The sequence below is a fragment of the Ptychodera flava genome, chromosome 9 (assembly GCF_041260155.1).
Source record: "Ptychodera flava strain L36383 chromosome 9, AS_Pfla_20210202, whole genome shotgun sequence".
In the NCBI taxonomy this organism is placed as follows: domain Eukaryota; kingdom Metazoa; phylum Hemichordata; class Enteropneusta; family Ptychoderidae; genus Ptychodera; species Ptychodera flava.
Genome location: NC_091936.1, coordinates 33,400,313 through 33,472,401, shown reverse-complemented (window position 1 = coordinate 33,472,401; position 72,089 = coordinate 33,400,313). Strand labels below are relative to the sequence as shown.

Genomic DNA, 72,089 nt, shown 5'->3' with positions numbered 1-72,089 from the left:
TCAGATGATTGTCAACTAATTCTTACTAGGATGATGTGTACGCGTCAGTCACGTTTTCTTCATTTCAGCACTGCTATTTGGATTCTATCAAAGTTTTCAGATGCGAAACGTTGATAAACTGTTTTCACTGCTACAATGACAAATTGATGTTTCAGAGTTCCATCCACCGTGACAAAGTGACTTCTCTGCGCTCCAGTAGCCTAACGTTTTGCCCATATATGTATTGTCGAGTAACATCCATTTTACAAATTAATTACAAAAGTAATTTAACTCTATGTACATCATGAACTGTTATTGATTTTCTCATATGTAAATGGAAAGAAGTTTTGAAGAAAATCAGTAACAAATGCTGCACAGAAAGCATTTAACGTAGTCTATCTTAGACAGTATCCATTCGCACACTTAACTTAAATCGAAGCAGGAAGACAAGCATATGTAACATTTTGTCTGTTTCTATAGAGACGGTTGATAGACCTTTAGAAATAGGTAAAGAAACTTGCTGAAACGTTATTCGCTCTTCTTATCATTGCAATCAGTACGGATTCATTGTTACGTAGGTCTCCCCATGTAGAAAATATCATATGACGTTGTATTTGGATCAAACAGACAGCGCTGTCAAACACTGTGATTGAACTTATTTTCAAGTGGTATCACAAATGACATGGTTCGTAACGATAACTTTTCCATCATGGTAGTTATATCTTGAGGGCGCCATCCTATGTTAAGTAGTCGCTCTGCAGAGCATCATACATATATAGATACATACATAGATACATACATACATACATATAGTTGATTACGTTAAACTGCATGTACTTCTTTATAATCTCACACATTCACTATCTCTATCAGAGTGCTTATCTTAGATAACAGGGGTCCTTTTTGGAATAGTGCAGTCCCAATTCGATTACTAGTAAGAATAAATTAAAGACGAAGTTCCCGATCTGGGATAAAAGTCTGGTTGCTTCTCTAGCTAACCAGGTCAACTGCAAGCAAATAGCACATGTGCCACTACGTTAGTGTCATGAGTCAAATATCACCGGAACTAAAGTAATGTACCGCCGGGTCAGCTTTGTTAAAAAGGTGCCTAAAGGACTATTGCTGGCAATACGCTAATTTCGCACCCTGTGCTTGCATGGTCACACATTTTGAACATGAACATTCGCAGAATATACCTATTTAGTGTCTCGTGGATTAAACACAGCACCTTACATTCTTGCAAACCATGAACGTGTCCCTCACCTTCTGCATTCTGAAAAACGTTAACAACTTTTGGTCTTTTGTTAAAGTTGATCTCCTGAAACTCTGCGACAAAACTAAGAATATAATGGCACAACTTATCATTGTGCAACTGTTTTCCTAGATTTACCTTAAGGACATACCTGTTCACTCCTACAAAAACCGATCGAATAGGTCGATTGCCACTGACCTAGTACGAGGGAAGAGCGGAAATCCTGAAAAAATTGGTCAAGGAGTTTCTGGAGTTCAGTTGCTGGTGTCTTGTATGCACTGCTTAGCGGACTTTGCCTCGGCTGTTCTGACATTTTCATGCTTCTCAGCATGAATTGTGGTGTATCGCCAGCGCAACAGGGGACTTATCAAATTAATCGTTATGGTATTGGTGACCGCAGTTTTAATTCTCTACAAAGCCGTCAGCTTACTGAGCATCGCAAGAAAAGATATGAACTATAACATATTTAAAGGCATTGCAGAGAACGGGGCTGATATTGCATATTATTACTCTTTCGGCTTTATTGGCATGGGCGATGCCACCGCCATTTTCATAGGATTGGTATCTATTTTCTCGCAGTTCATGGCATGCATCTTCTCGAGGGACAAATTACAAATCGTCGATTGGATAACAACTGCGGTCAGTTCGGTAGGAATCCCGCTCATTACGCGGTCTGAGTTCATTTTCGGATCCATAGAGCACAGCGACGTGGAAGCGCTTGGTGACGTTCTCACCGTCACCGCGAGCGGGCAATTTGCTGCCTGTGCCATCTTTACAAGACTGATGAGTCGCGACCTTTCGGTTTTGGTGGTGATGCTGTTTAACGGCCTTTGTGGCACTATCGTCATCGTTCCTATGTTATTTCTACCGCAAACACAAACACTTAATAGTCATGACCAATAATTCATTTCGCGATGGTTTCATTGATCATGTCTAATACCGGGGTCGAATATATTCATGGTCACCAATTCATTCAGTGTCTTTCGACATGTCAAACAATATGAGTAGTATCTAGCATCAAACAAAATTCATGAAAAATGGCCGACTTTGTCCGTTTAATATACTGGAGATCCACTGGCATCCTGTATCTGTAATTTGTGATAATCACTTGCATAAAGTTAGTCTTAGAAGTAGCAACTCAAGACTGTGGCTCCATCCAACAACATAACATGGTGTCAGGAGTGCTGAACTTAGATACATCGCCTAATGTTCACCACAAAGTAGTGGATATCGACGACAGAGTAAAGCTGCCGATTCCAAAGTCTGCAAAGTAAGTCTTCATCACTTGGAAATCAGCGCCACCGCCTAGCAGCCACGTGTACAAAGAACAAAGCAACCCACACTAAAGAAATAGAAACTGAAACATTGGAGAAGGTCAAGCAAGTCTTTATCTAAGTTCGGTTTGAACCTGAAAGATAGCACAAAGACTGAAAACACCATCAGAATTTGATTTCTTCAGTGAAGATCAAGAAGAAAGGTGGAAACCGTGGAGAGAAAGCGTTGAACTTTAAGTTGATATCGGTATGAAAGGCGATGCTGATAAAAGCAAGCCCTCTTGTACATAATGGACTCAAATGATCAGGAAATGTTTAAAACATTCACCAGAAGATGGGTCTGACAACAGGACAATACCAAAATCATTTAAGATAAGTTTGAATAACGAGTTGCTCCAACAAATATCCCATTATGATTCAACAGAAGATTTCAAGGTGAACATGAATCAGTTCTTGAATACATAACTGCATTGATGATTCTAGCAAGCTTTTTGATTATGGTCAACTACGAGATGAGCTAATTAGAGACACAATATTCTTTGGAATTTGTTCCAAGCAGGTAAAAGAGAAACTGTTGCAGAAACCAGACTTAAACTTGGCTAAAGCGATCAACATCTGTAAATCGGATGAACAGTCAAAGAAACGTATGCAGGAAATAAGTAATGATGGTACTGTCCATGCGTGGAACGTGTTGGCAGACAAAAAAAACCCAAAAACAAAAAACAAAAAACAAAAAAATAATACTGGGGTGAGACCAAAGCCACGTTAAGATGACCAGAAGAAATGTGGTAAATGCCGCGCCAAACATGCCAGAAAACAATATCCGGCATTTGGAAAGATGTGTGTCAAATGTCACAAAAGGAATCATATAAAAAATGTTGTCGGTCAAAGAAAATTGTCCATGAACGTGAAGCAGATGATAATGACTCTGACAGTGAATCGAGCACACTATACGTCGGGCCGGACAGTGAAGAAAACCTAAAAATAAAAAAAAGAAAAAGAAAAAGTCTAAAGACATCATGACTGAAGTAATCAATTAGCTACCAACAATAAAAGACATTACTACACATATGTGTGGAGCAAAATTATTCTCCAAGCTAGACGCCGACCATGGATATCGGCAGATTCCGCTTGATGAGTCCAGCCAACTACTCACCACTTTCAACACACCATTTGGAAGATACTGCTACCTAAGAATGCCTTTTGGTATCAAGTCAGCATAGGAAGTATTTCAAAAGCGAATGGCACAGAAATTGTAAAACCTGTCATAGTGCAAACAGACATAGATGACATATTAGTATGGGAAGAGAATCATGAAAAGAGACTGACAAAAGCTCTACACAGATATGAAAACATAAACCTCACACTAAACAATGAAAAATGCGAGTTTGGGATGGGATCAATCGGATACATCAGAAATTAGCTCACACCCCAAGGAATAAAGCCGGATCCAGACAAAGTCCGAGCAATCACAGAAATGCCAGGCCCAACTGACAAGAAAGGAGCAGAACGGCTCCTAGGAACTGTGAATTACCTCGGTAAATTTGTCCCAAACATGTCGTCAATTACTGAGCTAATCAGATGCTCAAGGTAGAACATTCGTGGAAATAAAGAAAATTCTAACAATAGAGCAAGGTCCAGTTCTGAGATACTGTGACGTCACCAAGCCATTATTAATAAGCTTTAGTGCACCCAAGTCTGGACTAGGTGCTATGTATTATCACAAGACAACAAACCAATCGCCTCTACATCAAGATCGATAACAGATGCAGAAACACGATGTGTTCAGATAGAAAAAGAGCTACTAGCTGTTCATTTTGGTCTAGAGAGATTTCACCAGTACACATACGGCAAACAAGTACAGGTTGAATCAGACCACAAACCTCTAGAAGCGATACTGAAGAAACCACGGCTGCAACACCACCAAGACTACTTTGACTGAAGAAATATGACATTTCACTGAAATACACGTGGGAAGGAACTGGTAACAGCAACATATTATCAAGAGCATACATCCCTCGATGTGACAGTGACAACAACATGGATGGAGAACTATCATCAGTTGTACACCAAGTGATGTCAACACTACCAGTATCAGACAACAAACTACAACATATGACCAAACCCTAACAGAACTTAAATTGGTGATATTGAAAGGATGACCAACAAACAACAATCAAATACAAATCCAATTAAAGCCATACTTCAAGCGCAGAGATGAGCTATCAATAATGGATGGTATCATATTCAAAGGTGACCGAACATTTATTCCGCACACATTCAGAAAAGGGATGATAAAGAACATTCATATAGGCAACAAAGGAATGGAGACGTCCAAGAAACGTGCAAGAGACATTCTCTTCTAGTCAGCAATGAATACATAAGATATGGTATCACAGTGAAGCATATGTCTGGAACTCCGTAAATCAAGCCAGAAAGAGCCAATGATACCAACACCAGTACCAAACGGCCCATGGCAATAATTTGCTACAGATCTCTTCACCATTGACAAGGTCAACTACTTGGTTTATTGTCGACTACTACTAATATTTCGAAGTTGCAAAATTAGACAACACGAAAAACACCACCGTGGTAAACTACACCAAATCCATTTTCTCAAGACATGGAATACCAGTCTTTCTGATAAAGGGAATTGTCTCTTTTCTTTTAGTGTAAAGCCTATTTTGGTAAAGTTTCTGCTCTGATAATGGTTGGGGTTGTCTCTGTAGTTTTTCAGATGTTTTATAGCTGGAGATTTTTGTACGATTGTAATTTTTGCAACAAAAATGTATGAATATGAGTGGTAATCTTTAAATTTCATAACGAATTTATAACAAATTTACAACGAATAAGTGCAAGTGCCAAAAACACCTGTTTTCGATTAAACGTCAAAGTTCTATAATATTCATTTATTTAACCTACATGTAATAGACATCAAATCAGGTCCAATAATCATTATCATTCAAGGTAACTATGAAATTTACCATGTCCAAGGAATATATCGAAATGGGGTCATCTTGAACCACGAAATAGTGGTGGTACCAGGTGTCCGGAATGGGTAAGCGTACCCTGCCAGCTAGCTGCACCCGTCAAGATTGACCCAAAGCGACAAATCCATTGTTATTGGGTGAGTCAAAATTTGGTATGCTGTCACTACTGGTTTGTCACAATACGATGCAACTGTGTACTCGTTTTCTTTTGGTACCTCTCGACTGGATAATTCTTAGAAGTAGGTAGCGCGCAGTGCAGATACAGCGACAACAAATGATCAGATATTCTATCTTGAAGAATTGCTCATCAAGGTTTGTCTTTGTGACTAGACGTCTCTTGACCATGACAAAGAAGGGGACAAAACCTGAGCTCAGAATCCGTCATATTGTGTCATATTGTTAGGCTAGTTGGATGTTTTCTACGTCTCGGACATTTCCAAGTGTGTGGACTCTAGCGCTCATCGGCGCGTTTGTGATCCTAGTTTTGTTCATACCATGGCCAATTCGAAATCGAATGTAACCCATTTTCGTAATGTCACTACGCACACAGTAAGCTCAGTGTGACAGTTTTCGGACAGGGTAGTGAATTTCGCCCAAAGTCGTTTCGTAAATGACCAACAATAACGAAATCTTATTACCATACCTTTCGGAACGTTATTGTGGTTATCCTCAAACTCAGTTGACACGACGGGAGTGGTATTTCGGGGTCAAAGTTGCCAAAGTTTTGACCCAATGTTGAGGGCGTAGTAATCGGACTGCAATCCTAGAAATCGGACGTCGTGTTTGGAATGTGATTAGGAGCTAAGTATTGATAATTTGAAACTTCAAACCACCGATTTTTAATTTCGATGTGTTTAGAAAACTGTATATAAAGATATTTTATGATAATTAGTTATGTTTAATCCATGGGCGACTCAACTATATTTCGACGTGTATAGCGCTAGATATCGGACACAGGCTGCCTGCGTGTGTGTTGCTTTCGGCACCTTGTATCTTACGGTGTGGCTAACTTCGCTAAGTTTGTTCAGTGAGTATTACTTATAATTGTTTCCATTGCATATTTTGTTTGTATTAGAACCGCACATGCATTATTGAATAAAATAGCGAGTATATTTCATCGTATGACATTATTTACCTGTCAAGTTTTTACATGTTAAGTCACTTACTACGTTTACACAATTATGCTAATTATTGTCTGTCGGAAAACTTGTACACTTCTTACGTTCATTAAATGTACTTTTTTTCTAGAAACAACTGCGCAGTTTTCGTTAAAACTACATGCAATCGTAGCGAACAATGGAAAGAATATTTCAACATCATTATTCTCCCCACATTCAAAATTCAATGTTAAATGAGGACTTTAGTCAAATTTCAGTTACTTTGACCTGAGGGCAGTATGTTGACAGTATCACTGACACGGTGTCAGACGACAATTTGTGACCGCCGCTCGTAGCGAACTCAATAGCTTCTACCAAAAAAACTATCGAAAACGGGACAACAGTGTCACCTGACTTAATATGAGGTCACATGACCTGTAAAACGCTATCGATACGGAGCGAAGTGAGTGTAACTAACAGCATGTCATTAAATGTCCGAAAACTGAAGTCGTCCGAAAACTGTCACACGGAGTATAAGTACAGTGCAATTTTGTTTTCTCTGTGGCTTCGAAATCACTGAGGGCGCTTTCATGCACATCTTGATATGATACAAGGGGCGTAGAAGGCAAGAACATTCAACCATGGCTGTAGTATCTTTTGCATGGGAATGAACGTCTTCTCGGCTATTGAATGACGTCTGTAGTTATTTGCATGACAATAGGCAAATTCATCCTCTCATATGTTTCCTAATGTGCTGTTAGTACTGTGAGTTTCCGACGACAAAGAAGCACTATGAGCCTGGTCACTGCAAACAGCATGATCAGTGCTTGAAAACGACCGGTGGTCGCCAATCCTTAATAATTATCACCCGTAATAGCTCTGTTTGGGTAGCTTTATCAAGGTGTTCAAGAGCAAGGAGATCAAAATTTAGCATATACCAATCTTTAGTACGGTCATGCAGTTTACACTTACTCCTACATAAACTGCCTTCTTATCCAATATATCGGAACCTCTGAAATCGAGAATACTGACTCCCAACGTAACCAGTTCCACAGTCTCACTCAGACATCCTGTACTATCTATATCAATGAAGCTTTTCCCATTACCGTGATTGACAGCCATCCACCTGTTTCCATGTCCAATTCTCTATGTCTGATAGTCTACTAATCCCGCAGATTTCATCATTGAAGTCCCGTGAAAATATCCGGGTAGCTATCCCTGCTGAAACATTCCTATCACGTCCCTTCCATTAACTAGTCCTCTTAAATCACGTATGCTTCATAATACCTTTCATATCCTTCCATATCCACACCGGCTTCTATGTCAATATGTTAGCCGAAACTTGTTGTGGAGAATAATTACTGTACTGTCGTTGAAATATTTTAAGCACTGTGTATAGACACTACGTAGTGATGTTTGAAATAAAGGAAGATATCAGTCTGCAAAGAAACATGGAATATATTGGCTTTTGTGCTAGTCTAGAGTAGTGCAGGCTAAGATGGACAACCGTGGGAAAGAAATAATATCCAAATCATCAAAAGCTTTGAATCAACCACACGCTACATGACCTACGCCTTTCAGTATATTTTAAAACGCGCCACACAGGCAATGATATAGTAAGTGTATCTCACTGTAACCATTATCATGTGATATTTAAATACTTTTTTGCAGTTTGCGGAACATTCAGTATTGCTAGTGTTTGTAAAATGTTGTGTGTTAAATTACACGAAATGTCAAGACATCAAGTTTCCATAGGGACGATTTCGACCATTAAGTATTTCAATTCTTCCCGACCAATTTTTCTTTCCGGTACGCTTCCTGTGGATAAACTACTATAAGCTCAGGTAACGTTTTCTAAGCGTTTCTTTTTATGCAGTTGTCAATCATAGCAATAAACGGTGACCAAACAGAATACAGAATTGCACAGGATATCTGTATTTCAAGGGAGCTAATGAAGGTAGGTTGATATATTAATTTCTTATAATATCGTCGTCATAGCGAGTCATCTAGTGCTCTTGTGCATTATCCCAATTGACAAAACCATAGTATCAACCATCTCGTTAGTTCAACCAAAGGGAGTTGCGAGATTGCTGCAGTTGTCAGAAGAAAGCACGATGTCCGCTTTGCCCTTTTAAAATTTCATTATATCATCTGGAGTAGGCTCGGTGTTGAGTTCATCAACCTATAAAGCCACTGAGTAGCTTATGTCGTGAATTACCAAATGACTTTATTAAATTATTAAATTATTAATGGCTTTGACATAAACACTGTTAAGGTAAACAGTGGTAACGTATTCTTTATTTGGATAAACTAATAAAAGGGCAAAATAGGGCTTCCTATGGTCCACGGTCACATTTTAACTTGTCAGTCTGTATAATGATGGCATTATATGACGCATTCAGCATATTAAGGGACCTTAATGATTGAAAAATACCGCAAATAATTGCGTTGTCTGCAAGTTTTTGCTAAAATTACACGATATTTGAACAGTGACATCACAACAACCAATACGCTTAGTATTACTCTTTGCATGAAGGTTCTCGGGATCGTTGTATGTACTTTCCTCAGATCGTTGCCTCATACAACGAGCGAGGAAGTAACTGTTCATCACCTGTAACACCACTGTGACGCTGCCCTTATGGTTTGAACTTTGATATTTCACGCAATCATCGATAAGATTTCTTGCGATGGAGCGGATATTTAAGCTATACCATTTATAGATCCCGTATCCATTAGCAAAGGGAAAAAAGACCTTAGAGTCATTTTAGGTGAACATAACGAGCATTTTACCGTTGTTCGAGATCACAATTAATACCCTAGCGTATATCCCAAGAAAAGCATTACGCTGGACATGTAATACGATATAAGTTACTTCTTTTTGTCGCTATTGTACGGCTATAATCATGGAGACTCGGCGTTCTTTTCTAAAGAATGACGTATTAAGTATGTCCTATACGATATCAGATCACATGTCGAAAGCTCAGAACACGAATAATGAGTCGCCTTTCGTACAATTCTCCTCTGTAGCGATTAAACTGTCATGTATTGTCGAGTCTTTGAAAAGCCTTCCTGTTCTTTATTCAACCAGCATTGGCAAAGTACGAAAGGAAGGAGATTTCCACGCTTGTTGGGACTGAACTGTCGTTTATGTATTCTCTAACAACTCCCTTGCGCATGTATCATGAAAGATTTACTTTAATTTCTTGTCATAGTAAAGCAGCGATTGGTTGTAGCCGGTTGGGCAAATGTTTGAAGGTCAAAATAAATTTATAACATGAAATATCAGAGGACAAAAGCTACGCAGGAGCACTATTCATGTTGTAAGGAAAATTCATGTTTGCTGTGTTGGGAACGACATTGACCTCTGCTCGTAGATCCTTTACCGATAAGAAGCAGTTAGTGAAGTTCATTACCTCAACCAAAGACTTGTTCATGATTACCAATCACTCTAAAAAGGTATCACAACCCTTTTGTTGGATAGGTTTTAACAAGCCAACAAAATCTTTACTTTCAGCGATATTTCAACACCTTTGCAGTGTATCAACTTCTTACTGTGGCCCTGAAGATTTTTTTCAGTAACCAGTGTTTGATATGTCAACGCAATAGAAAGAATTGATGAGATGCATTGCTGTCTTTGATGTGAAATTGAATTCAAATGTTGACAGAAATCCGAGTATCAACAACAATAATGCCGATAAAACTACTACTTGGCATTTCAAAAACGCCGGAGACAGCTATTAGGCTGAGAAACGGCGGTTGATACACAGAACCAAAATATCGGAAAACTTTATTGAGAATCACACCTGTTACTGGATTTAAGCCATGAATTATAATTTGCGGGATAGATTTATCTACTTAATTTCAAACCTCAATTTTGTATCGGTAAATGTTAACAATTCAGGAGAGCTGTGTAGCAATCGTTTGCTGTCGGAGGACACCGCAGCCTCTGCCAGGAATAGTAGCGTTTCAAAAGTAATGGTGGTGGGCAATCTGTTGGCAACAATTCTTTCCGCGTCAGCCAAATAAACTTTATCAATCTAAATAATGTAACCAACACGACAAGGGTGATGTGAAATCGAACTTTTACAGTATCTTTTTGGCTACCACCAGGAGTGAATACAGTTTTTCATTGGCTTATCTGGAACTTTGTTTCCCTATAAAGATAAGACGGGATGGCGGTTATTTTGAATTTCAAATACAGGTATATATAAGTAATTGCAAATTATTTCACTAGTACAAAAATTTGGATGAAGACCCGTTATTTTTATTGTTGGTTTTGAAAGAGAATGGTTAAAAGTTTTCTTGAGCAAAGTTTGAGCAAAAAGTCTAAGTTTTTCATTTTCGAGGTGCAAACTACCTTAATGTACTAGTACACTCTTCGAAATTAAAAGACTTAAACTTTTGTTCAGGTTTTCCTAAACTAACCTTTCAAATATTCTCTGAACAAATCAAGAATAAAAATCAGAGGTCACTGTGCAAAGTTTTTCACTAGAGAAACAAATTACAATAACAATCGTCGATATTTAAAAATCAAAATGGCCGCCATCTCTGTGTTAATTCTACGAGAAAAACTTATATTTTTATTTAAAAAACTATGCAAATCTAAAATATTGTACAGTGGAATTTGATCGAGTGTCCGTTTTGCCTTGCAGAGCTCGACAAGTCTACATGTTGCTTATCATTAGAAAAGTAAACATTTGCAACAAATTGAGTATTTGGTGTTAGATTACAGCGCACGCGGCGAACGTTTCCCAGACACTGTCTCGTCTACAACAATGATAGTCGTTTCAGCATGCCACTCTGATAATGCAAAACAAGCTTGACACCGCACTATAGCTATAGCACATCATCAAAGTTTTCTTTCAGCTACAGCTTTGTGTACTTTGATTTGGGAAATATAACTCAGACAAAACTCACTGGCATATTTTTCGAGTGTCGGATCTATATCTCGAGGAAAGTCCTCAACATCAACCGGACTGACTCTCGGCGTTTTATTACAGTGAAACATTGTATTTTTTCAGCAAGGTAAAGAATATTTGAAGGCAGAGAGATATCATCGTCCCCTCCATGCTAACCCGTTGCCGTGTACGATGCCGTCCGAGAAATTAAGTGCCAAAATACGGTGAATTATTTCAGAAACACTTGGTGTGTTATTCAATGGCACAAAATGTACCGTGTTGATTGAATTGCACTTGCCTGTGCAAAATCAACACTTTTCTTCAAGTCTATTTGTAGCTCAGAGAAGTGTCAATTCAGAGAGAAGTGTCAATTGAGAAAGTTTCATTTAGCTGAGACAAAGAGAAAGCGGGATTAAAGTTTCATTTAGGAGTGTTTAGCATTTTCTGGTTGACAATATTCAGTGTTGTATCGTGTCAAACTTGTTGATAGACTGCACTCGCAATGCTACAGACTGCATGCTGAAGGAACTGTTGTCGTGATTGCTGACATCGAGAGGAGAAGAAGGGTTTTTTTTTAAAGAATTTACTTGTTTCTTCATAAAGTTCCCAATTTAAAGTAAACACCTAAAAGAAAACTGATGATGTGCATGTAGTGCAGTGTTATGCTTGTTGTCAGTGACATGCTGAAATGACTGCAGTGATCGTGACGAGACAGTGTATGGGAAACGTTTTGCCGCGCGCTGTAATCTAACACCAACCAAAGACGAAGACTCAATTTGTTGCAAATGTTTACTTTTCTAATGATAAGCAACATGTAGACTCGTCGAGCTCTGCAAGGCAAACCGGACACTCATCAAATTCCACTGTAATCGTTAGTTACTTAAAAAGCTTCGGAATGAGTCCCCCGCAACCTGTAGACTAGAAAAGATTTCGGAGATCGAGTATCTGGCTCGAGCAAGGCGCATTCTACCTTAATATAATTCATACATTACCAATTACAGTAGCCATCTCAGGCTTGTTCATTCTTTACTAAGATAATTTATCTTTCTGAAAACTCTATAACATTTGAACTCTAAGATTGAATACTTGAACTTGCGGAATACGCAAACGTCTTTCGCTGGTCGCGGATCGAATTTCTTATTCTTCGTTTCTTGGATTTCACCACAATTTTTCGATTGAACAAGAGAACCTGCAAACGTTTCTGCCCAAGGCCTATTTTACTCTTTCTGAAAAGTCGGTAACACTTGCACTCTGAGCTTGAACACTTGAACTTGAGGAATACGCAAACTTCTCTCGCTGGTAGCGGATCGCTCCCTTCTTTCCATGGATTGTACTCCAGTTCTTTGATTGAACAAAAAGGCTGCTAAAGTTGTTGCCTAAGCCTTCAGTATTCAAGTTATTCTTTAATATACGTACATGTATGGTTTCCATATGTATATATTCATAATATATTTTAAATATATGAATCACTATTTCTTTCTTATAAGCTACATAAATTTGTCTCTTTGAGGAATCTGCTTCAGTTCAGATACAATTGAAAAAAATAGATATATGTATGTATGTATGTATGTATGTATATATATATATATATATATATATATAGGCGGTATATTTGTGATCTAGGTTAGAATGGGCCTCGGGGACAGACACTTAGTTTCTAAAACCTTTACAATATTTTTATGTCCTACCACCTGGAGCTCGGAGGGCTGCTTTTTAAGCTCATGGAATGAATAAATTGTTCATTTGCTTAGTCTGGGGAAAATCGAAACTTTAATTTTTCCCCATAGAGTTAACCCAACGATGGTCATCGTTTTGAATATTCAATGTCGGTAAATGTAGGGGATTCGTTTCACTAGTACCAAGTTTTGTATGGTAAGACCTTGTTTTTATTCCTGATTTAGAAGGGGAATACTATAAAGTTTCCATACGGAAAATTTGATCAAGTGTTTCAATTTCGAGGCGCGAAGTACCCTAACCAATTAAAAACAGACTGGATACAATGTTGTCGTCTACGAATCAGAATAGATAATTGGGTGATTAAAATGTAGCATTTTGGATTGTTTCTAACGACAAAAGGTATGGCGCCGCCTACGTCGCACCTCATGACAACGTTGTGGACGTTCATACCAATATCTGTTGGCATTTAAGACAAGCATATTCCTAAGCTGAAAAGCAGCCAAATATCAATTATACAAACAAAGATAAATTGGCAAAAGGTAGGTATAAATCAATCGCTTTTCATACAAGGGCGACGCACAATATTACACGCAGTTTTATTTTTTCCAGGCCCTCATGCCAGAATAGTAACATGTTGGAAAGTGAATTTGATACTGAGCAAATGGTTGCGACAAAGTTGCTGCAAGTGTGATTCAAGTCGTCGGCTACATATAATGATGTGGAGGTCACATTTTTCAAAACAATTAAGAGGCAATCTTGTTAGGGAGAAAAAAGTTAGCTGGCTTACTAAGTTGTTCTAATATTTCCAAAATTTATTTAGTCGTCATTGGCGATGTTTTCCAATTTTTGACACAGATACGGTGACTGATTTAGTAAGGTTCCAGTATGTAGGCCTAGTTCTGAATATTTTCACTCTCGTCCGCTTGCATTCATTTAGTAGAATATTCAAGGCTCTGAAAAGTCCATAACACTTGAACTTTAAGCTTGAACACTTGAACTCGGTGTGAACCATGGTGTGTATGTAGATGCCACTACGCTCAAGCGCAAGCCCACAAACAGTGGTGTATCTTGTGAATGTTCGAACAACTACAGCGTTTTGGTTGTAAACCAATTTAGGTGATCTTAAAATGGATGTACAATCACTTCACATCTTGTCATCAGAACTTGGAAATACCCACTGTAACTAATGGCGGATGCGATACGTGCGTAATGATGGGTTCATTCCGTTCAATACACTTGACGCCACCTATCGGTATTTTTGTCTTGAGGACCTCATGTTGCAATGACTCACCTGCTCGATTGATTTTGTGTTTGAGTGTGGGCATCCGTAGCAATGTGTTCACATAGTCATATGATGATCCTTTTGGAAGTTTTAGGGCTCATGTTCATCTACCTATACACTGATTCAGTGAATTAGGCAGCATGACTGCTTTTCAGGTTTGATCCTATCCACCTTTATGTAGGTTACATACAGCCAGTTTTGACGCTTTTTAACATTTAATGATTTAAACACGTTTATTAAAGGAAAATATCCGATCATGAACAGAATTGATTGATTAATTTGGTAAAGGCCTCTAAATAACGCATATACTATAGTTACGATAAGAACAGCTTTATGAATATATATAAGGCTGTTAACAAAATTTGTCATATGCACGCTTTCAAAGAGATGCCTACTGTGAGTAATAGACCTGTGTCTTGACCACCAACAGGGGCTACAGACATAAATCGATTATTTTTTTTTTTATTCACGTCCATCATCCAACAGGCATTAGCCCAATTACAGGATGAGGTATGCATAACCCACTGACTCCCCCAATGGAGCATTGAGGAGTAAAGTGCCTTGCTCAAGGGCACAACACCGTGCTGGAGTCTCGAACTCACCATCCTCCGATCTTCATGCGACTTATAAGTAGCGTAAGTGGTATGAGCAGAAAAGGGAATGTCAGTGAAAGACGTTCCTACTGTCAACTTACTATACAAATGTTTCGTCACTATTACTTAATATGTACCCTCTAAACCATGACGGCTGTTGTAAAATGTTTTTCAGAAAATGACTTCACCTGTCCTTCTGTCTGTCTGCTTGTCTGTCTGTCTCTGTCTGTCTCTGTCTGTCTGTCTGTCTGTGTCTCTTCCCCTGTCTCTCTCTGTCTTTGTCTGTCTCTGTCTGTCTGCCTGTCTGTCTCTGTCTCTGTCTGTCTGTCTCCGTCTCTGTCTCTCTTTGTCTGTCTCTGTCTGCTTGTCTGTCTGTCTCTGTCTGTCTGTCTCTCTGCCTCTCTCTCTCTCAAACATATGTATGGCACGATGTATACTTAGCAACAGCTCGCCAGCCTTCTTGCCAAGACCTAAAATACTACCAGAAATTTTAATTCATACTGGAACTTTTCAAAGAAACGTAGCCTTAAATTTTGTTTTATGTTGAGGTTATTCCCAATGATTGAACGTTTTTGCGCTGCATCGTCGAATGTTGAAGAAATATGGCAATTCTCGACCCACGGGTAACATTTAATGATAGAGGTCTTGATTTACAATCCTACTGTAAAATTACGAGATTATCATCATAAAAAGCCAGAAGAGATATACAACCTTGTTTGTTTCTCGCCTTTGAATGATAAGAATCACGAAAGATAAATAATTGTTTACCTGTTTGTCAAAATGTTTACGAAATTTCATGTGAACGACGAAAAATAGCAACGTGACCGTGGTCCCTGGACAGTTAAGTGAACACAGTATGGCGTCATGAATAAGTGACACGTCATTCGAAGGTCAAGAGATTAGTAGACAGAAAAAGGACACTGTAACTTATCATTTGACGTGAGCAATTGGGTTCGAAATTATGAATTAACCTATTAAATAATTGACCGTTTTCTCGCTGACTCTCATATTAGCGGCTAGACGTCTCCAAAACAACAAGGAATCATGTATAGCATATATAAATATTCTCAGTTATTCGGTAGTCAATTGTCAATCCTCATATTCACTGTGTGGCCTCTTCTCCGTCTGACATCATTTGCACGAAGCAATGGATGCCATGAATAAGTTATGGAAAGAGCAAAAGCGCAGGTTTAGGTACACTTTAAAATGTTACATGAATAAATCGTCATACAACTACTAATTAGCCTCGCGCAACAATGAATATTTATGAACGATTGTCAGGACAATCATTCAAATGCACAAGGTGTTTTGAGAGATGTCTGGCTTGAAAACGCTGAAATTTAATTTACTTGTCGCGATTTCCTGTCATGGTGACGTGAAATGAAAATGAAATGAAAATATGAATAAATGGAACCGGAGTGATATAATATATCGGTACTTTACCAGTATCCCAGTTTTCAGAGCATTTCACTGGAGTCAAAATATACAGACAATTTGAACTCCCGCCTTTTAGTAATCTCAAAGAAGGTTGTTTATTCTCTGTAGTTTTTAAACAACTATGAACTCGCTCTTCGACTCAAATATCGCAATAAAGAGTAATCCTTTTTGGAACGTTGATATTTATTGCCTAGGTGTATGTCTTTGAAATAGATTAGTGAATGAGATGACTATACGCCTATGTATGTTCTCAGTTAATATATTATGGCAAACCATATATTTTCTTGTTGCACGGGAGAATATAATACACACTTTAAATGTAGTTGTAATATTTTCAAAACGCATTTTCCTCTACTCGCCTCGATACGCTTACAGCTATGATTAGAACTCGTTGTCAGGGAAAGTAACCATTGGCACACACGCCACCAATTGTAAAGATGTTATAGAAGGGTCATATTATACGTGACAGATACGCCGTCATTTCTTTGCCCCTTTTCTTATGAATAATGACTTAAAGCTACTTTGCTGTGCTAGGTGACAGAGGTTATAGAAGCATGAGAACCAGTATTTCGACAAGGTTTATCAAATATTAAATTATGGCCGCAAGGCAACATTGCCAAGAATTCTGTTATTTGCCGGTTTTAATGTTATCGGGTGAACGTAATTCGTTTAACCTTCTGGCTAGCTGCCACCTCTGAAAAGACACAGTACGTTTTACAATGTTTAAAGGCAAGATGTTTCCGCAAGAGCGCTCAGTAGGCGTCGACATTTCGAAGCATTCCTTCAAAACCGTGATCTACCAAGAAATACCTTAGCATCCTTACTTTAATCACAATTTCATGACTCTATTGATGTTCGGCCTATCTCGGAGGAAATGTGACCATCGCCTGTTTCTATCCACCATTATTACCTGTTTATCTATCGAGCGTAATTGACAGACATGTCGTTACCACAAAGACATTTCAACATATTTTCTCTTTGACTCTTCGGCATTGCTCATCTCCAAATGTCACTTCTGGTTTATGTCTAGAGTGATTCTTTAATAGGGATGACTATACATACCACCTTAATCAGCCTCAATGCTCCGTGTACGTCAGGAGCACACGACATCGCAGACAGTTTGAACCGAGATGGTGTGGAAGTATGGCTGACGTCATTTAATATGAACTACCTGCCATTAGCAGACAATATAAATTCCGTCTTATGAAAGGTAATAAGCATACCGAACATTAAAGTTTAAAAACTTTGCTACGACTTTGCTCAAGTAAATTTCGACCTGTTTTTCGTCACAAACACTAATAGTAAGGGAACATAACTCAGAGTTATGGCAAATATTTAGATAAGAAAACAAAAGATTGCCACACGTTACCAGTTGTTTAACTCTAAAATGATTACCGTACTGTGCTTTAAACTTGTTTCAAGAGGTCCAATTTTGATTTTCAAATAAAAGGGTGTAAAGGTAAATTTTTGAACAGTTTCGAGATGAGCTCACACAAGGATCGGCCATCTGTTCTCAAGGTGCATTCTAACTTAACTTTAGCTTTGGCATGCTGTTTGGAGGGGGTAATTAAATGTAGTATTATCCTTTTAGCGGGGTTAATGTAGCACTGAATTATTGAGGAGAGGATGCACAAGAAAGTTAATTAAATCTTTTTATAGAGCAGTGATGATATTTTTAGCACAAGCAAATAATGGTGATCTAATTCCCAGGAGTTTAAGAATTCAAACAAGAAGTTGTCGGCTGACACGAAAAAGCATTTATTATTTATCAACAATTTTTATCCAAGGTGTCGAAAATTTCACTTGATATAAATTGCTAAAAAGACGTTTTCCGGCGAGATTCTGATATCATCCTAATGCGTTGCACTCGATGCGAATGAGAAGTGTCAGCTAGGTCATGTAGTCTTTTTGTAAACACCGTTGTGAGATTTATTCACCGGCAAATGTTAGCGTCGGAAGCTGGATAGATCTATGAATATAGACCGAGATAGGATAAAGCATTTCAGGATATTGCAAGACGTTTGTAGTGTCAAAGAAACGGCTGGACTTTAAGTATTTTCAGCTCTTCAACAGATTAGCAGCGAAAAGGCTTATTGTGAACATTCACTGTGTACGCATGTATTATCTCGGATAAAATAGGCGTTTTATGTGTTGATCGTGTAAGCTAAAAAAAGTGTGTCAGCTCGTTTTACCCTTCACGCGGAAAGTTTGTAATATAGGAAATTAACACTCTTGTTATATTTTCAACGCCACGCGACCGCATGAATGAACGTATTATGCCGACGACAATTTGCATCAATTATTTCTTTATTACAGAGTAACGTGTAGACGTTTTGGTTATTTATGTGTACTATTTGCAATTAAAGGTTTTTTTTCCGATTTCAATCCCTTGTTAGCTTGAGTGTTCACAAACGGCTATGGTCGTGCCACTGTCAGTTAGTCAGTCTGTCTGTCTGTCTATCTGTCTGGCTGTTTGTCTGTCTGTCTGTCCTTCTGTCTGTCTGTCTGTGTATTAGTGTATTTGCGCGATCTCTCAAGAACGACTCAATTCAATCAATCATACATACATACATACATACATACATACATACATACATACATACATACATACATACATACATACATACATACATACATACATACAACATACAAATGAGACGCCACTTACCGTATTAGTGTCGGTGTCACTGTGCTCAAGAACGACTCATGAGATCTTGATCAAACCTCGAACAAATGAGAACGGTTAGTTTTTTGTGAATGTTGCTTTATGATTTTAGCCAATTTGAACATTGTTATTTGTTCAAATGTCAGATAATCTTAGAACGACTGTAAAAGATCTGATGAATATTGATACAGATATTGATCATACGATTACATTATAATGTATTTCAGGGTCATCTCACTTGCATATTAAATGAAATTTCACTACTAGGGATTCATTTCTGTAATATATTGACAAACGTTGATGAAACGGTTTATGTATTTTGGTAATAGACATTTAGTTTCATGTCAAATAACTCCTCATGTGCATATTTAATAAACATTCGTAATCAGAGGATATATATTTGAACATATGCACTTATCTCTTAATGCCCTTGAATTTGATGAATTTCATTTGTACTGTTGATCATAGCAAAATATGAGCGCATTGAAAGGAATGTTGCTGTTTCACGTCAGCTAGTAGCTTGTTGCCTGTTTGACTAACTCTTGCAATGTACTATGTAACCAAACTTTTAGAAATAATGTCAGTGATAACAAATTTGTCAATTGCTGATACTTATCTATACATTTTGAAACTCGGTTGTTGTTATAGGACAATAAGCATTTCATGTGTGACTTACCATCATTTTGTGTTATTTACTCTATTTAGGACAGCGGTAGACTCACCGCCCCGCGATATATGAAAACAGCACTGTAGCCTTCAAGTTGGGAGATATGGAAGTCGTTCTGTCAGAATCAGCCGCGTACTTTGCTCAGTAGTCACGCATATGTGGTTGCAGATGAACTGTACTGTGTCGGCAAAGACCTTTACCATCAACTCTGTCGTTTCACCCGATCGTTTATTAAACACCTATTACCTGGTCATGAAGGCCATAGCGCCCGTTTTTTTGTCCCAAGGGGCCGTGCATTACTAGAAACACATCGCTTTTCCACGAGGCCGTAGACTGAGGGTAGAGTGATGTGTTTCTGGTAACGCACGACTACGAGGGATGATGAACAGGTGCTTCATTCACGTGCAAAGCTATGGGGGAAAGCGCCCTCAGATCCACGCATTTTTTGCAAAAGCCGTATCAGGGCCGTACAGGTTAATAAAGAACAGGATATAGGCGTTTTATAACATGCCATGCTGTTTAACGCTCATGTTGTTTTATGTCATAGTTTTTAATGCGTTTTACGTCGTGAACCGCAACAATTCATGGTGACAAATTTACTTGGCGATTTCTCCACAGCGGTAACAGTAGTATAAATTTCTTCACAAAAATATCCTAAGCATACCTAGCAACAGCCTTGGTTGCACTTGAATCTTTGTCATCGATGAGCTGCTAAAGTTCCCACGCAGTTGGAATGGAAATTCTTGCTGTTTTAGAGAGGCTCGTTGCTCATCCCGGGCGCTCACCACATTCTAGTCACCCGTCATTGTTTCAAAGCTGCAGACGACACTACGCGTATGGTCACGTGACCGGCACTTTCCCAAATTTAAGCAAACACGATTTCCCTAGGGAAGTCTTTCAAAAATTCCCTCCGACGTCACTTTTATCTCGATTCACCAGGAATTCGGGGACTGGACGTGTCGACTTTCTCGTCACGTGAAGTATTTTGGCGAATCGCAAAACGAAATGAGCATATGGCGTGTTATAAATTTTGTTATTGTACCTTTCGGTGTGCGGTGTGATGCCCAATCTCATTTTTCGCGACTCGACTATCAGAAATAAAACAAACATACAATACACACGTGCAGAATGATGGTTGACTTAATCACTGCAGTTGTTATCAAATTATACGTCAACGGCTCAAGCAGCTGCCTTAAATTTATATCCGATGTGTTGTTTTAGAATACTAACTATGCGTAGAAACTTATGGAGCGATATCAAAGAGAATATTTTCGTTCAATCGAGTCAATAGTTACAATGTTTTTACATCCCATTTTCCGTTTGCTCTCAAAATGTGAAGTGTTACCTTGTACCTCAATTTGCACAAGGCCATAGATGTGATGTCCTTCAAAGATAGGTACAATGTATTATCATATCTGTAAATATACACTGTGTCTGTGGAGACCATTCGCAATGATTTAAAGTGTAGCTGAAAGGGATGCCACACAGAAGAGACATGATATAACATCCCTATCCAAAGGTGCAGATCATTTTGGCTTATACAATTAACTTCTCAAGAAAGAAACCTTCTTTCTTGTTACACAAGAAAATAAGTAAGAAAATCTTGAAGATCTGCGATGATTGACACTCTAGTTGCATGGGGATGACTCAAGATGTAGTCATACAAAAGTGTGAAGCTAAGGGGCACGGAGAAGCCAATTTCAAATTGATTTAAACACGGAACATGTTGCCCTTGAGGCCTGCGTTAACTAGATGTCCACCAACGCGAACGCTGACCTCAGGGAGTACAGGTGAAACGTTTTATCCACGATGAGCAATTTTGTATCACTCGGGGAAATATCTTCACTCCCGCAATGACTACCATAGTTTGCAGCTGAGACAACGACCCGGCAAAAAGGTTCAGATGAACAAAATTACACAATGTCAATTGAACGTGTGTGTTGCGGTCCGTTTTGGTGTGCAAACTGAACAACTTAACGATGTACGCTACAGTTTGTCATGATAGCATTCTCTCTTCAGTCGCAGAAGGTAAACTTTATCCAAGGGGACATTACGCATTGAAAACTTGTCTCTTGATGGCATAGATTCGAAAATCAAACATTTGTTATAGTTACTGATGGATGCTGCACATCAAAATTTTATTAAGACATGTTGGATAATATGATCAGACGCACAATCATCGATTTGGCGCTATGTGACGTAGCCGCGGTCTCAACTAATTGCCCCTCAACCGCAGGCTTCGGCAACAAGTTCTATATTATAACGCACTATGGTTCCTTGTATATCTCGCCATGTTTGAGATCTCCCCTCCCTGTTACTCGAATACGAATATCGCTAAATGGTTGTCACTTTTCTCCCATTTTAAGGAATAAACTATCAGAATATGTATAAATTTAATCGTTTCCGATTGACTTGTCTATTTCAGATTACGTGATAGGTGTAGAGATTAATTTCCGGTTTCTGATAAGTCACGTCACTATGCCCTCTTTCATGCTTCCAACTTCGACAGGTCAGACTTACACATAAAGATACCCTGCTTACCCTTAAAAAATTGTTTTCCTCAACCCCCCTATTTTACCCTCCGTATAGGTCATCACTTCAGAAAGTATCACTCCTTTTGCATTTGATTTTCTGCAAAACAAATCCAATGAGAAAAGCAGCCATGGTGTTTTGTTTCGTTCTATTTACGCACACTATACTTTTTCGATATGTTTGATTAGCGTTTTCGTGTAATTCCTCTACTTCCAAACGCAAATTCTTAGATTTGAACATAATACTGTCATTGGACAAACAGGAAGTATAAGGGTCGCGATTATAGAAGGATGACTGTTCGATAGGGTAGGATCGTTCGAACTCCATTTCCACGGATGATCATTACGAAGAAGACGGCTAAGTAGTGTTGGCGTCTATCTCTATGATAGATCGCAAGACAAACTTGATAACAGTCTGCTGGCTTAAATTGCTTAAGGAAGTTACTCTTGAGGCATAATAACACACACTAAAAAACCGCATTCAAAGTTGGCACAAAAACAGTGTGCCTTGATATACACATTCATGTGAATTTGTTTACCGATAGCATCCAACTAAAGGCAGACAATTTGTTTCAATTTTCAATGTTTGGCGCCTTTTAAATTACTTAAACATGCTTCACTATTTGTACCAAACTTTCATTGAAAAATTGACGGATAAACTGCTACATGACTACATTTGTACATTTTTAATATTACGAACATGATCACACATGGTTGATACTTTTCACGTCAGAGGCCATTACACAAATCTAAACAGTCATTTTATGCAAAATCGGCGCATGGACAATTTACTACCGAAAGATTATTTACTTCAATTTGTGTTACAATATCATCAAAGTAGCTTTTAGGTGGATATTTTGTTCGATATTTTTAGGTCTGGAGCCTTCACTCAAATGTATTTTAACCAGTTTCTTGCAACACCGAAACAAGGTTAACATATCAGGATATACATATGCAGGTCGATAAAAGGCAATAGGTTAATGGCATATTAAGTTCATATTTGAACTGACAGCGCACTTGCTTTGTAGCAGTAAAATTAGGCGATGGTTGGTCTAACGTGTGCAGAATTGTGAAATATAAACAAAACGTCACACCGGTTGTCGATATTGGACGTACATGTTGAAAATGTAGATTGCGACAAACGTTACATTGACATTCTGCTTTGTTATTATGTTCACTTACAACATTAGCTGACATGGTAAATGTGGAAGGAACAGAGAGCCAGTGTGCTTCCCTAGAAACTGCGGTGATAGCGAGCAGAAATATCTCTCAATCTGCCTTTAAGTTAATTTGCCTCCCTCGACCTAATTACTGATTGCAGTAGTAGAATTACAAGAACACAAAAGTCTGCAGATACTCGTTTATATTCAGAACAGAAATTTATGTTGGCAGAAATTTAATCTTGGATTATAATTTAATTGTAATGTCGCAGAGATCAACTCCGATTGTTTTGTGTTTAACTAGTAAAAGCTGACAACAACTTTAATCATTTGACACGAATTCGCTGACTTTTTATATCATGGCGACCGGATAAGACTATATGGATAAGACACGATCTTTCGAGAAGGACATAACCTTGGATGTTTCGATGCAAAATGCACCTAATATATTTGAATAGGACTTTACCGCCTGGCTCTTCTGCTGCCTACACATTCCAATTTACAAACTTGACAAAATGCGCTTAAAAAGCCTGCATGCCTGCAGAATACATATAATTGTGGTGGAAGTTATGATGGTGGTTGAAAAGAAGTGTCTGCTTCCACTCATATTAAATTGAATTTCACGTTCACATGACAAAAGGATAGGACGCCAGACAGTCTCTCAGTATGAGTACGATGACCCGCTCACAATGATGTTGGGATAGGATTTAATAGAAATTTCACCATTACTATTTATATTCATAGAATTCAACCATTGATATAACTGACACTTTAAGGTGGCGTTGCACATAACACATAGTATTTTGCTCAAAATCACTTTTTTGTGGGAAGGTTAATTCAATTTTCATTAGTTTGTTGACCCAAGGTAAAAATATTGAACGGGCTTAAACAACAGTCTGCTTAAACTCGTTCAATTACACTAAACGTTTGGATTGCGACCTATGATGAATGACGTCAGTGTGTTGAAAGATGAGGAAACCAATGAATTGTGTTGTCAGTTTGCTTTTTCTGTGGATTTCTGTCAGAACCTTAGTATTGATTTGTGGATTGAAACACATGTTACAGTCATGTGCTAAAATCCTAGTTGACACAGAAAAATTACAGTTTTTTGTCTACGTTTGAGGTTTCTAAAAGGGTGATATCGATCTTCTCATTCTCTGCTCCATTTGCTAGCTGAGCACATCAATCGTCTGGTCATGTGACGCAACCATTGTCGTGATGAGCATACTATTCAACGTTTGTAAATATCAAAGGTAACCATGAAGAAAGGGCAGACTCGAAATATAGGAAAGACGATAAAGATTGCTCTTGATGTCAAAAATGTTATATGTACATGAAGAATCTGTATCTTGCGTGGTAGAGGAAACAGGCTAGGCGGCAGACTATTATTAGCCCTTCTATATACAGAACCAGTAGAATTAACTTTATTCTCACAATGAGAATATACCGAGTATGGACTTCTGTCCTCCTGTAAAGGTATACTGTCACCTGTTCCAATTTCGCCACAGTTACCATGGAAAGAGAAAATCTAACCAATCACAGATTTTAAGCGGGTGGCCGTGTTTTAAAAACAGCGCCCTCACATGGGCATTTTGAATACCAAGGAACGCCCCTTTGACCATATATGGGCATATTTAGATTACAGGTGACTGTATACCTTTAAATTCCAAATCCAACTTATTTGAACTATTCCATATCCAATGGGTGATCGACAGATACGATGAAACCAGAGAGGAACGCCTCATGAAGTTAGTAATGCAAAATGCACTGCCTACTTGTCGATACTTGTGTCATCATCTACGGAATTTAACGCAACTTTAATTCTAAATTTATCGCTAAGGTTAGACAGCTGCAAGCCATTGGCACGTGAAAACATGTCTCAACTCATTCGTTGTGCTTGAATACGCTCAATGAAAAATAACACAACATAAATAATACCATATCGTATTGTACCACATCGTATCTTATTTACACCCAGCCATGACACATTATACCATACCACACCACACCACACCATAACATCCCATACAACATCATAGCATAGCATAGGATAGCATAGCATAGCATAGCATAGCATAGCATAGCATAGCATAGCATAGTTTAGCATAGCATAGCAAAGCATAGCATAGCATAGCTTAGCATAGCATAGCATAGCATAGCATAGCATAGCAAAGCATAGCATAGCAAAGCATAGCATAGCAAAGCATAGCATAGCATAGCATAGAACAGAATAGAATAGCATAGTATAGCATAGCATAGAATAGCATAGCATAGCATAGCATAGCATAGCATAGCATAGCATAGCATAGCATAGCATAGCATAGCAAAGCATAGCATAGCATAGCATAGTACAGCATAATATGGCATAGTATAGCATAGCATAGAAAAGCATAGCATAGCATACCATAGCATAGCATAGCAAAGCATAGCATGGCAAAGCTAGCATAGCAAAGCATAGCATAGTACAGCATAATATGGCATAGTATAGCATAGCATAGAAAGCATAGCATAGCAAAGTATAGCATAGCATAGCATAGCATAGCATAGCACAGCATAGAATAGCATAGCATAGCATAGCATAGCACAGCATAGCATAGCATAGCATAGCATAGCATAGCATAGCATAGCATAGCATAGCATAGCATAGCATAGAATAGCATAGCATAGTGTAGCACAGAATAGCATAGTAAAGCATAGCATAGCATAGCAAAGCATAGCATAGCATAGCATAGCAGAGCATAGCATAGTATAGCATGCCACAGCATAGCATGCCATGGCAAAGCAAAGCACACCTACCATACTATACGATACGATTGCATTTCGTTCAATAGCATACAATGCCAGACCTTACCATACAACATCATAGCATAGCATAGCATAACATAGAATAGCATAGCATAGCAACCATAGCATAGCATAGCAAAGCATAGCATGGCAAAGCATAGCATAGCAAAGCAAAGCAAAGCAAAGCAAAGCAAAGCAAAGCAAAGCAAAGCAAAGCAAGCAAAGCAAAGCAAAGCAAAGCAAAGCAAAGCAAAGCAAAGCAAAGCAAGCATAGCATAGCATAGCATAGCACAGAATAGCATCGCATAGTATAGCATAGCATAGCATAGAATAGAATAGCATAGCATAGCATAGCACAGAATAGCATCGCATAGCATAGCACAGAATAGCATAGCAAAGCATAGCATAGCATAGCATAGCATAGCATAGCATAGCATAGCATAGCATAGTATAGCATGCCACAGCATAGCATGCCATGGCAAAGCAAAGCACACCTACCATACTATACGATACGATTGCATTTCGTTCAATAGCATACAATGCCAGACCTTACCATACAACATCATAGCATAGCATAGCATAACATAGCATAGCAGAGCAGAGCAGAGCAGAGCAGAGCAGAGCAGAGCAAATCATAGAATATCAGAGCATAGCATAGCACACTTATCATACTGTACATTTCGATTGCATTTCATTCCATAACATACCATGCGTGACCATACCATAAGTACCACAAGGCTGTCATTTAAGGTTTTGTCTTGCACAAACAACGGCAGTGCAAACTCTTAATTACATGATTCGCCAAGCCTGAAGAAGTGCAAAAAGTATTGAAAGATGCGAAAGCTAGTTTGTTACCTCTGCTCTTTATCACACCACGTTTCAATTTACCACATGATCGGATTTAAATTAAATGGCCTGAAAGGAAAAACATGGATCTGATTTGTGAAACATTTTTCAAAATAATAATTAATGTAGGGAAGTTCAACCGATAAATCTCGTAGGTTAAAGGTAAAACAATATTGCAAAAATCATAATTTTATACAATAAATTCCATAGCAACAGTGTATGAATAGTACAGTTATTAGTTGGTGAACCACATAAACACGGCCAAATATATATATCGTTTGGTCGCAAGGCAATAAATCTTCCTATAACTGCACAGTGATTTTATTGTCGTGTAGCACAACAATCGTAAATGTGTGAAAATCACTAGTGTTGAGCGTGCGCACGACATTTACAACAAATTATGTTGGCGTCGTCGAGGCTTTATCTTTATCAGACTTTATTGCAATATTTGAAAAGATTGTGTTTGTGCACTGAGCAAAGTTCATACAATATGTCCTTGTGTTCAATGTGCCTCGGCGCCGAATGTTTGGCTTTGGTTCACGTCGTCATGCACGGAATACGTCGACAGACATTTATAGATTGGCTCTGCTGTGCTGAAAAATCGAAATACATGAACTTATGACTGAACAACGGTGTGCTAGTTGAAAATTAAATAACCACTTTTAGACTCTATCAATGCCCACAACGCTAGGGATCGATACTAACCGTTAATGCTTATTTTAACACCAATAACGCAAGAAAACGTGGTCGGGCTAAGATTCTTGTCTGGATTATAATGCCACGCAAGATCCGATGTGAGAGACTGAGGAGATTTAATTTAATCTAAACTCTTCAGCATGTCGTATTCATACATTTTGGAGCATTCTTTAAATTTAACAACAAAAATTGATAAATGAAGATGACAAGTTTTCGACCATCTCTTTACAAGCTACTCCCCTAGTCAAATGCTTTCGGACTGGGTAAGCGACAAAGTAATTCAAATTAAATCGAACGTGTATCCTTGACGTCGAGCATCTTGCAGTCCCCATTTCGCACAATTTTGATTGCCATCTGTTAATGGAGGTCTAGATTACTAGCGTATTACATTGATACTTTTGGCGATTAGTTATGTCTACAAGTACTAATTCACTGCTCGATTAATGCAGGCCAAACACGGAGATTGCCAACCTGCCTCTTCGCAAGCGCGACGGGCATTGCCTTGAGCAATGTTAGCGTATCTCAATCACAGACCCTGCACTCACCATGGATTTGTGTTTGACGTATATAGTTTTCATTTGAAAATGCAGCACTGCAGACGCAAGAGCCAGGGATAAGTTATACGCAAAGGTCACGACACAGAAATCAATTACGACCCTCTACATGAACAGCGACAAGCCAATATTCCAGGTATGGCTCTAGAGTCTCCGTAGACAATGTAGATCAAGGAATACTCTTCAAAGCCATTACGAAAATTACCCTGAATTGCCCGAGGATCGTTTTTCCAAAACACGGCCTTCTGTGCTCTCAGCAAGAGACTTGCAGTGCAGAGGGTCAAAGAATCAGGGTTTACGTAAACATATACTTGGAAGACTGTCATCGAACAGACTGTTATCGTCAATGACACTGATATACTATCTACCATCATGTCATTGTTCAAGATGACTTCAGAGGAGATGCATTGTACGGATGATTTATTTTGCTTCAACTCTTGACAAACGAAGTAAGTTGATGGCAGGGGATGGTGCGAAAGTGACTCAGATTATTTTCAAAAGTAGCATTTTCAAAGAATTATCGAACTGGGGCATGATCTTGAAAAGTATTGTCTGAAATGTAAAATATATTTTCAGTTTTTAATATAGTGAAAGTTCTTGTGCAGACTCTGATGGATAAGCGAGAGTAATGGTCCATTAATCCATTGGAATGCAAGAATCACATAAGCGTAGTTAGAAGACAATAAAGCTACACATTGCATTACGCTTTTGCTTGAAGTTATGGCGAACGTAGAGTAAATCCAAATTCAATGTCACAACTTCATGTTAATATATCACGTTTTAATGGTTCAACCAATCGGTCTGATTTTAAATAATATGGTAGACTTATAAAATACGACATATATACCCGTAGACGACCTGATGTCAAGGGCTTTGTTTATAAATCATTGCATCAGTAAAGACAAAGATCGAATAATACAAAATTGCAATAGTCGATGTAGTTAACATGTTGGTACAAACAACCTTTAATCGTGATCAGTGCTGTTTTCCTGCCAATGCTTGTAGTTCACGTTCAATTTTCTGCTCTAAGCTCTAACTGTTAGAAGACATTACGTTGTGAAATGCGTGGAATCGATCACATTCAATGTCATGATCATACTAGTGAAGATAAACACGCGTTTTTTCTGCAGATTTGTCATGCATTGAATGAATTTTAATAATTTGAGCAATATTTGATTAAACTGCAATAATAATTTTCGTTTCTTTGAGAGTATTGCGGACTTTTACTATGCTAAACGTTTTTGTCCCCGGGCGATTTTACTTGCGATTGTAGACTGTGACCTTCACCCGGGAATAACAAGATAGGTAGCAATGCGTTTCCGTATGTCAGCTCCCGCAAAAGTTTTAATTAACCCCTTAATACTACTTTTTGCCAAAAGTAAACTCAATAAAAACTAAAAGTATGTAAGGTGTAATAAAACCAAAACTTCAGAGCCTCACTGTATCTAAACAGTGAGGTTTCGAAGTGGTAAACATTCAGAATTTTTTTGCTATTTCAAGGAAGATTGATTGTGAATGCCTGTGTATCCATGATCTCAGAGAACCATTTATCTTTAACTGCGACTCACAACTGTAATGAATTGCAGGACTTATGTTACTTCAAATAGTTATTCTCAGTTATTAATAGGCCCCTACGGATTCTGTTGAAATAAATCAAAAAGTCATACTAATCCATGATATTAAATCTTAATATGCTGATAGAATGTTTACGAGATCACACGACAAACAGGAAAACAGGACAGATGATTGTGTATGAAATAATTCGTCCTTTTAATGACTCTGTTGCCGAAGAAGGACCATGAAAAGAAGCTGTGCGTTTGACTGCCTTGGACATGATGAAACAACCACTAACTCTAACAGCGGCATTATATCTATTTGCCCAAAGCCATACCTGGGGGGTAAAGCCTTTGTAGACAAAGCTTGAGTACCACATCATCCATCAACACATGGCTACATTTCATCATTTCATCAATTGCTCATTATAAACAGTGCCACAAAACTTCATATAAAATACAAAATAAATCATAGGGATTCATTATCTACCTCTTTTATGTTTTGCTTATAATAAACGGTGCCATAAACTTTTGTATACAAAATACAAAATAAACCAAACAAACGAAAAAGAAGAAGATATTTAAATTTTTGTAAAATTGCTCCGATGTTGTAATGATGTGAAATTTCATTATTTGTAATTAATTGTTACGAATTGAAGAGTCATTGTGGATAGAGGTTGCAGTTTCATGACATGCCAAGTCATCAACCCTATGCATATATCCTTACACATAAAGTCAGCTCGATACAGAAATTTTGATAAGGAGTGACATATTGGAAAATTGCAAAATACAAGTAAGTTTGGTCATCAAGAAATCGAGCATTTATTTAAAAAATTAATATTGGAATCATTGGTAGAATTTGAAAAGACATGGAACTGAAAGTGGATTTAGTATGTACACGTGATATGTGAGACGTCGTTATCGGCACGGCATTATTGATCAGCGTCAATTTCATTCGACTACACTTTGGAATATAGAGTTCTCATATTTGCGGAGTCGGACATCAATAACAGAAAGGCATCAAAGTTCTATTCGTTCGTCAGAAATGCCTTCAAACATTTTTTTCCAGGTTTGTAAAGACATAAGCATCGCAGAATTGCAAATGTGGACGTCAGGTATTTATGATAGACACACTCTCTCTTTAGTACTCCTTGTGTCCTTTATCTACTCTGTCCGGTGGATACAATTCTAGTAATTGGTTTCCAAATGTGCCGTGACTGAAAGAGAGATGAGATAAGTATTAATTAGCGTATGTTCTTTGAAATGAAACTATTACAAGTAATATACAAGGAGTGACGTACTGTTAAATACGAAGCTCGCTCAATTATAATTTGACTGGAGGTCGTGAATCGACGGTTGGCAGTGATTCTTTTCAAGAGGTGTGAGTTCTTTCACCAAAAACACTTTGATAGAAAGCGAACTGATTGTAGTATTTAACAGCGTCAATTCCTTAATTGCTTCTGACTTGCACAAACACATTTTGAAGCCCCATCGAAAAAGTTAAAATTTTGCTGTCTATTCGATAAAATAAAGAATAATTGCCTTACTATCTTTTTAATTCAACTATCAGCTGATTAAATATTTTCACTATAAACCTCAATTTTAAATTATTTGTTGTAAACGAGAATAGTCAATTGTTCCATGAGAATAAGAGTTTGAGCAAACGCATAAAACTTGAAGTTCGAGAATCATTGCGCTTGATGAAATTATGCTTGTATTATGCAAAATCTATTCGGAGAAGCATATTGATTAAAATTACAGTAGGTTAATCCCTGTCAGATGACTAGCAGTCAGGGGCAAATTATTTTTCTCATTCACTGAATAAAATCGATCAATGCTTAATTCATGATTCGCCTTGATGACGCATCGTACTTGAAACTCTGCTTTATGGCATATCAAGGCATGTTTTGTGTTCTGTGACCTTAACAGGTTAGTGTTTTTTGAAGTATTGAAAGGGATAGCTGGCTCGAGGAAAATCACAGTACCCAATCACATGAATGGAAAACACTCCTTACATGCTAAAGGCCCCTTTTAAGCAGCAGTACATGTGATGGTAATAATTTTGCCAAAATTGCATAAAACCATCGTCATTTCCAATTGCTTAAACTGATTCATGAATCATGACAGGTAACACTGACCTGCACTTTACGCGTACAGTTGGGGCAAATATTTGTGTATAAGATTGGTTATTTTGTCGAGGCATTCATACTTTCCAAACATGTATTTCCTATAACTGCCTTTTGAAGAAAACATTGTTCAAATCTGACGTTACACAATCTCTTGATTGGAGATATAAAACCTTATTGAGATAGATATGCGCCAATGCGTAACGCCTTCAGCAACTGTGGCAATTGCCAATCATGAAGGCACCGCGTTAATATAGTCCACATAAGGTAACTTATACTGGTGATTAAGTTTTAAGTTATAGCCTGATGGCATTCTTAAAAGGTATATATATTTTCGACCTTACATTAAGATGAAAAGCTGATCAAACCATAGTCTATACCTGGTAAGGTGGGCAATTGTTCAATGTGCGATATGTCTGCCACTGTTACTTTCAATTTCGTCGGCGACAATTCTTTGCTATCGCTTGAGTTGTCTTGGCTGTCGAGTAACTTGCTGGTTATCTCGTAATAGTCTGAATGTCTGGAGTTTTCTTCGTCCAGATCATACTTCTCTTCTGATTTACTAGAGTTCTTTAGGAAAGGTGGGGTAAGTGGCACATGGATGGCAGGAATGCCGATGTAAATTCCTCCAAATCATCCATGGGATTGTGAAGCACATCTTCGTTTCTAGATAATATTGCAGTTTGAAATAAAAAATAAATCACAACTTTACGATTTATAAGCATTACACTTCATGAAAAAGAGTACTCATTGCAGTCAATAATATCCTCACCCTACTATGATACTATGCAGTGCTAGGCTTGCTGAAATGCATGGGTTAGCTTTCAGAAGTGGAACCATGCCTTTGATAGATAATACAAGTTTCGCAAGCGTTATAAAGTGGTCTTTTCATCGGTAAACGTTATGATTGCTTTTTATTCTGAAAACATCAAGTAGCTGGCACAAGTCCCTGCATCTCACGGTGTCTGAAATACAAGCCATACATTTGATTCCATTGCCATTAAACAATTCAAAGGGAATACATTTTCAGTGTTTAACGGGTCTAAAGACATCATCTATTTCTACTCAGTGAACGCACTCAAACTAACGAGGTACCTCAATCGTTTGTAAACTTTTCGCGACAAAGAACTTGCCATTAACTTTGTGTGGTCTCAACTTTAACTTTCCGACATGAAAAATACATACTGCATGAACTTACCTAGTGGCGTTACCGTCACGTGATCTGGGCAGGTACGAATGCCCTCTTTCTTCGTTCAATAGCAATGTTGCACTGACACTCCTTGCAATGTCAGCTTCAGAAGGGTGGGACATCATAGAATTTCCGGAACCGATTTGTTCGAGAAGAAACGACACTTCCCTGTCTTTCTAATGAAAATGATAAGAAATACAGTTCTATAGTGTGTGCCATTTTACAGGCTAAAAGTCTGTGCATGTTCTTGTTCTGTATCGCTTTGGTAGACAAGCTTACAGAATCCAAAATAGTTCAGCCTAACTAAGATCATTCAGAGGTTAGGTTTCAAAGATTTCTACGGGTTTTCGTATTAAAGCTTAAGCTTAAATGCGCTAAATTGTAGCCAAAACGTACAAGAAAAGATTTGTTTAACATTTGATCTGGTTGCTGACAAGATAGTGTAGGGAAGCCGCGTCGCAAGTTTCATCATTTCGTTTACGATCGCTTTCATTGAAAAGTTTACACTCCACCACTTCTCAAAATTTTTTAACTTACCTCCTCAAGAAGCCTGTTCAACCTGATCCTCTCTGCATTAAGACACTTTACCCTATCTGAAAAGTCTGTACTACTTGAACTCGGAGGAATACGCAAACTTCCCTTGCTCGTCGTGCATCGAATTTTTCTGTCTTCTCCCTTTGGATCACGCTTTAGTTCTAATATCTTTATGAAAAAAGGAAACATTTGAAGATTACCTTCAAAACTTCGGAGTAATGAGTGTCCTACAACAGAGCATTAAAGGTATACAGTCACCTGTAATCCAAATGCCCATGTAAGGGCTCCGCTTTTTAAAAAAAAGCGGCCACCCGCTTAAAATCTGTGATTGGTTAGATTTTCTCTTTCCATGGTAACTGTGGCAAAATTGGAACAGGTGACAGTATACCTTTAAAGCTATACTTTTCATTTCGTAACTCAAGATACATCAAAATGTCTGTATAAAGTGCAATGTTTAGTCCATTGGGAACCAGTTTCTATTCAGATACACATTTTGAATATATTTTACAGATGAATCTGCGAAAGTGTGTGCGTTTACAATACCAATGCAATTTACCTTTGGAACGAAGACTAGGCAGAGTGTGATTGTTGTTGAAAACAGGATGAATAACGACATGATTACGAATGCAGCATTGGGATTATTTCGAATCACAAACGACAGAGCACCGCCCACCGTACACATCACGACAACATTGTAGACACTCATCCCGATGTATTTGCTGTCATTTAACGCAGGAATATTGACATGCCGGGTTTCCCAAGCTAAAAAACAACCAAATATCTGTAATAGAGAAGTACAAATAATTCACAAGGTAATACAATGGTACTGTGATATTGACATACATTTTTGCAAGAGTATTTGTCGTACATTGGGTATCAGGCTACCACTCCCTGAGTAGAGATATGGTTTCAATACTATCCATCGATACCAAATTTTCTCCCATCAAACCTTGCACAATTGAACATGCTGCTATAATCCAAAATATCAAACCAAAACGCCATCACGTGATTATAAGTCAAGATGCAGGATATGTGAATATTTCACATCGATGATGAATTTTAATACGAAAATAATCCTCATAATTTGCTTATAGTACACGCCTCAAAATCCAAAGACTTAAACTAAAATTTCCCAATCAATCATTCTTTTAACAAATTAATGATACAAATATGGGGTCACAGTGCAAATTTTGGTACTGAAAAAACATAACCTAAAATTCACCGATACTTCAAATAAAAAAATGGTCGTCATCCCTCTCTGTTAACCCTATGGGGAAAATAAACGTTTTGATTTTCACAAGCTATAAGCCGGTGAAAATATTACTTGTTCTGAGAGCTGCAAAATGAGTTAGAATAAGCAATAGACCAGAAAAGAATTGTAACAAATTCAGTGTCCGAAGATCTGTGCATGACGAGCATTCTGCTTGAAATGAATACTAGTCCACTCTGCATCTTGCACTTATTGTACATGATAGGATGTCGTAGGTAGGGTTGAATATGATAGCTATTTTGAAACACCAGACATCACTTTGCTGTGTTGTGGCATTTACTCACAAATGTTCAATATTAGTTTGATTGTATTTTCTATTTAGCACATTTTTGGTATGAGCACAAATCAAAAAGGCGACAAGGCCCCAATTGTACGCAGTTATGATGAGTAACCAATAAAATAACATTCCATCAAATTATAACATCCAATTTGATCTAATCCGCTCGTATAAAAATAATTGACACTCTATGTTAACCCCAATGTATCACTGGTTGATTTAAACGTACATTATAAAGGCTAAAAGCTAAAACGATTTATCAATATTTCGATCACGTACTTCGGAACACACCTTTTAATGATACAAAAATACCAAATTTACCATAAGAACACCTTTGTAAATGTATATGGCTGCCAACCAAATGGTCATATGTACGCTTTCACAGTGATGCATAACAAGAATTATGGAACTGTCTCTGCCACCCGGGTCGGGCTGAAATAAAATACAAGAGGTCTTATTTTAAAATCTACGTGTTACAATGTTTCATCAATTAAATTCATTTTATGACTTTGTAATATCAGTTCAGCACATCTCAGCGCTCTTCACCGATAAGTAAGTCATTCACCGCGAAATGGGAGCGAAAAACGACGGATGCCGAAGTAATTGCACTGCAAGGTAGAGTTACATTAATCACCCGAACAGTGCTGCGTGATATTTATCCTGAATATGTATCAAGTCGACCCCATTCCAGTATATGTACCTTGCGTTCATCTCATTTCAAAACTCTGCTTCAGTTTTTACAGCGTACTATTAAATCTTTGGTTGAATGTACTATCTGAACGTTTCTCCTTAAGCGCAATAGTGTATTGGAAATTCAATCTCGGTTCAAAGGTTTGCGACAAATCAAAGCTTGGTGACATTGTTACCAAAATATTCTGAAAATTATTTTTATTAAACAATAAAATGTGTATATTTCCGTTAGAACTCTTGTAGCTTAATAATTTATCGTGGTTTTCTCACTGCATACTTAGTACCTTGACACTCATGACTGTTTTTCATCGATTTCATTAGCAATTTAATTGGATCCTAGTCATTGGAAATTTTGTGTCACACACGCTATCGATCATCATCAGTTTTTAATGAAGCGATTGCTACTTGTACCTGCTCTGGACCCTCAACAACTTTTCTTTGCAGTGGATCCTTCAATCCCCATGACAACAAGATAACAACATCGACCATGAGCAGAACGCCAACTATTCCAAATAGCCGATAGTCACGGATCACCTTTCGCAAGAGAAGGCAAAAGCTTACTATTATGTGAACACTTTGCGAGTGATGACTAACATATAATATGCCGTTACGTCACATGTTGATCAGTCTTACATAGACTTTAAAGAACATTTTAGTTTTAAAGGACAGTATATCTGTAGGAGGGTCTCCACACCAAATATAGAAGCTTTTACTGATATTCAAATTACTTGAACATTCAAGTTGATAGTCATGGGCACTAAGCGATAGGTATAGAGGATTAGAAATGTTTACCAGTCAAAGAATAAGAAAAAGATAAATGTCGGTCTTGTTTCACAATTTTGAAATAATAGTTGAAATGAATCATAGTCAGGTTATGCTATGTTAATAATCTTGATTACTGTTATGTCCATGAGGGCTAATGTGAAGTAACATAAAAACGTTGATTTTAGAGTGTGGTTAAGACTGTCGGAGAAATGACAACATGCACACCAGAGGACGTATATCTAGGACATTTTTTCTTCAAATCAGGGTCACTCACTTTCTTCTTCATTTTGATATTTGTAAAAATACTGTATACTCTCCAGGTCTTGCTGAACATGGCACCGAAAGCTATGGTGAAACCTGTAGCAATCATCCAGGATTTAACCTGATGATCAAAATTGGGTAGATAGAATGGCTGATAATATGTAAATGTTGACTATCAGTCCTCTAAATTTTAGACAATTACTTCATAGCTTTTCATATCAATTTGTCCATTCCAGATATCAAGAAAGTATAAAATTCACTGCACCATGTAACAATTCCATAAGAAGTATGAAAAGTACAGTAAATCAATAATGTCCATTGCTTTAATATAAGCAAGAAATTCTTCATTCTTTGCAAGAATTTATATTTATTTATTGTAATTTATGTCGCAACAGAATCTTTGGCACATCGAAAACATTAAATCGTTTCCTCTGTATGCAATGAGTTATAAAAATTGCATTGGAAAACTCAATATAATAATTCTAGCCGTAATAATGCCGGAAAAATCCATCATCCTAAATCAATATTTTAATGCAATTTTGATTCTGTAATTTTTAAGGACTGATAAAAATTGAATTGTATAGCTCTGTTCACATCGATGTCTTTTTCGTTTTTTGAGAAGTAGACATATAAATATGCACAATATCGCCATAGAATGTGTGCTTCATAACTTGTAAAGGGAAATTTAAAAGGAAAGCCATCGCAAATGTCTACTTACCGTGCATATTATGCTGAATTCATGATCATTTAAGTATGTTCCATCCAAACCAAGAAAGTATATGGAGCCGTAACACAGAATTCCGCCGATTATGATCAGATTGTTCAGAAATGGACTTGACATCTTTATAAACCTGAAACAGAAAGAACAAGTCGTTGTAAATGACATAGTTCTTGCTTGGTAATAAATTTTGAAATCATTCAATCAATTAAACATAATCTCTTTGATCAGATACTGTATACAGATTTGATCATTGGTGAAGTGAAGTGAAATATGTAAAAGCATAATATTATCCGGAAAATGGCTTAGAATGCAGTAGCCTTGTATTGATGTGCATGTGCATTGTTGATGTACAAAATACGGCGGGTTTAGTTCAGCTAAATGTGTATAATAGTTTGGTAATAGGTGTGGCTATATGATATAAGAGTGGGTATGAAAAAGTTAGAGCAAAAGGGATAATTGGCAGCCATATTAAATTGTATCTCAAAAAAATTTGACATGCATAATAAGTCAAAATGCGTTGACTTGTACCAAGTTCGAATGACATTGATCCGGGCATGTTTGAGTAATGGTTTTGAATACTAAAAACAGCAGAACAAAATGGCTGCATGGCAACCATATTGAATCATATTGCTGAAAATATTAGAGGTGCATAATTAAAAGAAAAAGTCATGGCAGGTCTGTGTAATTTCACCGCAGATGTAAAATCTGACCACCTGGTGGCCGTATTGGATCGTACCATTATTAATAAACAATTATATGTGCTCATGTACGTCACAAAGTTGCCGTCTGCCCACTTGGATCTCGTTGAAAAAAATAAAATATCCCTATGCACAATTTAAAAGACATTGACTCAGTAGAGATATAAGCGTGGACGGACGAACAGAGTCCTATTTATAAGTCCCCATGACTTCACATCGTCAAGTTAAGCCGGCTCCCAGCCTAGGGCGCTTTGTTAGTTTTAAATCCGCACCAGAAAATATGCGACAAATGCAAAGTTTTTCGAAGAAACGCAGCATTCAGGGTGATAATTGTTAGAATACAAAGTAAACCTATAGAATGATTTTTTTCGAAACTCGAATGCCTTTTCGCGAGTTTCATCAGCAGAGTGAACAAGTTAGATAGTACATAAACACTTGAGATTTAAAATAGTCAAATACCATCATGGAAGTTTTAATGCAAAACTTATTTTCAAAGAGTACGAGGTAAATGACCAGAAGAAACCATATACGTCGATGTCCTAGTTATTGCTCACTTTAATGCTGTCAGAATGAGGTACGAATTATCATCTGGTTTTCATATTATATAAGGAAGACACAGTGACCTATTCATCCCCATTGTTTCACTTAACTTTAGCTACACGTCTGTGCCAAAGATTGTTATTGCGAATGTGTCTAAAACCTCAAATGTCATCAATTGGTCTTGATTTGGATAAATGTTGCCAACGTTGCAGAAAACCAGACAAGCGATTAGATAATGGCAAGCTTCACTGAAGACCTACCACTGAGAATAGATTTAAATAGTCTCCAACATTTTGCGTAACGAAACACCCAGCAAAGCAAGGGTCGTGCCCAGTCTTACCTGTGCTTGCGAAATTTCATATTGAAGAACAAAAACATCAGCGCGACCATGATCCCCAGGTAGCTGAGTGAACCCATGATGACGTAAAGAATAAATGACACAGCATGCGGATAACGCTTAATGATTGGTTGGTCAGCTGGAGGTGACCCCCCTGGTGAATGGTAAAAATAGATAGAACACCGTGAATCGTGTGATCGCCTAACGATGGCAATTTTGCTCAAACATATAGATTCAACTTATAAATAATTTTGCATTTTCCATAAGATTGCCTCATAAACGGCATGGAATCTCTGTTCAAAATAACAAGGAAGCTTGCATAACATACCTTCCCATAAAATATTATCAGTCATTCGGTAGCCATCGCTGTAGGCGTAATATTCACCGACTGGGATCTCCTTTCCGTCTGAAATCATTTGTGCAAATGGAACTGGTTTAAACGACACGTTATGTGAAAAGCGAAAAATACATTCATATAAAGCACACTGTCAAAAGCTCTTCGATTCCGTACTAGTAGGTCTATCAATGCTATTGTAGAGATTCATATGGCTAAATACCATGTTGTGTCAGCTGTTATTGAGGCGTGTAATTACTGCCTATACTTAATAATTTTTCAAGACAAATGATCTATTAGATAATCAGTAATATTTCTCACCTTGATACTGCTCGTACACAATAGTACCAAGCCGGTCACCATCTTTAAATCTTACTGGACCCTGTCAAAGAGGTATTTCATGTTAGTGGAAACTGTAATCGTAATGCAACAATCTTTCCTAACCTTTGCCTGATGTAGCGTTTAATCCTCGCAACCCTTTGCCTCCGATGAAATTGTAATCTTCACTGTCTCACACATTGACATAACGACGTATACCATTTTATGCTTGTTTCAATGTATACGCCATTGCAGGCTACGTATCAGCACTAATGTTTTAAATTCATTTAAATTCATCTGTCAGAATAATTTATATGGGTGATCTCGGAAGGCGATTGTATTTCAGCCGTTAATGTAGGCCAGATATATAATAAACTTCAAACGACTTGTAAAAGAGCAAAAAAAAACGAGAGAGAGAGAGAGAGAGAGAGAGAGAGAGAGAGAGAGAGAGAGAGAGAGAGAGAGAGAGAGATGGGGAGGGGAAGGAAGGAGGGAGAGTAAAATGTGCACACTTACTGTCACACCGACAAAGTCTGTTTCATTCATTGCTTCCATAAAGACTTGGAACATTTGATCATTTCCATAATTGAAAGTCGAGGTAAGTGTGCTGGCATTATCCCATTGCTTTAGTACCCTATCAATTGCAGCCGCTATGACCCAAACGCCATCGTAGGCATACCCGTGCAAAACTGTGTAGTTACTTCCACTGAGTCTGCGGTACCTCTGATGATATTCATATGGCGTCTTGAAACATAAAAAAGGGTTTTTGCAGTTGATTGTAATTGGAGTTATGGAATAGAAATAAAGGGTTGTAATGAGAATGTTGCTAGAATATTTCCGTTACGGAGTCTCTGACGTAAGAGTCATAACGGATTCGGTAAAAATTACGCAGAGGAGAAGAAATTTCATATTTTATATTGAAATTGATATCTAACGACTTTGCAGTAAATTAATATAAGTCGTCTTCCTTGAGCGGAATTTTACGGATATTGTATTGGTTCCGTAAACGTCAATGTAATGGTTTTATTAGAAGGTGTAGATTCCAATTCTTTATCGGTTTCCAATCATGCTTTCTTGCTCTTTGTCATAACTCAATCAAGAGTAACAAAACAGCATCTTACTGTCGTTAGCTAATTACGTTTACAACATAAAGATAAGTTATTTTAGGAGACATCTTACCAAACCAGATACGGTAGGCTCTTCTGTTTTGGCCAATGAAAGCATATCTGTCGCTAAGTAACCACGGATAGCTTCAGTAACTTGTTGCAAAGTGCATTCAGACTGCAGATCGATGTCGTCCCACCAGTTTTCGCTATACCAACCGGGAATGATCCACACGTACCTACTTCCAAATACCCTGTTCTTGAACGCCTGCACGAATTTGAAGAGACAGTATAGTAGAAATTGTTTTCTCCGAGGATTTCACTACAGCTACCCATGATTTACTAAAAGGGCAGGTCACTTATTAGCTTTATCTAAAAGCATATTGATTAATTTGATAAAAATATGAATGGAAAACAACTGGTTAACACCATGTAATTATTTAATTAAACAAGAACTAATTATCCGAAAACCAGGGATTGAAGACTACCCCTTTTTGCAATAGGTCGCTGCCTATTGATTTTCCTTAGGTTGACTTTCTACTGTCTGCAAATTTACATCATTTAGACACACGAAACTTACTCAATATATGGTCGAAATGTTACTGTAAGACCACGTTTTCTTGAGACACAGAAAAAAGAAAGCACTAAATGTAATTCCCAGTACCCCTCAGAAATATTTGCGATTTGGCCCATGGTTGATCGTGCAAACAATAAACAAGCAATTTATTGCGTTATTGAAATGAAAAGAGCAAATGTAGTTGAAGAATGATATAATGACCATGATTAACACATGGAAGCAATCGACGCATTGATTTGTACTATAGGTTTGGTGAAAACGCTTAGTAATCGTCGATTCCAGAGAGATTTGAGTGGAAATAAACTTTAAAGACACAAGGGTACTTCACGGCATCAAAAGATAAGTTGAATGTCGAGAATTTACTGTTCTGGTGCGTAATGTTTTTTAATTACAGCGTCTGAGAATTTACTCCATGTAAAAACTGAAACAAATCCGTTTTTTGAATAAAATGTTTATGCTTTGAATCTAGAAGTCTAGCCAGGACGTAAGTCGAAACTTTAAGCAGTTTTGACCAGACTAAAATGATGAGAAGGAATGGTCCAGGCAAACCGGTAAGTCACATAAAGCTGTCAAAATTTAGAAATGTAAACTCGCCTGATGTAAGTACAAACGGTGGCGATCATCTTTGTATAGCATTATGTTCCTGAAATTGGCCCAGTGCAACAAAATGTTTCCGTTAAGAATTTTCCGTACAATCAATTAAATGTACGGGCGCTTTGAAAGATTGGGTATTTGAACACACACAAATTAATATCCATGACGAAGAAGTCACTTCCCATGAGAGATTGGCGAACAAAAATAAGGAAGGTCATAATTTTGGCGTGTTGTTTATGGTAAGCAATTGAACATTTATGGATCACTGTAAAAGTCTTCCAACTTTTACGATTAGATCTTCATTAAATATCTCCTCTGCTCATTCTAGCATGATTGATGCCCACAAAATATACAAAGGCTAAACAAGAAAAATTGTCCATTGTTATTTGAAGACGAACTTGTCTCGATCCATAATCATGATCAGCGTTATCTAGCACACTAATGCATGTTATTGAGGGACTCCAATACAATGAACACGACTCGGCTGAAACTTTCTTTAGTACCCTCTTTTTCGATGTCACAGCAGCTCGTTTGTGTTTGTTGCACTAACAGTCTTCCTCAAAAATAATTTGTATTTATGAAGACCTACGTGAACATTTGCCTAAATAAAGTATTAGGCCTACCTTTTTATAGAAACCACGGGGCAAATTTGTTTCCTGAGTTATTTAATGAATAACTGTTAAATTTCCATTAGATATGTCGTTTGTAATCTATTTAACAGCTTACCTGGCAGAAAATTCGGCGTGCCATCCTTTCGTCAAAATACCCGAGAATAATGCGTGCTCCGGAGTCCTGTTGAAAGAAAATAATGCAAAATGTGTTTTTTTTCACTACTTGCCCTAGAGTCTATATTTTAACAAGATGGAACTGCATGGCAAGAGAAGATGGACGACAAAGCTTTCAAGAAAATCTTGACGTTACCAACCGTAAGCATGTGTGAAATTAAACACCATTTCAAGTTTTCTAATAATACCCTGAAGGGTTTACTTTCAGTTTAGACATACACGATTACAAAGCTCACCTTTACATCCTTTACCGCTTTTTCTGGATCTTCAGTGAAGCTTGCCACTAATATCAGCTTTTTACCGACGCTTTCCAAGGCACTTGATAATTTACTGTGAGCCTACGGATAATTGCATACATTTGAAATCAAAATGCTATAATTGATATGACTTGCACACCTCTAACAAGATCTGTTAGCTCCTGAGTTTATTTGAGATCGAGTCGAGAGTGCATTCATCGATCGCTGTTTTGATGGTCATGCGACCGACAATGCGTCTAATATACCCGTATGGCTATATTCAACATCTTTTTCCGACGATGCTGCGAGGTTTTCAGCGAAGGTCATGGCTGCCTTTTACGCCTCCGTTTCTTGATTGTTGCAATCTTCAGGAAAAAATACGTCCTAATACTAGTAAGCCATAATTTGAATACTATCCGATGCAACTGGCACGTCTTGAAATAGTGTCACAGTCTAATGAATAAGCGGCGGAGCAAAATCAAAGCTGTTCAATCACATTATTTGAAATTGAAATCTTGATAGGTTTTTCTTACTCTCCGAGGTATGAGATCGCCTGTTAAGTGTTCCATTATTCTATTATTTATAGACCTCTCTGGCTTTGAGCTCTGTAATTTAGAGGGATTTTTCATTTTGCACGAGCCTTTCCTCTCCTCCGAGAGTTTATTCAGGGTAACATATTAATCTTACTATCAGCTTAATTGTATTCATGGCCATCTTTGAGGAGTAGGATCGACAACTTCGGTCAATTAACACAAAGGAAGTCATCAAAAGTGATATTTCTCTTGACAATTTTTACATTTGCTTGGTTCACCTCTCAACAGAAAGCTCGACAGCAGACCTTTCCGCATGTGCTGTGAAAAGAGTACCATTATTATAACTAACCATAGAAAATCTTGGTGTATCTTGATGGATTGTAGCAACACGTGTCCAGTTGAAATGATCAAGTAACTTCAGCTTGGCTGGATTGAAGTCAGTCTCTGATGGAACTGTGCGGAAAAATGTTGGGTACTTCTCTCGTTCTGATAAAAACGGCTCCGTGTTCGCATAGGACAACTGCAAATTATCAAAATTGAAATATTGATGAAATAGGCTAGGACGCTGTAAGATGGAAAAAATATTGAGAACAAGTCAGTAGACAAACGTTATAATCGACGCTGTAAAGACAATCTTAAATAGATTTAAATTTACACTTATATGTCTATTGCGACAACACTGACTCGGAAGGAAGGAGAAATACTCGTGAAAAGATGTTGCACTTTCTAAATTAAGAACAAAATGACCAAAATGACAACAAATTGATCATAAAATGATCCTTATGGCATGAAACATTTATGATGTCTGACGGTTAAGTGATGAACTGATAAAGGAATACGGAAAAAAAATTTTGAAAAAAGTAAAGAAAATACTACACTGTAGAAGCTATGTGGATGAACAAGCAGACGACAAAAGACGCAAATTGAAATAATAAAAATAACAGGAAAACGATTAATTAATATATTCAATTTTGTCTCTCTAGTTGGTCATTAACTTAACATTATTTGAACTTAACATTATTTGACCGTCGGTATTCTACATCTGTACGAACGCATTTAGATTTTTTATTTCATTATTTTCAGTATTTTCCAATTTCTTTCTTCCTTTTTCTTTATTCCCTCTGAAAAGATGAATACTTCACTGTTAGTCCTAAAATTATCACTACCTCACAACCTTTACAGTTAACCACTGACCTTGCCAAACAAATAAAGATCCACTCAACTCATTATCTCCCTCAGTATGAAAACGTGCTCCCCTCAAAGAGGTCATTTCGTTATTTTCCACATGACGATACCAGAACCCCATCATACCTGCATTGCCTCCCCCTCGCCCCTCACGACCAACAAACCATACCTGGATCATGTTCCACCACAGCACTGCTTCAGCTACCGGCGCCGTTACATCTGAACATATACCACCAAGTATCATCAGCTTAGGGGGACCTTCAGCCATTGCCTCAAACAGTGCTTTTGTACCTTCCGCCATGTCACACTGAAAGGAAAAGATGAGTACATGGAACCAGTATAAAAGTGTATCAATATGGATATTACATCATCTGCAAGCCTATCTTAACAGTGTCAAAGACGACCTTTTCCTCTTTCCGCCTGACAAGAAGTGGCTTTCATTTCATGAAAGCTTCATGTTCTTCTCCTATGTTTCTAAACAACCACTATGGCTTTTGGTTATAGTATAGTCATAAATAGTATTCTTATGACAAATAATGTTTATGTATTACCTGAGTTTTGCAGTCTTGAAAGTAGAAACTGCACCTAAAGCATAAGCATTTACGTACACGTATGTCTCAGTTGGTTTATTTGGAAAAAAACATTTCGAATTGCCACATGTTAACAAGCGTACGTGCTGTCAGTATGATTGATTTTTGATATCATTATTTCAAAAGCGTTACCTACACTCAGACAGAACACGCTAACAGCTGTTGATAACAATCGTTGTCAAGGCAAGTTATCTTTAGTACACACTCAACCGACTATAGAGTTGTAATAGAGGAGTCACAATGTACGTGACACACACGCAACAATTTTCTCTGCGTCCTACTTTCGTGAGTAATGACTTTAAGCTCCTTCGCGGTGCTGGCTGACAGAGGTTACACGAGGTAGAGAGTCACCATTTCGGCTACGTCTTTACACTATTGAATTATAGCCACGGGGCTACATTACCGGGAATTTCGTTAGTTTGCCAAAGTTAATATCATCAGGTCAACGTAATTGATTTAACCCGTGTAGCTAGCTGTTTTTCGTAGGAAGAGACATCGCGTTTTTGTCAATTTGAACGTTCTTACTAAAAGAGCTGCGAAGTAAGGAATCTAGGAATTCTTTCAAAACGATGATAACGGGCAAATAAAGTCAAAGCATCGTAAAAAAAGTTCATCATGATTTCATCAATTAATTACCGTTCGACTTGCCTTGCACGTACAGCGGCCTGATTCTGTCCAATTTTATTACATGTTACTACGAATGCTATTAGAGGAGTTGAGATATTCAGACAGACACATCAACACCAATGAGACATTCACGCATACTTGTCTTTTGCCGCTTTGAGATTGCTCATCTTTATACGTCACTTTTAATTTAAGTCTGCGGGTTATTCGAAATACATGTAGGTGTGTCTATGTTAGGAAATGCTCTAAGCGGTCGAAAAACCACATTGTATAAACACGGAATTGGTAACACAACCAGGTAAAGGTAATTTTTCATTGATTTCAATGATGTTTGAAGACCTGGAAAGTAGGATGAATTAATTGGGGATATTGTTTGTCTCTTGCAATATCCTTGAGAGTCAATATAATTTGACAACTTCCGACATCGTTGTCGGAATTGCTTCCGACGTCTCGATATTATTATCTTCGGACAAAATTACGGGTTACACACACTTAAATGACTTCATATCAAGAACAGCATAATTTGTTTCAGGAATTTGTATCGGTGAAAAAAGGTGTATTAGGGGTAGAAGGTAATAACACATTTCTTGATGTTACTGTTTGACACATTCATTTTACTCGCCTTTCATACCAAATGCTGACTGTCATATTTCACTGCTATTTAAGATCTGATCAATACTTCTCACAAAGACCATTCTACAATGTACAAATGAGTTGGTCGGCGTCAATGGTCGGTGCCGTTTCATAAAAATGATAATAGGTACTAAATGATTTTTTTCATTCAAGAAGCTTTAAGGTAGTATGCACCTCGAGAGTGAAAGACTTAAACTTTTGCTCAAACTTTCCTCAAGGAATTTTTCAATCATTCTCTTTCAAAATCAAGAATAAAAATAGGGGGTCAACGTGCAAATTTTGGTACTAGAGAAACAAATTACCCAAGATTTACCGATATTAGAAATTCAAAATGGCCGCCATCCTTGTGTTAACTCTATGGAGAAAAATAAAATTTTCGATTTTCGAAAAACTAAGCCGGTGAAAAGTTTTCTTTCACCAAGGGCTTTAAAACGAACCCCCATATGTGGTATATCAGAAGAGAATTGTAAAAGTTTGAGAGTCCGAATGTCTGTCCCAGAGGTGCGTTTTACCTTAACGGCAGTTGACAGATAGAATTAGTTATGATGTTGTTCAGCTTGCTCACCTCGGAAGCGAATTTTTAAACCTGAGCTGACGATTTCCTACAAAAATATTCAACGTATTCTCTTTGATATGAGCAAGAAAAAAGAGCTTAGAAGAGTGATATATGTTTTGGATTACAGAAACAAATAATCTCAAATATACAAATTGTTTAAATCCAAAATGGTCACCAATTCCAGGTTTACCATATCTGAAAAAATATTCTCACAAAAATAATACAGTAGAATTTTCTACTAATGTTTCTAATTGAGTCATCAAACAGCGTAGACGAGCGGGTATTGTCTGATTTGGCGCGTGCAAATGTCTCTGCTTTAAATTGTATTATAGTGATATTTCAGGGAATTTAATAATCTGGTATTGTCCTGTGTACGAGGTTAATACACTCCTACATTGTCCAAAACGTATCAAATAAGAAAGATTAATTAAATCCTTTCACAGGGCAGTTATGGTATTTTAACACAAACAATAGCCATCGCTGTGATCGATTTCCCCGAGGATGAAAGCGTCAAAAACCAAATTGTCGGCCAAACTTCAAAGGCGCCCGCTAATCATCCGAAAAATGGGCAGCGTCGGAAATTTCACTGGATAGAAAATGATCAAAAAGACGTTTTCCGGCAAAATGCTGATACAATCACAAGGTGTTGCACTCATTGTGAATAGAAAGTGTCACCTGCGTCACAGTGCCTTTCTAAAAACCGTTGTGAGATCTATTCACAGGCAAATTTTATCGACAGAAGCTTGAAATGACCACATGTGTCGCTTTTAAAGACCGAGATAGGATAAAACACTTAAGGATAATGCAAGAAATTTGTAGTGCCAACAAACGGTTCAGGTGGGAGTGTTTTTCAGCATCCAGTAAAGTTGATATCGAAGAGATTAAATGTATATATATTCTATTTACGCATCGGTTGCTTGGGATATTCCTTTTGTCGATAGCACAAGTTTCGAAAATTTTGCCATCATGTTTTTAATGCAGATTTACGAAAAATGCATTTGTTACATGAGTATGCATTATTGCTATTACTTCAAAAAATTCCCATTCCATAGGACCGCGTGAATGACAGTTTTATCCTATTGACACGTTTATGTAGAAACAGTGCCGTGCTACAGATACACGCCTGGGTCGTCAAATATATTAGATGCATCGAAGTGTTACCCATTGGAATCCCTTTTTTAATATTAGCTGCTGTTCAAGTGCATGTCATTCAATAATGCATAAAGTGAAATGTGTTCCATTATAAGGAACAGAGCGTTTCTCTCGTTAAAATCACCATCATTGTATGTGGCTCTACCAGGACTCAACTGTTAGACTCATCAGTGCACCAAGATGAAAATAGCTAAACGCCCTGAAATACATGAATTGTTCTTCCATATCAGCTACGCACTCAGCTCCGTTAATTTAAAAGCAAACACGCACATGATGTTGCATACAGCCTGTACTGTATTGACTCAAGCCCGCGCTCTCAACTCTGATTGTCTATAGTTTGTCGTCTGCCTTTCCATATGACGTCAATTCCAATTGTTTTCACTACTCGACAACCAGAAATTAAAGAAAACAGAGACATGTTGTCGCGTGCAGAGAGGCCGGTGGAAACACTGGATTTGTATATTTTGAGCTCCGGAATTACATAGTACATATTCCGCCAAGATAGAATGTTTCATAAACACTACAGATCGTGTGTCTGTGAATACATTTAATACCGGGGAAATCGTGACATTTCGCTGTATTCAGGCGCTTTATTGAATGTGGCTCGGAATGCCATGGAAACAGCGGAAAGAGCCGTGAACACAACATTGTTTGAACAACGTCTCTCATTGTTGGTGCTTTAGATCATAATTTAAGTAGACAGCAACAGATAGTCTGCCAATCACATCCCAACTGTTGAATACATCTCCAGATAAACCTCAGGGATAAATATATCCCTTGTAATACTGACATATTTGAGGAGAAGAACGGTTTGTCTAATGGTCCATGACAATATGTGCTCGGCCATCAAGAATTTGCATAATTTGCGGTAAAACGCACCCACCATTGATCAAGTCTGTGTACGCATCAATACAATTTCTCTGGTAACACTAATCTTACGATAAATAACATTATTATCAGAAACGTCTCCTCTTATTCGTATTTCACCTGTAAATGGCGCGCAAGCATATCATTAAAAGTGTCGTCCTGGCCGTTTACAATTTTCGTCCTCCGAGAGACGATCAAAGATAACGGTTTGGATAAAAAAGGTATGATATCATCTTTCAATTAGATCGGACCATCGCATTTGCTCGGTTCGCCGTGTTATGCAGATGATATAACGTTATCTCAAAAAAACAATTGCAGCGATTGACGTCGGTAGTGTTGGTGATAGCTTTAAGCATAAAGTACAACGAAGCGAAGCGCGGGCACGGAGAAACCGACTTTGGCACACCGGAAGATCAGTGGGCATACTGAGTACAGCTGAAATCAGCGATGATTCAATACAGTCATGCCCGCTAGGATACTGTATTAATGTACAGAGTTGCATCAGCTAAGCATGAGTCTCCTATTTTTCACCCTCGGTGAATCAGCTGGAGGCCAGAACTTTGCTTTGGCTATTTGACACCATTTAAGCAATATTCACAGCACCTAAGGAATGTGTTAGATGTAATGTGTGCTAATGTATAAGGTATAAGGTAATGTATGTATATGTGTGTGCTTTATTCGACTCAAGAGTTACCACTTTTTAAAGTAGGGAGTGCAGCGAGTGGTTTCAGACTACGATTTCATCACTAGATGGGTACTTGACCAAAGTCATGAGATAGATTCCCGCTGAAAAATTGAAAAACGTTGCCCCTACTTGCGATTGATTGTAAAATAGAACATGTATCCCTCGAGGCCTGCTCTAACTAGATCTGTATACACACGCGCGCGTACGTTGACCCAAAGAATTCTCGATAAAAATATATCCTCTATGTGCAATTTTGAATCACCTGAGGAAGTCGCTTCATTCCTGAAACCTCCGTTATTCTCAGCTGAGACACAGACTCTGTAAATAATTCAGATGGCCGAAACAGTTAACACGATTGGAACTAATTTGAGATAATAAGATGGAGAAGGAATGTCCGCTTGATCTGCAAATGTAAGCTCATCTGCTTGTCTTTGCAAGTTACACACTTGTTTTTATGAGTAATTTGCAATATTGCAATATTCAGCTATAGGGCACCTAGCACTTTTGAGAAATTTGAAAAAATATGAAGATCCAATCATCCCAAGTAGTTTCAATCGTATTAACTTTTCTTCATAACACAAATTGAGCACAGTGCAGTGCATTTTGCTGTACTTTTAATTATCTACCCTAGAAACGAAACTGCATCACATGTCATGTTCCACAGGTTGAAACTATATCTCATGTTACAACATGGAAGGCGTTCTTATTCACTTGTTCTACGGATGTGATAAAATTTTTGGGAACAGCTAGAATCCCTTTTGTTTGACAAAATGTTATTTTTCAGTGGCACAATCTTTAGCTGGTGTTATTTATAGGTGCAGCTTACACTGCGAATCCCGTCTGCTTTTGACAGTAAAAGATCTCATATTAGAGAGTTAAAGTATATTTATGACTGTGAAAGCCTTCAGATAATACCATTATGGCAGAATAATTCATCTATCCTGCAACAAAAGTGTATAAATTTAATGCATTTATGATGAGATAAAAGCTGATGAAAATATGGACGGAAAATTGTATCAAATACGTATACTATGTAATGCCGACATCTGATTTCAGACATACTGTAGCTAACAAATGTATAAGATTACGAGTTTTTTTGCTCCTTTGCTGCTTGTTTTGTATTTTGGCCGAATGAATTGCCTAATACAATAAATATTAAAAATATAAAACGATATAAAATAACAATAAATCGATAAAACAATCGATAAACAAGCAAACAAAAAAACAAACAAATAAATTAATTATTATAATAAATTAATGAATAAATAAAAAATAAATAAATAAATAAATAAATAAATAAGTGAGCTCTAAGCAACCACGAAATTACTGGCGCGACTTTGCAGAAAGCTAAAGCCACAAATGTGAGCTGATTTCTGTTTGTCGTATATTTTAACACCAAACATATTTGCCGATGGTTATTCTACTAGTTTTTCTTTGTCTGCCATGATGCACTTCGTACCTTTATTATATGAAGATATTTGATTTGCCACCGAACCATTCGAAAGCCAGCAATCGATACTGTGTGATGTTGATGAGTATTCTTAAACGTTAAACTCTCAGGCTTCACACAACAGATATATTTTGCACAAATTGGTTTTTCCCTCTATTTTATACATGAGACTGATTTTCTGATCCCACTACCCTGTAATTTGAGAAAGCACCCTTAAAAAGCAGCCCCCACTTCTCCGAATCAAGCTATCCCTATATGTGCTGCATCGCTTTCAGAAGAAACGTCAATTTCCAAGAAAGATGATCGCTTGAGAGTTAGTTCCACTTTCTGAATAAATGAGTGAAACACTACACTGTGTCATTACAATTCCATCCCATACAGGCAAGACATATCATTTTGTGGACTATCACTCCCTTTACCTTTGATTTTCCTAACCTCAGCTCCGGGAACGAACTTGTCCATATATTTCCCTTCTGTTTTAAAGAAGTAATCGCCTGGAAATTGAAAGACTTAAAATTTTGCTCAACATTTCCTTTAGGGAACTTTAAATCACTCCCTTTTGAATTCAAGAATACAAATCAGGCTTCACCGCGCAAAAATTGGCACCAGAGAGACAAGCAGCCCAATATTACCGACGCTAGAAATTCAACATGGTCGTCAAACACGTGTTAACTCAATATGGACAAAACTTAGACGGTGAAAACTTTACTTGCTCCATAAGCTTCAAAATGAGCCCCACAGGTGCTAAACCAAAAGGGGTTGTAAAACTTTGAGAGCCCGTCCGAATATCTGTGCCCGAGGCGCATTCTACCTTAACGGTGAGGTCAAATTTCTTCTATATGATTAGTCAGTGTATTTTGGTATTTCGCAACCCCCGCCCCCCGTCAAACTCACTTATGTCAACCTTAAATGATATCGCCTCATGTATAACACATAGGGATGTAGAGAGATTATCAGCGGCTGATCTGAAGAGGATTACTGCTCCAGAATTCCGTCCTTCACTTTGGCTTTGCTTAGGATTACGGCCGTTAAACGCTTTAATCAATAATGAAACAATTATTCTAAGTAACTCGTCTAAACTACGGTAATAGTTTTGCTTTTATCTCCATGGTGAATGGAACATAATACTGGTACGATTAGCTAAATGACTGCTTCTGTTTGTCAGATAATATCTTGCCGGACTTAATCAAGCAAAGTGTACCGTCAAATTAAGGAAAAACTGCCCACAAAGGGTTCAAGTTTCATTCACGAGATGTGTCACGAGTCTGTAATTGATATGTTGACTGAAACTAAAATTTCTCCTTTCAATCAATATTATGAGATCTCTCGCCATTGTCTCTTTCATGAATTCATCTGGGCGATACGGCTGTATTATCGATCTTCGTAATTAAACGTGTTTGATCTGTTCTTGACAATTAGCATATCATGGCAGCTGTGTCGCGCAAGGTCAATATCAATTAGGAAATGTATTGCTGTGAATATCGCATACATTCAATGAACTTGCTATAAAATGGGCAATTGTTAACGCCAAGTAACATACAGACAAATCAATTAGAATAGTCGATCAGAGAAAAAAATGAAATTGTGCGTTTTCTTGATGCAGCGTTTCCCTTTCAGCAGTGTTAAGTTAAAAGAAAGCACAGGAAGATCACACGAGACTGAGAACAGCTTTTGAGGCTTGGTTGGTTGACAATAAATACAGCATGTGTGAATTAAAAAATGTGCTCTTGTTGCCAAGCAACACCCATAACGTATCGAGATATTATGGAAGCGCAACTTTTCATAGTGGTCACATCACAGCTGGAGCAAATATTTCAAGTTTGAAGACAAAGTTTGTCTACATCGTTTAGTCAGTATGGCAAACTATTATACAATTCAAAATCATGACAATTTTCGTTTATTACATGTCACGTGACAATGTGCATGTTTTTTAATTTTTTAAGCGGGATAATTTGCAAGCTTCTAGAAAGACTCTGGACAGTTTAATGGCGACATAAGTGAGCGTTTCAAATTCAATCTTGTAGCCTATAAATCGCGGTTGAGCGATCTCACACTGTAAAATATTACTCTAGATCGTCAAACGACTGCAACGAATAAAATTAAGAATGCTAGCATGTCACAGATGTTGGTTAATGGTGTATTGTTGTTTTATTACGTAGTATTTTGAAAGCCGTTAGGGCTAGAAACACTATGCTGATATTACACGGACGATTATACCACATACGCCGGGCCAGCCTATTTGTATAGCATGTACGCATGCTGAAACATATGGACCGTTATGCACGTTCCATCATTTATAACAATCGCCATCGTAGATTTGCCTCTCACCTCAACGCAGATAGCTATTTATCTCCATCTTCAAGATTTTTGAACCCAAAAAGTCGTCCCATATTTCTCAGTGATCACCTTTCATGTCTCCTCGAAAACAGGTGACGCATTTCAATGAAAATGCTGTACTGGGGTTATCCACATCATACAGTACAGTCCACGCAGAACCTGTCATTGTGCTCGCATTTTGCGAGCACAATGCCAGCACTCTAAGCGCATTATGCCAGCACAATTGGGTGTGAAGTGCCAGCATTTTACGAGCACTGTGCGAGCACTTTACGGGCACTGTGCCAGCACTGGACAAAATGTGCCCGCACGATGCGGGTATTGAACTCAAAAAATGTGTGCCCAGAGGTAGTTGTCGGTGACAACATTGCTACACTTGCCTAACTGAAATAGCGGCGGCTGGGAGTAACTGAATAATCTTGAGTCCTAAAACCAGCTCCAAACTCTCTTTGTCTGCCTAGGGCAACTCTAAAATCCATAAAAAAATCTTAGTCGTAGACAGGTCACAGTAAGATATTATCACATGCGTACAGTATGCGTACAGCTCTGAAGAAATCTACCTCAAACTCTGCTGGACCTCGACACTAGACCTCTCACGGATCGTGGTCTAAGGTTGGAACACGGACGTGTAGACCATGGTTGGACGTGCTTTGTGAAAAATTGCAACAAGTGAACATTATTGTGGCCATTTACAATAAATAAAGTTCATGATACGTATTAGTAATATCACAGGCACAGACCACATTGTTATGCAATATGCCAGGGGAATTTTCTGAATGAATTCGTTCGTCATTTGCCGTATAGTAGACATCATACATGAACTAAAGCATGATTGCGAAACCTGATACATAGAAGAACCAGATTGTAAACCATTTTATATTAGGGAGGGTGAAGAATAACAAGTTTTGAATTGTTGCCCGGTCAATTTGTTGTATTTGAAACTACGCATCCTTTTTACACAGGTAAGGAAACGAGAGCGCCCAGGAAATAACAACCAGCATCGAAATAAAATTTGTTTTTGAAATCAACAGCTTGTATTTTTGTCCTGAACTTTTTACGATTACACGAACGACTTTGCTCTGGATCCGACTGTCTATAGTAGACACTGCAGTTAGCAATATAGAGTCACTATCATACTGAAGTAAAGTCAGCGGTGATGGCGTAGGAAAATGCAAGTGTTTTCATCGGCTTACTGATTTTTCGTGCTAATTCTGCCGTGTTTGTCGCAAAAAAAATCGAACTGAAGTTTCGAAGGTAGCCGAATCGGCGAACCATTTTGCTGAGATGCCAAGTCCGAGTTTTGTAGAGGGACCGTGGTCCATGGATGTCACGTACAAAACTACATCCGCGGTCTGTCCGGTGCTTGTCCCTTTTCAAAAATATCTGAGCCATCACGCATGCACTGTGTTAAAAGAGGGTCAGTAGTACACTCTACGACTAAACCAGGCACTGAGATGCCAGAATGTGAAACGAGAAAACCCAGTTCCAAAATGACCTATAAGTCGCGAAAGTATCCAGACTGCAAAGTGCATGCCCTGTCCGATTGGGCATTTCCAAGCAAATATGGCTACCGCTAAGCCCGAATGTAGTCATCGTGTAAAATACAATTCTAGGCTTCGGTGAATTAAAGCAGGCGGCTTTATCCGACCGGGAAATATGACGACAGAAGTTCTAAACATTTATACAGGTCCTGTATTGTATTACGATGTACCGTCCCTCCAGTTTAGTGTAGAAAGTTAAAAGCATAACATTTTTTTTAAAAAGTTATATCGATGCGATACATACTATTAAATCTGAGACTCTTTCTGTCAGTTTTGGGCTGCTGGTCTTCACAGCAACTTGCGTCTATCGGCTTTAAAAAACGTTCAAAATTTTCGGGGTAGACTTGAGTCGATAGTGTCCCCTGCGTGAATGTCCTTGGACCAGAACTGCGACCTTTGTTTCGTGACGAGTCAAACATACATTGAAATGTAAATGTACCAAAATTTACAAATTGAAGTGACTTGACTGAAGTAATTTCGTGGTCAACATGTATTTGACGTTCAGAAGTGACAGATAAAAAACGTGAATAATTCCAATTTGTCGAATTGAAAGCCCTCTGTGGGACCGTGGTCCGATAAAGTCCCACGGGAGCATAATGCTTCGAGGAATTCGCCTGCTATTCTTGGAAACTGCTGGTTTCCATAGCGACCATGCGACGTATAGGCCATTGACTGTTGACCGATGAGGTCTCGTTCAATAAAACATTTTACATGCCGAACTTTCACTTTGAACCAAAGATTCGAGTCATATAAAATGATGGAAATAGCAAAATTACCTCAAAAGTTGTCATTGTCTGAGTAAAAATGCACCATACATTTTCCCATACATATCAAGGCTATATACTGTCAACGTAATTCAATTCTGCAAACTCAAAGACGACGAACATGTTCTTCAATAAATCGCATAACCCGTGGAGAATGTGTCATAAACAATACATTTCCAGAAGTTCTCCGAATGGTGAAAATTGGTGTCATACATCTCCGCGTTAGCGCCCCGACCAAAACTTTTCATGGCAGTTTTAATCAGGTGTAATATTCAGACAATCGCCGGTTCAGATTTTTTAATTTTTAGGGGGTGGAAATAAAAACATTATCTTTGAAATCCGTGTGTGAGTCTCATTTATTCCAAACTTTTACTCGTAATTCCTTCTTCAAATTTGGTGGCCCTTAAAAGGCCAACTTGTTATGTGGCACATTGACTTTATTTTTTTTTAGTTTTTGAATAGTCAAATGCATTGTCGACATTTAAAACTGCGTCAAACAACGATTTAATCGCAAGTATTTTGAAATCGTACCGACTGTAACACGAACCTCGGAAAGTTAGAGAATTTTTGGTGCTGATGTATCCGTGGATCAAGGCTGATACCAGCATGCATTATCAAAAACATCCAGTACGTTAGTGTTTCTACAAGTAGTGATACGTCTGCTTTACTTCAACACTAAAATGTCGCGTTCTTTGACACGTTGATGCCAGAAGCGACATCGTTCTTTCGTTACGACTACCCATTGCACTGAAGTTATGACTGAAGTTGGCAGTGGGGAAAATGCCGCCAATGGTAAGAGTACCCATGTTTCAGCGTGGTTGAGTTCATCTAAACAATAACCCACTTGCAGATTCGAAACGTTAAGTTCGTGGATTTATGATTTCTTCAAAAAATTACGAAATTATTTTTGTAAAAAAAAAATATTTATTCCTTTACAAGTGTTTCCAAACTTGATAGTATACACCAGCAATGTGATCGCAATTATTTAAACAATCATGCCGACGCGAATCTTTACTGTAAATTGTTGCATACTTCGATGACCTTTGTGACCCATCGCCTGATCATGCTGATTAGTGCGTAGACGCTATTGAATAGGCCGAGGACAATGTCTGCTCTGGGTGGCGATTGCAACCCACGTCAAGTCTTCAAGGTCATCTGGACGACAGTGTAGCAAAATTTGACGTGTTTCCCGGGCAACTCTTCCCGTTTCGGCCCCAAGCTTTTGTTCACAATGTCGTTCTTCTGGTACCTCAATGTATTATTCGATGTGGAGGAAATGTCGTCGCCCGAACGACTGTCTGTCACAAAATAAAACGACACTGAAGACCTGTGGTGACGTAATAGACTTCACTGTGATATACTAATAACGTTCAGAGTCGGAGTACGATTTAGAACACACTGCACCGCGCGTATTTTACAGAGTTTGATTTGATCAACGTAAAACACGACATGAAAAAGACATATTTTTCTGCAGCAAATAGTTGGGGGCGGGAAACATTTGAAATTCGGTTCGTCAGGTGTCGACTCGAACGGAAAATACTATCAGAAACTGGCACAGTGTTTTAGTTTTCGTCACTAAAAATAGTAAATGTTTGGGTTGGAACAGTTTTTGAATATCGGACTTTTTTGGCATGGTATTGTCTGACATTATCACAAAAAAGACGTGATATTTTTTCAAGATTTTTGGCCCCGATTTCATTCGGAGTGCATGGGAACAATTTGACAAATACCTTATCGGGTATTAGCTCATATGTAAAATATAAGCAGAAGCCGTATTTTTTTGTAGTTTTTTTTTTCAGATGGTCGTAATGACCCGGGAAACAAATTTTAATGTTGGACTTTATCGTGAAGCACCGGTGGCGATGAAAAATTACGCGGCGTCACCGTAGTTTGTATGATTGCGTTGGCAGTATGATGATCATGACTTTCTCTACATCGACTACCATGTTGTCCATTTAATATTTTTCGTACGGAATATCCGAGGAACGTATCAAAACTTCATTGAGATTTCGGCATGATCGGCAAGAAAACAAGTCGAGCGCTGTCGCCCAAAACGAATATTTTGTTTTCATGTCTGTGGAGAAAATTCAAGTTTTACTTACGAACATGGTCAGTTTACTCCACTCACATTAATCATTTTATTTGTGCCACTAATAGTGATAGTTGGCTAGAAAAAATGCTGATAGAGACGTTCGGCTTGTGAAATCATTGAAATTTACGAGGACAGGTTACGAAGCAGAACCTCATTCGCGATTTTTGTGCTTCTCAGTTCAATCGTTCCGTACATCGAAAGGAAAAACCAAACCATATAAGAGTATGCGTCTTGTAGAATTTTGGTCTTTCCAGGCGTCACACAAAACAACCTCACCTGCATGTACATACCGGTAATATCATTGTGATAGAGGGACCGCGATTATCGAGAAAGTATGACGCGCTACAGGGGAGTAAGCAACGAAACGTAATTTCTGACCTCCTTTCATTTAATTGTATGGCATAAACATGATAATGTGAACCGAAAATGAGTGTACCGATTACGATTAGGCATGAAAAAGAGGAAGAAAGCCGTGAAACTGTCACAGAAGTTCAGCATTTTTAGTTCTAAATCGTCTTTTTTGACAATTGAAAAAAAGAATATGAGCTCGTATAGACTAAAGTGATTCAAGTTCACAGGCATTCACTTCTGCCATGATAAATCGTCTTCCTGTTATAAAGTACACATTTTGAAAAATAGAAAACAGATCAAGAATTTTTATTGTTGTGTTGACTTGTCTTCTACGATGCGTTATACGGTTATGGCAACAACTTACATGTACCTATCGTCACCATCACAGCCTCACTCAGTTTCTTCAACACCACGTCTCACGACCAGTGATGTCATCTTTATTTGAGAAATTCGATAATTTTCGATCGGACTCGATCTTCACAGCGCACCAAGTCAGAGTAACAATTTCACAGTAACAGATCATGCATTGTACGTAAAGAGTTTTCACTTTACCCCGGCCTAAAATCGTACTAGTATTTGTAAATGACAGTAAACGTCGCAACTCCCACCCTATCAGCAATGGGTCAAAGTTCGGCTGAGCCGATGACAAAACCCAGCACTACAGTAGCCGCTTGTACGTCCACTTGTTGCAATTTTTGTCCACAAGAATGAAACTCTTACAACTTACATTCTCATGCAACAGCGTTCAACTCAGCCATACATTCAAGGTCAAGGTGTGAATGTGCCTCACATTGCAACAATGCCCGCACAGTGACGATGCGCGAATCGTGCCCGCACACTGCGGGCACACTGCACTTTATCTGCCCGCATACTGCTGGCAATGATGCTCGTTTCGTGCGCGCACAATGCACTTTTTATGCGGGCATTGTTCCCGCACCAGTGACGGGTTCTGCGTGGACTGTACTGTATTTGCACACTAATGAGCTTTATGTCTATGAATGTAGACGGCTTAAAGGTATACTGTCACCTGTTCCAATTTTGCCACAGTTACCATGGAAAGAGAAAATCCAACCAATCACAGATTTTAAGCGGATGGCCGCTTTTTAAAAACAGCGCCCTCACATGGGTATTTTGAATACAAAGGAAAACCCCTTTGACCATATATGGGCATCATTAGATTACAGGTGACTGTATACGCTTTAATTGATACATAAAGAGTAATTCATTGACGCAGCCTGCTGTTCACAGAGTCTCTGATGACATACTTCAGTACGACGTTGACGGCCATTCCATTGACATGATAATGCTCTTAAGACAGTTGCTGAACAGTTCAGGAAATAAATATACCATCCTGCTTCCCAAGAGTTTTTGAAGTACTTAAAGGATGTCAGTGTGTATCTTACTGTGGATGACATTTAATAATTCTTCAATTATAGTAAAATAGTCTTATTGACAGCTTTTTTCCTTATGCGCTGCATGGTCTTCATATAAAGGCATTTTGAATATTCCTGAATGATGTAACTTGGCGATATTTATATGTTGCTATGACATCAATCTGAACTACGTTTCAGTACAAAGCTATTTAAGCTGTATAAGAATTTTTATTGGGCGTTAATGTTGGCCCGTCTAATTCATTTTCCTGTGCTGAACAATTTGATCTGGTAAATACGTCATTGGGTACAGCAGCCTTACACAGGTTACCTCAGGCACGACCACTGGACTAGGCTGCTACGAATTAAACGTTATTGCTTGTTTCATACAACAGCTCAAACATTAAATTGAAGTACAAGTGCGTTGCTGGCGGGGCAATCGTGAGTCATTCAGATGACAATTAATCAACGTTACCTTAACCTTTGACCTCCAGGGAATTGGACGGCACAATTGTCATGTGTTTTTTGAGGAAGAAAACAAACGAAAATATATACCCTGGTGATGGTAAAAACATGGTGCTTTTATGAATGAAGGCGGGCGCTAAGACATCTGCTGTCCAAAATACACGATGAATAACCAAACTGGGATAAACTTCTGATAAATGTAGCTTTGTCTTTGTATGTAATGGAATACCTTCTCAAGTTATCATGGACCAATTTAATTTTGATAATGCATGGTACAGGTTCTTACTAAACCCTCGCTGTACAATATACTGACGTTTACAGATGTATTGGCAGCCGTAAATTCAGAAGCACAAGAATGATGTTATCTCAAAATAAACTACTTAAAATTGAAACGCAAAACACTATAGCAAGAACGTCTTAATGTTAAGACTGTTCGGCAGAATTTTTATGTAAAAAATCAAATCCAAATTTATATCCTTGAACATGTTACAGTAAGGTTACGTTATGCCTTCTTTTTATGGATTTTAAGTTTTGGCATAATTGTGTAGGAATTGGAACATCTAAATGCCAATTACTAGTTTCGTCTTCGGGATGTAAAGTTTGGCACTTATGCTGAAAGTTGAAGGATTTGTTTTAGTATCACTGAAATAGAGAGTTCATTGAACCAGCAGTTGAACATGTCACACTATATTAGAGGCATACAAGTATCGAATGTGTACGTCATAATCACACAGAAATTACACGTGCCATGAAAATTGCATTCACCGTGATACAGAAAATTTACGGAATTTCGAGAAGCAGTCACCGTTGGCAAAACGTCGAACAATCTCCTGTGATAATCGTCAATTTCATCAAGGAAATAAAACTTAATGCGATTGAAGACACATACTTAGCTTTAGGAATGATTGAGGTTATGCAAACCACGGTATAAAATGACATCGCACTATTAAAACAAAATTGTCCATTTTTTCCAAACAATAGCGCCACCCAAACTTGTGAATGTTCAACGCGGAAACTTGTCATTACGTATAACCAGAATTTCAAAGCTTTGTCACTTAACACATTAATTTGTTTATGCGCTTGATCAGTACGTTAAGCTAAGTCGTATTTTATTGGAGTAGTTGATGTTAAACGCGCAATATACTAACGTCGCGTGGTACATCAATACAGTGTTGTCCTTAGAAGCCGGGTGCCGGGTAAATAACCCGGCTGTTTTCTATTTTTTCCGGCTACTTTTAACGTCATTCTATTATTTTTATAGACCTGTAATTTCGGGATTGCACTGCCACTGTTAGACGGCACACGTACGATTAGCAGTTTCGCGACCCCTTTCCCCGCATGGAACTGCACAAACATAAAACAGTTTCTAAATACCCGTTTGTGGCTTTTTGAGCCCGATCTTTTATTTGTTAAATAGTGTGATTGGCTGATGGACGCGCCTATGGTGTTGTCTTTGTTACGAGCAGTGTAATTGGTTTGATTAGTATGAAGGTCATCTTAGGTCATGATTTTTAGCGATGGCGTCAAAAAGAAATGTGGCGTCGACCACTGGCACCTTGCCGATGGAATATTTTTTCCCGAAGAAAGCCCGTTCGAAAGGTATACTTAATTCCAAAAATTATATTTAGTTTATGAATGAAAAACTTCAATTTCGCTGAATTTGTGAGAAAAAAGCGCCGAAAAGATGTGATTTTGATCGACGATTCGAAGTTTATTAGACTGCAGTGCAGCTAGTTTTCCGCCGCCGCGCTGGCTGCCAACGTCACGGTCACTACGAGTATGATCTTCTCAACAAGTCAAGTTATTCTCAGAGCAACACCGACGCATTTTCTAGATTTAAAAAAAATGAGCTAGAACTGATTTTTTTAGAAGCAACTATTTATTTGAATGGGTATTTTTTTCATTGATTATAGAATCCACGGTCACAGGCATGTTTGTTGCTGACCGTTGCCGACGGGCGCATCATCGTCACGGCTCACGGCTTCACCGTGGCGCTGATCCCCTGTTGGACAATACGTCGTGGATTCCGGCAAAAAAAATTCACTGCGCCTCTCCATGTTCTCCGTGTTGGGTTGCCCGACACTGGCGACAGTGTATTTCGATGGACCCTCTGAATCATTTTTTTCACGGACTCGTGGAGCAAATTTGAAAGAAAATAGAGTTGTTTCCTCCCGACGCCATGCTGCATATCTGCTTTGATCAAATTTGGGGACAGCGAGACGCGATGATCGTGCGCGGTTTGCATTTAATTTGTTGCAACATTTCTGTCAATCACTCACTTTGTGTCATAAGTTTCAGAAACTATCGCTAGCCTGAAAATTAGCAACGTAGTAAGTTCATAGGCACAGCTGACATGGTAACGTGCCTCGGACTCGACGATGCCGATTTTTCAGACTACACTCAGAGAATCCGAAACTTTCCACACAAAATGAATGATTGACAGAAATGTTGCAACAAATTTAATGTTAAGCGGGCACTCATCTCGTCTGGTTGTCGCCTAAGCTCAGTCGCGGAGAGTGCTTTCGCAAACATTTTACTATTCGTTTGCGTATAGAAAACTCATAACAATGAAACAATGGGTAGGACTCAATCCAATGCGTAATATTATTACGCATTGATCGACTCTACGCATTTTTTCATTGTTATGAGTTTTCTATATACGCATTTTTTTTCGTAAATGCGAACACTGTAACAGTGAATTATCTTACCGATGTTTTGCTTAACAAAGCGAATTTGTTGTGATTAGAATAGAATGAGTTGAGGGTTTTGGGGAAACTACTATGTGGTAATGAAGAATGGGAAATGAGCAATGAAATGAGCAGACAGCGGGTGATTTAAGATTAAATGTTACATCTTCACGGCAAATAAAACCATATGTGTGTCATAAATAATACAAACAAAACAAAAATCATGTTTGTTTGATTTTTTGTATGTGAGCCACGTCTAAGACACACAACAAACGTACTGTTTCAGTCTCAGCTAATTGTCACCTCAGATGCCACTAGAGAACACCATTTCACTCCAAAATTTCATTTTTCGCCTTGCGAGAGGGGGACACCCCCTCTCGCGCTCTCCCCCCTCGTTCGCTACGCTCACTCGCCGCTCGGTCGCTTCGCTCCCTCGCAGTCCACCCGTCTACTTTCTTAATTTACCCGGCTACTTTTAATATAAGGACAACACTGCAATAAAACGCTAAACATAATAAATAATGTGTTGGAAAGCTATCATCGTTTGCTCTCTGGCGTACTGACTCGCGATGAATCGCATGACATTGTGTCTCCAAGATATTGAAAATCTGTGTAGATGAAAGATATATTTAAGAAAAAAATCTATGGGAAAGAAAATATGTGAAGGCTCCGCGAAATACTGATTCTTGTTCCGTTGCTGTAGGACTGCCATCAAAATGATCTATGTTATTATTTTTCAGGACCATCGAGAATACTTTCATCATTGTATGAGATTAAAATGAATCCCGTTATGGCAAACTGTAATGTAATTTGAGTATTTTATTATGATTGCTCCATCATGGGAGTAAGCTAATAGGAAATTGATGGAGTTTGCCAATTTTTGACATAACGTGGTGAATTTACCGGATTATTTGTCGCGGTGTTTGATATATGGTGTTAATATATAATTTTGCCATCATTGTTTACGACTTGATGTTTCGCTTGCCGCGCGACAGAAAAACGACCGAGGCGAGCTAAAAGAAACAGGGCATTGCTTCAAATGACAATACGTGGGCAGTACTCTAAGGATTCGACCTAGCGAAATTATAGAGACACTGGCACATATACATCTCTTTTTATCATATCCACCCTTCTGTTACACTGCCATTAACTGACACAGTAAATATCCACACTGAAAATATTGTTACAAAGTGGCTGCCGTAACGCATTTCTGTCAACATCGTATAGAAAGTTGCCTCGCTAGTCATGCAATGCCATTTTGCTCAAGGCATGAACTTTTGAAGTAAAATGAATTCCCAACACTGATTCCAGTCGGTATCACATTACGCGTATAGCGAGCTACACATGGCGTTGATAAAAATAAATATTGAGTCCGAGTCTGACAAAACATGATAAAACCCGCTTTCATTTTTATACGGTTTGTCAGGGCTTAATTTTAAAATGAATATTTCATTGTGCCATACATGACCCAGACAATAATTGAAAACATATTAGATTTCTGAGCTCAGCTATACCAGCAGATGTCACCGATCAGCAAATAATACTCTATGTTCGTCTGAAAGCTGGCACGGCATCATTACATTGTACGTTTTGACTGCTGATATTAACACTGGCGGTTTTTGTAGCGCATACACTCGCAATAGCTACCTGTTTAGCTCCATGTTCTACCATCGTTAAGCATTTTGCCGCAAGAGATTAGCAAGCACGTCATTGATAAAATCTTCAAGGCGATGCTTAATATCGACCTGAATGGCATCTATTCGACGGCTTGGTGGTTCAGTAGGTCGAACTAATAGTCCATCAAGATGTTCGAAATATTAATTTTGTTTATTCTTTTCAGATCATCTCTCTATTACAACTTTTTCGAAAGGTGACAGCAGAAAAAATGCGGCAGGTATGGAAATTTCCATTTTGAATTTGTTCCAAGGTTCAATAAAGTTAGTACATTAATGTTGACGCTTGTTTAATTTTGTCTGCTTTATTTTCTGTTTTCATGTCTCATATACGTAGTAGTTTTTTTTTCCGAATCTTATTCGAAGCAAAATCAGGCTATATAATTCTCATACATTAAACATGTTCCCTTTAAGCAGCTCATACAGTCTTTACACAGAGCATATATCATATCGGTCTTCACGTGTATTGATTTCAGAGTTTGCATTGATTTAAACCCGCTAAATGCCGTGGGTTCTTTCCTTCAATCTGTACGCATCAGTATCAAATATCGCGGAAAAACAGCAATGAAAGCTTCAAAGAGGATGTATTTTCAACCGGTATTTGAAACGACGTATCGCCAATGTCGCTTTTCACTCGCCATGGAACCGACAACAAATCGTGCACGTCACCGCCGTCGCTGTTTCATCAGCATTATCTTTACTTCCGATGATTATGGCCTTGAGCGGTTGAAGAGGATCAATGGGGCCGCTGAAAACTCCAGTTGTTAGTCCGCACAAAGACCGACGATTGTGAAATCGGTGCAAACGCACACCGTGCAGGTGAAAGGCCGCAAGCTGTCTTGTGTTCACAATCACAGCATTTCGTATTAAAGTTCAAAATGCGGTCTTAAATTTAACAGAAAAACTGCAGTCTGCTTTACTGCAAAATGGTTTAATTGAAACAAATATTTTCAACTGATAAATGTTTTTATTGGGAAAATTCAATCATATGTAGTACGTATAATTGTGATGTCCAGCGATTGAAACTTACCTTTGTGTCATAGGATTCCATATTCAGTCGATAGCCATTAAGTATTTGTGTACTATTATTGACGTGCTGAAGTGCCAAATTAATAGCCACTTTCACGCCCCACGCTATCTTGCTCTCTTCGCCAGTGGATGTGAATGGAAACAGAGCGGCGAAGTACAAATCCCTCGCCTCTGTCGAAGTCGTGTTCGATGCAAGTGCACATACTCCGGAGGAGAGAACCAGGCATGCCGCTAAAAGCTGTCTTCTTCGTAGGATACCTTTCCGTGTCGACCTGTTTCCCTTCCACTGAATCATCCCCAGTGCAAGTTATCCTCGCTATGAAACGGTTCTACAAACCACACGCACACAGGTTGGCGCGTAACCGTCGCTCACGGTATTACTCCCCCTGAAAGATCTTAGCACACTTTGCGCTATGTTCAGGAAACAGACATTCACTCTGCAATGTGGAAGTATAAGACGCCAGCCAGGTAGCTTATAAGTATCAATGCGACGAACCGCTCGCAAAGGTCTGTGGGTAACTTATGATTGGAGTTTCTGTGTTTCTATTAATATTCATGAAATTTATCGATTTTTTTATGACCGACTCCTGCAAGTGACGTCATATGAACTACTTTTGCTTTGCTAACATTCTGGCAATGCATTGCCGAAAATTCCTGTTGCAAACGTTGAAGTTTAAACATCACCTTCAAGGTGCCTGGGATAACTATATATGTCTTCCCCGTTCTGTAGTTAATTGCATTTTCATGAGATGGATGCAGGACTCCTCTTGTTAAATTCGGTCTTCCGTCACATACTCTACATTTTGCACCGACGACTGCGCGAAATATTCACAACCCGTGAACAATGGCGTCATTCATAGCTTGCTATTGGCCTTTTGATAACATTGGAATAGAGTCGCAAAATGCGCTGTTCTCGATGTTTGCCAGATTTCGGAAAGATCATTCTCTTCAGAAAAGTACTGCTGTATTAAAATAACCCACAAAGTCAAGTTAAACTCGGCTCCATATCATTATTTACTACAGTACTCTCCTCATGGCTTTTCCAAGTAGAGTTTGAATTTCGCAGAAAAATATTGGTGATTCTACAATGGTGATGAGAAGGTGTTATCTCACTAACCGCATGAAGTATAAAATTTATCCCCCTTAAAACATCTGGTTGTCATGGCATCGCAATGCTGCTCCGCCAGGAAATTACATCCGCGCAATGTCACGCATGATTTTACACGAATGACATGAAGATACTTACTTCGATAAATGAATGATGAAAGTAAATTAATTCTCACCACAGGAATAGTCATCGGCTATCAAAAGAGGATATCAAAACAATCAATGGCGGAAGAAGTAAGTGCCCGATGGTTGACCCCTTATCTATGTTATAGATTCATTCAGCATCGATTCGTCTATATACCAAACGAACTCGGATGTATTAGTGCTAACGGTTTTTACATCATATGCTATCTAGTTCTGTACAAATGACTGTACGTGACAACCACGGCAGATTAGAAGAATTATTGAGTACTTCTGTAGGCTAAGAAATCTCATTCTTCGAGAAATTGCAGTATTTAAAAACTGTCGAGGGTATTAGCTTGTTAAAAAGACATTTTCTTGGCATGAAGGACCTCTACGGGTTTATGACTTATGGTTACCGCAGATACTAAGAAAGGTCAATGATATGGTTTAATGTTATCTGATAACGCAAGAAAAATGAATTATCGGCATAATGGCTTCCACACTTTCAATTCATTGTAGACGTTAAATTTTGAAATTCCTTTCATTCGTGTTGTTTTAAATGCTGCTCGCTGGGTAGTTAAGATTTGATTGAAAAGGCCAGGAAACTCCCAATAATATATACGACGAAATTGGGTAAAATTTAAATAATGTTTAGCGTTGAAAGGCGTATTATTTGACTTTGAACCTACACAAAGCAACATCTTCAATGGAATGCTAGATGTGTTCTAATGTAACAGTCTGCTTAAATGTGTTCGATTACACTAAACGTTCACCCTGTGATCTTTAACGAATGACGTCAGTATACTAGCCAATCAATTGTATCATCAGTTTGCTTTTGCTCCACTCTGTTACGCGCTGAATGATTGGTTGATTAAAACTTCGTAGAAAGAGAACAATGATATATCAAGTTTAATCAACGTTCAAGTCCCGAGTTAGCTCTATCATTTGTCTGTTTTCTCGCCAATCTCTAAAAATCTGTAATGATTCCTTTAGTCATAGGAACCAAATGTTATAACCAAATCGCATCGTATTAGAGTAATCGATGTGTTCGTATTTTGACGGGTCGCAAAACAACTCGTCAAAATACTGACACATCAGTAGAATAGGCCTGAGTACAAATTAATTGTTGCGTGAACCCAAATATTGAGAAGGTAGCGGGTAAGCGGTTCAAAAACAGGCACATACAATTTTACATTATTTTTCCATGTATGAGTGCCTATTCAAAAATCAACTTGAAAACTGAAATTTCTTTTTCACCTTTATAATTTACTCTACCACGTAACGTTCTGAAAGTATGCAAGCTTTCAAGTACACTTTGCACAATTTAAAAGAATTGTTGCCAGAAAAGCTATGCGGTAAAGTCCTCCACGAATACACTTGTGTTTATATTCACGAAAGCCTCCAAAAATCTTCGCGCTCGGAGACAAAAACAACAAAAATTCAATCACTACGGCATTGTCATACATACATATTTTGTTGATGACTGTTTTCGTTGAGACATTCCGAAATTAGTGGCGAAATCGATAGAAATCGACATTGCTTACTTCTCAATGACGACCGTGGCACTTATAGATATCAATACGCACAGGGGCTGTACTACTTTATGAGAGGGTTGTGGTAACTTCAATGCTAACAAATTCAATATTAAGGCAGCCAACTCAGGTTCTTAACAATATGAAGGATGACTAAAAGAAAAATTGATAGTGAGAGTAAAACATAGGCTGAGGAAAAAATAATGAGCGCTTTCCGTTTTGTGAAAATATATTTCCATCTTTTACGACAGGTATGAGGTCTGTACAACATAATAGCTGTTTTTCAGCGGGACAGTGATCTAGCTGTATAGTGGCGTAACGATTTCCGATGCATCAACGAATGTAATCTGTATACAGCAGGCAGTCAGTCAGTGTTCGTAGACTTTGCCTACGTCAAATTTACTATTTTCGAAAGAGACTTAAGTTTGTGAGCGGTTGAAGGACGACGTTAACAACAAGTGAAGTGAGTATGTTATTGGTACTTGAATTTGAAATTTACTGATTGACATATTTTGTATATAAAGAATAAAGTATTTCAAGGGTATTAACACGGTCTAGTTATATCATAGGTATATGGTTATATATTTTATTTCCTGACTCGCCTACATGCAAATGATTGGTAAACTTATCTAAACGACTTACATACTACAGTTTGGTTCCTAAGGTCCGAATATCTTTAATATCGTGTAACGTACTACCGGAACTTCAGGAAACAATATGGACACTGTACGAATCTGGAACGTATGTGCACTTACCCTTCGCATAGTACATTTTCAATTGTGTTAATTGTTGGACTCAAGTGGTTGATTGATGGTTCTGGTAAACGTGATTGCCCTCTTCGCTTATAGTAACATTCGTTGCGCCATGATGCACTTTCCTCAGTATTGCTCTACAAGCAGACGACACGCGATGCACTCTTTCGTAATAGTTGTAGGTCTTAACCCTGGCAAATTGTCAATATGTGTTTATTTTTGGTAAAACTGTTCAGGTACTTACACGCAATGGCCAAAAACTGAAAATAAACAACAATTACAAGTGTAACTCGACGTTTCAGAAATTTACGAGCTTTGTTCGGTCGGCTGTATTCGTGTGAACATTCCGCCGCGGTCTTGAAGTAGTTCCGATCACAGAGAAAATGTGATACATATTTTAACGTGTTAAAATACGGGTTCGCATCAGTACTCTGAACAATAGGAGAATGCAATACGGCATAGCATGTATAATAATGTTGTATACCAATAAAGTATAAAATAAGAGGAATGAGAACAATATGACATGGAATATACACAATCCTCAGTAAAATCGAACGTATAAATTAGGAATGCCCCCGGGTATCAAGGATAATATTCAAGGAAAATGAAACAATTCAAAAACAGTGAAAGTTCAAGAATACGGGTTCACATCAAGCAGGCCATAGCAGCATCAAGTTGGTACGTTGCTTATCTCTGTATGTGGATAATGTTATGGAATTTGGTTTCTAGGGTTCTCAAGGGAAATTTTTCACTGGATTGGCCTTCATGCTTCCAGTCACGAACGGTATCAATCGCGAATTCTAACAATGCTAATCGCGTTCTCTTCGTTAGCTTGAAAGATCTACTAGGTTTTCCATCGTGTGAACTCATGCAGTTATTGACAAAATGAAGCCACTATATTATCACATTAACATCCAGTTTAAGGTTTCCCATTACAGAGGGAAATGCACCAAAGACAGTTGTCGACTCGAAAATTAATTCGACCAGGTTATTTGTATTTTACAGAATTTAGGGCAATGTAGAATTTCTTAGATGACCTCAGATCCTAGTAACAATATTGATTTATAAAAGGAACAGAAGTTAATTGACATAGCGATCCTTAATACACAGGCTTAGTTGTAGATGTATATTTACATAATAAACTCTACAAACACAAACAATTGATGGATAAAGTACCAAAGTACATTTACAAAATAAAAATCATATGGTTGTATGGTGGTTCCGTCATAAAACAAGAAGTGACGTCAGGGTTTTTTTTTCAAAAAGAGTGAGCATATTATGATCTACATGTTGTGCATGCCGTATATCAATTTGTGTTAAACTTTCATTGTAGGGAGATTGTAACATTTGAAAAGTCAAATTAACTTGATGCTGCCATGTGTCATATGTCAAACGGATATTATATACTAAAAACTACAGCTCATGGGTTACATTTTTGTTTTGCTCTCATTTATACTGAGTCACCATCTTGTAAAGCTGTAACTCTGTATTTTGTCATCTTGACCTGAAAGTCACCAGTGATACTTTTAAACATTGTTTTGTTGTTATTTATTTTACCCCTCTTTATTACAGTGCGCCTTAGAAAAAATGCCATAGTTTGGTGCATTTTTCCTTTAATTGTCGCACAAAACCGGTGACGCGAATTCCTCATCCTAAGTTGTCTGGCGAACGTTAGAAAAAGTATTCCTAGATACGGGAACTCTGGGCTAATTTTCGATCTCTGCCATTTATTCAACACAGCTCACTGAACCACATCAACTATCATTCATTAATCGCGAATCCAATGGGTGGAAACTATTCCAAAATGGTATTTAATTCAGAGCATTTAAATATCGTGTAGCAAAGAAAGGAAATGTAGGATTGAAAAACTAAAATTGATGCAATAAATCTCACCATGGCAACAGTCTGTGAATTGTGCAGCCGTACGTTGTCATAGACACATAATCGCAACCAAATCACTGTAACCTTGGTTACAAAGGCGATGAGTTTTCCTAAGTGCGTATTGATTTTATAGTTCTGTGGCAAAACCCTGGTTAACTAAGTCAAAGCTACTTTCATTCTGGATTCACATTACATTTATAACAAATTATGACTATGTCATCTACACTGAACTTCAACATTTCATGAATTTTGTTTGATACAAGATACTACTTATATTGTTTGACATGTTGAAAGATACTGAATGAATGGATGACCATGCATATATTTGACCCGGTTTTACACAAATTAAATGAAACCATGGCGAAAAAGAATTAATGGTCATGACCATTAAATCATTCTCGCGATGGTTCCATGTATCGTGTCTAAAACCGGGGTCGAATATATGCATAGTCATCCATTCATTTAGTATCTTTCAATATGTCAAACAAGATAACTATAGTATCTCGTATCAAACACAATTCCTGAAAAATGGTCGACTTTGTTCCTTTAAGAGGATATCTTAAAGTTCTCCTTCTGTACTGTTTTTTTGAAAGGCTCCTCGATGACGAATATTTGGCCTTTGAACATGATTATGGAACATTCTGACGGACGTTATTCAAAGTTGGTAAATTGATACCACCAAACAATGGACCTACGTGAGATCGTGACCAAGAAGCAGCATGATATTTTGCACAAACGACATCAAATTTGCACGCTCTAATTGTTCAATTGGAAAAGGATATAAATATGTGATGGCCCAATCTCAATACTACGAAATGTAGAG

General features: G+C 38.0%; 1 protein-coding gene across 1 annotated transcript; it reads right to left on the bottom strand.

The window, feature by feature from the left end:
• Nucleotides 1-30,134: 30,134 nt before the first annotated feature.
• On the bottom strand, nucleotides 30,135-66,371 carry LOC139140749 (gamma-aminobutyric acid type B receptor subunit 2-like). The gene is made up of 19 exons (XM_070710143.1): nucleotides 65,873-66,371; nucleotides 45,178-45,315; nucleotides 44,173-44,343; nucleotides 43,291-43,392; nucleotides 42,996-43,061; nucleotides 41,175-41,366; nucleotides 40,512-40,739; nucleotides 39,999-40,059; nucleotides 39,672-39,749; nucleotides 39,347-39,497; nucleotides 37,766-37,898; nucleotides 37,061-37,168; nucleotides 36,433-36,555; nucleotides 35,653-35,763; nucleotides 34,341-34,565; nucleotides 33,788-33,952; nucleotides 33,260-33,426; nucleotides 32,442-32,727; nucleotides 30,135-31,152 (listed from the first exon to the last, which is right to left on the bottom strand). The coding sequence occupies exons 1-18, from the start codon at nucleotides 66,164-66,166 to the stop codon at nucleotides 32,634-32,636; spliced, it is 2,607 nt and encodes an 868-aa protein (XP_070566244.1). The 5' UTR covers nucleotides 66,167-66,371; the 3' UTR covers nucleotides 30,135-31,152; nucleotides 32,442-32,633.
• Between the last annotated feature and the right edge of the window lie 5,718 nt (nucleotides 66,372-72,089).

Coding starts and splice junctions, on each gene's coding strand:
- LOC139140749 (XM_070710143.1), bottom strand. CDS start 66,166: ATGATTCAGTGGAAGGGAAACAGGTCGACACGGAAAGGTATCCTACGA. Junction 43,062..43,290: donor AAGCGGTAAAGGATGTAAAG/GTGAGCTTTGTA, acceptor TTCTTTCAACAG/GACTCCGGAGCACGCATTAT. Junction 32,728..33,259: donor CGTGACGGTAACGCCACTAG/GTAAGTTCATGC, acceptor AATATTATCTAG/AAACGAAGATGTGCTTCACA.